The sequence below is a fragment of the Syngnathus floridae genome, unplaced genomic scaffold (genome assembly GCF_059516105.1).
Source record: "Syngnathus floridae isolate MCC-2025c unplaced genomic scaffold, RoL_Sflo_1.0 HiC_scaffold_144, whole genome shotgun sequence".
NCBI classification, from domain to species: domain Eukaryota; kingdom Metazoa; phylum Chordata; class Actinopteri; order Syngnathiformes; family Syngnathidae; genus Syngnathus; species Syngnathus floridae.
In genome coordinates, this window is record NW_028284166.1 from 1 (window position 1) to 58,632 (window position 58,632).

Here is a 58,632-nt window from a genome sequence, read left to right on the forward strand (position 1 = left end):
GCCCTCGTTTTAAACTACTGTTTTGAAAAGGAGTGGGAACAAGTAAGACGTATTTAATTTATTTAATGGGAAGTAGTAAGACTTATTAAATTTATTTAATCTACTTTTCTTCCCAGGCAAAATTTGATGTGCTGCAATTCCAAATTTCCAAAGTGAATGAAGGAATGAAGTCCTTTAAATTATGATTTTGTATAAATACTAGGCATTAACACAAAATCGACGGCACAAAATGGGCAGACTTTACTTGTTTGAAAAGGACTGGTTACAAGACAGACTTTTTTTAATTTATTTAATGGGAAGAAGACTTATTTAGTTTAATTGATCTATTTTTGTTCCCTGCCAAAATTCGATTTGCTGCAATTCCAAATTTCCAAAGTGAATGAAGGAAAGAAGTCGTTTAAATTATGATTTTGTTTAAATACTAGGCATAGACACAAAATCTACGGCACAAAATGGGCAGACTTTACTTGTTTGAAGAGGACTGGTTACAAGACAGACTTTTCTGATTTATTTAATGGGAAGAGGACTTATTTAGTTTATTTAATCTATTTTTGTTCCCTGGCAAAATTGGATTTGCTGAAATTGTATTTTGCCAAATCTCGATTTGAGACCTGATAGGAAGTATTAAACGCTTAGTTAAATCAATACAAGTTGGTAATAAGAGCGAGTAATGTTGGTTGAACCGATGAATGAAGGTTGAAAGCAATTTAAATTATGACTTTGTATAAATACTAGATATTAACAGAACATCTACTGCGCAAAATGGGCAGAGTTTACTTGTTTGAGAAGGAGTGGCTTATTCAAAACTAAGATTTATGTAATCTGTTTGTTCCCAGGCAAAATTGGATGTGATGCAATTCCAAATTTCACCACATGATGGTGCCCAATTTTGACTTCATAGGACATATTAAACACTTAGCTTGTTATTATGTTCAAGGTAATCAGATTTGTTTATCATTCTAATGGCCTCTTCAAAACTATTCTGGATTACTACTTTGGATCTATTCTACATTACTTGGCAACAACATACTCTGTAACAGATTAGGCAGTATAATCACATATGTTAACTTGAGAGTGCCCACACTCAATCTACTTATCGTGATGTGTTAAATCAATTACTGTTAGACATTATTTGTCTGATAATCTACCAAATCTTTGAATTGAAGAATTTGTGATTTAATTAATAGCTTGTTCAGGGTAATCAGACTTGTATATAATTCTAATGGCCTTCTTTTGAAAACTATTCTGAATTACAACTTTGGATCTTATATTACTTTGCAACAATCTACTCCGTGACAGATTAGGCAGTATAATCACATATGTTAACTTCAGTGCCCACACTGTATTTATTTATGGTTATTTGTTAAATCAAGTACTGTTAGACATGAAATAGGAAGTGTTTAACATAAATGTTATGGCTACTCACCATTGTAGCTCGCTCCTGGTCAATGATACGAGCCTCTTCTTGCAGTGGAAAACTTGCAGCCAACAAACACCGTGGAACCTAAAGGAATGAAATTAAACATTAACATTTCGCCTCGACCAATTTTCACACGTACAACGCAACGCGGCTACACTTCTGCTATTACAAACGTAAATCTCCTTAAACACAATGAGTGTTACTTACCGTGTACGCTCTAGACGGTCCAGTTGCAAGCAGAAAATAAAGATATTTCTGTTGATAATCGTCGCTGCTCAGTGGCTCACGGCCATCGCGCCAACAGATTTGAATTTTGGCGGAGGTTCGGGCAATTACGTCATATCCGCGGCATTTGACTGCGACGTAATACCCGCTTATCTGAAACGGCAGTTAAAAGTAGAGTTACATCAAGTTTTCTTGGAACCTAAACGAATGAAAGAAAACTATCATTTGGCCACAACCAACATTCACAGATACAACACAACGTGCGGGGTTGAGGTTAAAGATTGAGTGAAGGGCCCTCGTTTTAAACTACTGTTTTGAAAAGGAGTGGGAACAAGTAAGACGTATTTAATTTATTTAATGGGAAGTAGTAAGACTTATTAAATTTATTTAATCTACTTTTCTTCCCAGGCAAAATTTGATGTGCTGCAATTCCAAATTTCCAAAGTGAATGAAGGAATGAAGTCCTTTAAATTATGATTTTGTATAAATACTAGGCATTAACACAAAATCGACGGCACAAAATGGGCAGACTTTACTTGTTTGAAAAGGACTGGTTACAAGACAGACTTTTTTAATTTATTTAATGGGAAGAAGACTTATTTAGTTTAATTGATCTATTTTTGTTCCCTGGCAAAATTCGATTTGCTGCAATTCCAAATTTCCAAAGTGAATGAAGGAAAGAAGTCGTTTAAATTATGATTTTGTTTAAATACTAGGCATAGACACAAAATCTACGGCACAAAATGGGCAGACTTTACTTGTTTGAAGAGGACTGGTTACAAGACAGACTTTTCTGATTTATTTAATGGGAAGAGGACTTATTTAGTTTATTTAATCTATTTTTGTTCCCTGGCAAAATTGGATTTGCTGAAATTGTATTTTGCCAAATCTCGATTTGAGACCTGATAGGAAGTATTAAACGCTTAGTTAAATCAATACAAGTTGGTAATAAGAGCGAGTAATGTTGGTTGAACCGATGAATGAAGGTTGAAAGCAATTTAAATTATGACTTTGTATAAATACTAGATATTAACAGAACATCTACTGCGCAAAATGGGCAGAGTTTACTTGTTTGAGAAGGAGTGGCTTATTCAAAACTAAGATTTATGTAATCTGTTTGTTCCCAGGCAAAATTGGATGTGATGCAATTCCAAATTTCACCACATGATGGTGCCCAATTTTGACTTCATAGGACATATTAAACACTTAGCTTGTTATTATGTTCAAGGTAATCAGATTTGTTTATCATTCTAATGGCCTCTTCAAAACTATTCTGGATTACTACTTTGGATCTATTCTACATTACTTGGCAACAACATACTCTGTAACAGATTAGGCAGTATAATCACATATGTTAACTTGAGAGTGCCCACACTCAATCTACTTATCGTGATGTGTTAAATCAATTACTGTTAGACATTATTTGTCTGATAATCTACCAAATCTTTGAATTGAAGAATTTGTGATTTAATTAATAGCTTGTTCAGGGTAATCAGACTTGTATATAATTCTAATGGCCTTCTTTTGAAAACTATTCTGAATTACAACTTTGGATCTTATATTACTTTGCAACAATCTACTCCGTGACAGATTAGGCAGTATAATCACATATGTTAACTTCAGTGCCCACACTGTATTTATTTATGGTTATTTGTTAAATCAAGTACTGTTAGACATGAAATAGGAAGTGTTTAACATAAATGTTATGGCTACTCACCATTGTAGCTCGCTCCTGGTCAATGATATGAGCCTCTTCTTGCAGTGGAAAACTTGCAGCCAACAAACACCGTGGAACCTAAAGGAATGAAATTAAACATTAACATTTCGCCCGGACCAACATTCACACGTACAACGCAACGCGGCTACACTTCTGCTATTACAAACGTAAATCTCCTTAAACACAACGAGTGTTACTTACCGTGTACGCTCTAGGCAAAATTGGATGTGATGCAATTCCAAATCTATCTGAAACGGCAGTTAAAAGTAGAGTTACATCAAGTTTTCTTTTTTAATCAACACAATCATTTACAACCGTTGACCAGAAAGAATCGTCGAAATTCGACGTCCCCCACAAACGCCACGCTCACTCGCTTTTCAGGGCAACAAAAGTACTTCTTTTTAAAAACGATGAGTTGTACTTACCGTGTACGCTCTGGACGGTCCAGTTGCAAGCAGAAAATAAAAATATTTCTCTTGTTAGTCGTATGTTACCATCCGCTGTGTCTTTGTCAACATCGCCGCCATTTTCCTACTTCCTGCTGCGAGCCACGCCCACGGATTTAAATTTGGGCGGAAGCTCTTTCCATTGGCGTCGTTTTCGCGTATAGCAAATCCGATTGGTTGGGAAGGGGGCACGGTTATGCAGCCGAGGAGTCCTGTGATCGGTGGGATGTAAAGTAGGCGTCGACGTCACGTCCGCGTCACGTGACCACGACGTGGCAGACGTCAAATAGCAACCGCTGTTTTGTTTAGTAGACTTACAGTTGTTATGCATTGACATAATGGCGCACACACCAAATAGATTTAAATAAATTAAATAATTCTTCTGCCCACTCTCTTTTAAACAAGTTAACTCTCCCCGCGGATTTGAATTCCGGCGAAAGTTACGCCCATCGACGTCACGTATGTCACGTGACCACGACGTGGCAGATGTCATATAGCAACCGCTGTTTTGTTTAGTAGAGTTACAGTTGTTATGCATTGGCATAATGGTGTGCACTCAAAATAGATTTAAATAAATTAAATATTTCTTCTGCCTACTCCCTTTTAAACAAGTTAACTCTGCCCACGTCCATTGACGTCTTGTCTGCGTCACGTGACCACGACGTAGCGACGTCATATAGTAACCGCTGTTTTGACCAGTAGACTTAGTTATTATGCGTTGACATAATGGCGCACTGGTTAGCATGGCCACCTCTTAAGCATGATGATGCGGGTTCGACGCCTGATCAATGTTAGCATGGAGTGAGCTGAAGTGCATGGCGCTGAAGATTTGAATCTTTGAAATGCGCTGAGGTCTGACATATCAGGCAGAATGGTTTGCCATCACGTTCAACAAAAAATAGAAACTTTCCCACTCTGATTAAAACGTCCTGTGTTCATCTACGTGTTTTCGTTTTGCTGTGCATCTTTTCCCTGCCATTTCGAGAGCCCAATTGACACTCATAGTTTAAAGAAATGTGTTTGCCCATCCTACTTTGTGGAATTTCACCACATGCGCTTTTGACCAAAATACCAAATTGAACTCAAGTGAAGCCAACACGCACAACCCCCCCACACACACACACACACACAAATGTTGATATGAACATAAAAGAGCCGCATGCGGTTCGGGAGTTGCGGCTTGGCCAAACCTGTACTATACAACTTTATTTGTATAAAATTTTCACAACAGCTGTCACACAAACAAAGCGGGAAAAACCGAAGACGTGCGTGTTCCGCCCACGCTGGATTTATTTGCACCTTTGAAAAGACACCGTATTGCCGCAGATGTGGCAAAGAGTACTTTTGGGCATCTGAGACGGAAGGATGTCCAAAGCATCACGTCACCTGCTCTGGTAGGCATGGTGGTGGGACGTTGAGGTCAACCGCTTTGGGGTTGGCTGACTCTTTGATCGCAGGATGCCACACACTTGAAGACAGAAGCAGAAAAGCAGAGCTAAATGCAAAATGTACTCACCGGTGACTCCAATTTTTTTCCCCCCTGAAGAAACAGCTGGACGGGTGGCCCCGGCTGGCCAGTGGGACTCTTGTTATTCTGACCCTTTTTAGTGCGCGTTTGGGGCAACAACCGTTTTTTGTGGCGCTCTCTTCTGGTTCAAAAGTGCCCTGCATGTGAATTTGCTTTTCCTGCCTTCTGATTGGATGAGCGCCGGTGTGACGCGGTGCCTCTGTCACCGTGGCGGGGGGTATACGTTGGCATCGGAGCATCTGCCAACGTCTGAGACCGGCTGGCAGTGTATCGGAGGTGTCGAGTGCGGTGCCGCTGGAGCTCACTCACCAGCTGGTGTTAGGGCCACAGAATGAAGGCCAAGGAGAAGAATAGAAAGAGAAACAGAAACTTCTCCTCCAATTGTTTGATTTGTCTCTTCTGAGCTTCGATGAATTCTTTCAGCTCTTTGTTCCTCTAGGACGGACAAATGGAAAGTGGCATTCAAAAGCCAGTAAGCGTGCAAGTAAGTGCCGGGCTGGCTTTGGGCCCTTACCTGTTGCGCGCTGTGCAGCAGATCCATTCTCTCTTGGAGGATGCAAGCGTCGCGCTCCCTCAACTCGCACATCAGGGCTCGCTTCCATTGGTCCACGGCGCTCCTAAGCTCTTCTCTCTGATCCGCCGTCAGCACGTCATTCACGCCAGCGTGGCTGGCTTTTTCGCCGTCCGTGGCGGGGCAGTCCCGCTGCGGTAGCGCCTCGTACAACATGGCCTCCAGCTCCAGGATCCTCTGGGCCGCAATCCTCGTCCATCAGTGGTCCGGCGGGAGATTTGAGGGCGGCTTACCTTATGAGCCTGGTCCATGGAACACTTCCTGAAGTCCAACTCTTCATCCAGGTAGCCCTTCTGCTTGCAGAACATATCCTAGCACAGCTCAAGGTCAGAATTGTTGGGGCACATTGCCGGAGTTCCCCTTGGCTGATGTCGCGTGTCTGTCTACCTTCTCACTTTCAATGTCCAACATCTTCTGTTGAAGTGCTGACTTGGTCACTTTGATGTATTCTAACCACTGAGGAAAGGCTGCTGTCACATAAGCAGAATGCGAGAGCGTGCGTGGACGTGCGCGTTACCTTCTCGGCTAGGGTGAGAAGGGTCCTGGCGTGAATCACGACCACCTGCTCCTCGTTGGTGAGATTCTGCAAGAGCCCAAAGGCACAGCGTCAACAAGCTTCTTTCAGCGCAAAGCCTTCCAAAAGTCACATTTGAGCCGCCGAGTCTCGTGGAGTGCGAACATAAGGAGTTCGACATACACTTACGGCGTTATAGCCCAGGATGTCCAGCTTCTTCATCAGATCACTGATGACGATGTCCGGGGGAAAGGCGCAAGGAGCAATGTAAGGTGTTCTGGGACCTCGGGTTAAGGTTAGGGTTGCGAGGGACGCCTTACGTACGCTCACGCCCTCGGCCTCGCAGTAGATCTGCAAAGGGCTGAGGCCGTCTGGGAAACGGACTTGCAGAAACTTCAAGACGGGGGAGCGCCACTCCCTCTCCTGAAAGGCAGAGGCATGCATCCGTCCGTCCGTCCGTCCGTCCGTCCGTCACATCTCTGGCCTCAACACGCTTGTGCGAGTCTTCCCACCTCCAGCTCCAGGATGCGGAACTCAAGCAGTTCGTTTTGGTCTCGGATATCCTGGATGTGCTCTTTCAGACGCGCTTCTTCCGCCTCCATCCGCCTGACCTGAAAAGACAGTCAGACCTCATCTGCGGGGCTTCCCGACAGGTGTGACGCCAAGCGACTCCGCCCAGCGCCTTTCTTTCCGTCACCTTTTCGGCCAACTGCTGATTGCTCTGACGCAGCAGCTGCTTCTCCTCCACCCACTTGACATTCTAGAAGAGACAAACGCGTGGACAGCTTTGGAATGTTGTGTCATTTTCATCCACAAATTCTTTGGTTGACTGGAAAATGACATTTGCTTTTCTCCGCATTTTCCCAGCCACGTTCGGGGGGGGGGGGGGTTGGTCCAGTAATGCCAGACGGATGAGTGACTGAAGAATGTAGCTATTTTGTCTGAGAAAAAGGTGTGCTCATTGATGAGCTTACCTGTCCTTGTTGCTTCAGCGCTGACTCCAGATCTGCTACTCTGCTTTGATAGTGACCCATTTCTACCATCAGCTTTTCTCTGGTCTGAAAGGAGGAGGAGGGAGGCTCCTCCTCCTCCTTTCAGACCAGAGAACACCCGAGGCTGGGTGAGAACGGGGAGGCTGCGACCCGGCCGGGGGTTGCGGGAAGGGGCGCCACCTTGATCTCCTTCTCGGCGTCGTAGTCCCCTTTCGCTGGTCTGGGCTAGCAGAGCGTAGGCTCGTTGCAGCGCTTGATATTCTTGCGTCAGCTGGCGGTAGCGAAGCTCCGCCTCTTCATGCACACACCAATGCAACACAGCACTAGTACCAGAATCAGTCAGACCGGCGACAAAGCACCCGCGACGCAAAGACGAGTCCGATTCCAGGCTGAAGAGGAATGTTTGGTGCCAATACGCTGGCAGAAATGGCGGGCTACCTCTTCGGGTTCCGTGTCGGGGGTTCTGTCGGTGTGAAAAGACAAGGACGATCCGTCTGAGTCCACCAACACGTCTTCGTCGTAGCCGTAAAATGTTTCGATGACCTGCGGGCGCGGAAGCAAACATCTCTCTGAACAAACTGAAGCGACACCTCACGATGAATCGACGAGAGGAACGATAGCGAGAAAAAGGCCATTTCATCTTGCGCAACACCAAGCAGCCGCAAACAAACAGACTCACCTTGCAGGACCTCACGCTTTGTTCCTCCTCAGAGATTCTCGACGTCGGTATCGTAGCAGCAAATCTCTCTCCTGTCGACACAAATAATCCGCCTTTGAGATTCTTTGGATGCAAAGGGAACGAACGGCTCCGGCGCAGAAACAAACGCGACTCACAATGACATTTCTGACATGAGCTCCTGTCTCCAGAGCCTGAAAAACACGTCACCGGCGATGATTGGAGGGACGCTCGTCTTTTCCAAAAGTGACAACTACAGGGTGTGTCAGGGTTTTCCAGATTATCTTTATCGTATCATTGTGTTGCTTTGACTTTGACTGCGACCTGTAATAAATAATATTATTTATCCCTTATTTATCCCTATCGCTTATCCCTTCCTACACAAAGTCGTAAAACACCCCTTGCTATGTTTTGACTAGAGGTCAAGGGCTTCCTCTATTCAATCCACTCTTACACCCACCCTGTTTCTCTTAATTAAAATGCTCGTGCAGGAGCCGAGAGTCAGACTTCATTCGTACAACGGATGGACTCTCCACCTGCAGGTGTCCAAAAGAACTTACTTGTCTCCCGTGTGGTTCTTGCAAAATAAGTTGGAGCGAGCGCAACTCTAACAGGGTGCATTTTGCCACTAGCTGCCTACGGACAATGACGTCGCGCTCGCGGCTCATGGTTGACGGGCTGAGCAGCCGGGCAAGTCCGTCGTTTTCAGCGCACAGCGAGTGGCAAAGGCGCTGACAAAACGGGAGCTTTGAGCTGCTGAAAACGGCAAAACAAGTCTAAAGCGTGTTCAAACGCGTGCGCACAATGCTCCTGCTTGAAAGGTCGGAATTTAAGGGGCCAATTTTTTGGATGGCGGCCGCCGGCCAAGCTTTGGACGGAAAAGGTTTCCTGGCGACAGCGAGCGAGCGCGGCGCTGCCGTACGTGCACCGAGTCGCCTGCCTGAAGACCTTGGACAAGTCGTCGATGATGTGCCGCTGCTCCACAACTTGAAGGAACTCCATTTCACCGTCCTGCTGGCCGCAACCGCGGTCCAGGTCATTGAGCGAACTAGGCCTTCTCTGTGGAACACAAATGCAGTGGACTCTGTTGGCACGCCGCCGTTGTCCGCGTCGACTTACCAAGCTTGCCATCTCCTCGTTCTCCTGGGTGACAAAGCGCACTTTGTTTTCAAGGCGACACAGCACCAGCGAGAGTTCTTCATTCTTCCTGCTCAGGCGTTTGTTTTTGTACAGGAGTGGCAGAAACTGGCTTTCTGTTTCTCTCAGTCGCTTTAGCTGCAAGCATGAAGTGCGGGATGTGAAAGACGCACAACACGCGGGCCAGAACGTATCCATTCCTTTTGCATCGGTTTGAACGGAATCGTGGCTTTGGCTCCCAATAAAAGACATCTACCAGGCAACCGACTCGCCGCGCCGCTCAACTAATAAGCAAGCGCAATGGGTGCCTCGCTGGATGGCGCGCATCAAACGTAGCGCAAACCTTCAAGCGTGCCGTCAATAAATTACCAGTTCATTGCGCTCTTCAGAAAGCAGGGCGTTTCGATCCTCCAGTTTCCTGATGACTGCGCTGAGCTCAGCGATTTTCAGATGAAACCGTCGCGTGTCCCGATCCTCCTGAGACTGAAAACGCCCCGCAACACACACACACAAGCACTCGTTCAAAGTTCAAAACTGTTTTTGTGCTACCTTCCTCCAGCAACGAACTAAGTCATGCGTACTGCAAGTGTGTGATGAGGTGGCTTACGCAATGAAGAGGATTGCTAGTAGCGGCGTTGACCCCACTTCCAGGGTAGTTTAGGCCCGCCCTTTGGGAATCCCTCAGGGCAGCGATCTGCTGCTCGGCAGCCTGAGTCTGCAGCTGAAGGCGGTGGACGTGGCCGGCCCCAGGGCTTCATCCAAAACACTAACCGCTCTGTCTTTCAGCTTGATCTCATCCGTCTGGATGTACAAACGGGGAGCGCTCAGGCAGGCGGGCAAACTCATTTGCCAGAATTGTGACAAAAACAAAGAGAGCAACCGGCCAATTTTTTTCTGGAATCGACTAGAACACCTTTGCTGTGACAAAAGCGAAGCGAGCAACCGGACATTTTCTTCTTGTGAAATAGAATAGAATAGAATGCCTTAGGTGTCATTGCACTGCAGGTATACAACGAAATTGGGAACATAGCCACGCACCGCGCATCTGATCAGTCCTACCAGTCGGCGGATCTCCCTCTCGCAGTCTCTCTTGGTTCGGCTCAGCTCCTCCCGATGCTGGTGATGAGCCGATCGGAGCTCGGCCGCTCGGGACTGCCAGGCCTGCTGGGCCGCTGCCAGGGCTTCTTCCGCGCTCCTGGTGGAGGCGACACCGCTCGGTCTCCCGACACCGCCGCGTCTCCTCCACCTCCGCCAGCAAAGCGCCCCCCCTCCTCACCTGAGCAGACATTGCGCCACACCGGGCCGTTGAGACCGCAACGGAGCGCCGCGACGCTTACTGGGGACAAGCTACACAATACGGTAGCGGCCGCATCGAAGCCCGACGTGGCGTGCGGATAGTCAGACACGGATAGAGCGGATCACCTTGTCCATGGAGCCGTCCCTCAGGCTGAGGACCAAGGCATTCAGTCGCTGGATCTCTCCATCTTTGATTTTGATCACTCTCATCAGCTCCATTTCATGCTGCCGCAGTAATGTCTCCCTGGTAATGGCTAACTCTTTCTGCTTCTCCTCATGGAGTTTGCTTTTGAGTTCCGTCATGGCGGCGGTGGCACGGTGGTGCTCCGCCCGCAGGTCCTGACTTCTCTCTCTCTCCAGACAGCTGACCTGACATGACTTAGACTTAGACAAACTTTATTGTCATCTTGTCTGCACATGGTGCATACAAAACGAAATTCCGTTGCATACGTCTTACAACAAAGTAGTGATATTGCAGTTGAATAGAAGTAACATATCCTATGAAAATATATATATATATACATATATACTATATATATATATATATATATATATATTAAAAATAAGTATAAAGTGCAGCAGTGATAATTATGCAATAGTGCAAGTAGGCAAAACAGTATTCAAGAGTGTGCAGAGGAATGCTAAACCATGTATTAAACTTCTATTTAAAGGGTTTATACAAGTTCAGTAAAGTTGGTAGTGCGAGATAGTGCAAGATAGAGGTCCGTAGTGTCATAAAGTACAGTTCTGTGAATGTGTGATGCAGAGTTCAGTTTAGAGCTCAACAGTTCTAGTGTTCAACAGTCTGATGACAGCAGGGAAAAAGCTGTTGCAGAACCTGGTGGACCTGCAGCGGATGCTGCAAACCTCTTCCCAGAGGGCAGCAGGGAGAACAGTCCATGGTGGGGGTGTGATGGGTCATTGATGATGTTACGGGCACGGGACATGCAGCGCTGAGATGAAATGTCCTGAATGGAGGGAAGAGGAGCCCCTATGATCCTCTCTGCTGTCCTCACCACTCTCCTCACGTTCTTCCAATCGGAGGCGGTGCAGCCTCCACACCACACAGAGAGACAGCTTGTCAGAATGCTCTCTATGGTGCTCCTGTAGAACGTCCTCATGATGGGTGGGGGCAGGTGGGCTCTCCTCATCCTCCGCAGGAAGTACAAGCGCTTCTGTGCCCTCTTGACCAGTGCCGTAGTGTTCATAGTCCAGGTGAGGTCTTCTGTGATGTGGACCCCCAGGAATTTGGTGGTGCTGACCACCTCCACAGCTGAGCTGTTGATGATCAGTGGAGCGTGGTGAGGCTGTTTTTTCCTGAAGTCGACGATGATCTCCTTCATCTTCTCCTCATTCAGGATCAGGCTGTTTTCTCTGCACCAGCCCACCAGCTGCTCCACCTCCTCTCTGTAGTCCAGGTCGTTGTTGTCTCTGATGAGCCCCACCACCGTTGTGTCGTCTGCTGACTTCACGATGTGATTGGTGGTGAACCTGAGGACGCAGTCGTGTGTCATCAGGGTGCACAGCAGGGGGCTCAGGACGCAGCCCTGAAGGGAGCCTGTGCTGAGGGTGATGACATCAGAGGTGTTCTGTCCGACCCGGACTGACTGAGGTCTGTTGGTGAGGAAGTCTAGCAGCCAGTTGCGAAGGGGGGTGTTGAAGCCCAGGTGTTCCAATTTTCCTACCAGATGCTGTGGGATGATGGTGTTAAACGCTGAGCTGAAGTCCAGGAACAGCCTCCGCACATGGGTGTTCTTCTCCTCCAGGTGAGCCAGGCTCAGGTGAAGAACGGAGGAGATGGCGTCCTGAGTGGAGCGGTTTTGCCGGTCGGCAAACTGGAACGGGTCAAATAATAGGGGGAGTCTGGAAACGATGTGACCTTTAAGCAGCCTTTCGAAGCACTTCATCATAACCGGAGTCAGTGCAACAGGCCGGTAATCATTAAATGAGGTGATTTGAGGTTTCTTCGGCACCGGAATGATGGAGGCAGTCTTAAAGCACGCCGGCACTGTGGCTTGGCCCAGCGAGGTGTTAAAAATGTCTGTGATGACCCCAGCCAGATGACTTGCACATTCCCTGAACACACGCCCAGGAATGTTGTCGGGGCCAGGGGCCTTACAGGGGTTGACTCTCCTCAGGGTCTTCAACACATCGGCGGAGTCAAGGCAGAGTACCTCCTCTTCCTGATGGGGGACAGTTTTAACTGCTGGAGTGCCGTTTAGTGCCTCGAACCTCCCAAAGAAGTTATTTAGACCATTTAGAAAGTCAGCATCAACTACACCCACCGGGGGGGGGGGGAGGGTGAGTTGTAGTCTGTAATCGCCCGTATGCCTTGCCACATACTCCTGATGTTTTTGACGTCGTGGAAACGATCCTGAAATTTTCGACTGCGGTCTCGCTTCGCTATCCTGATGGCACGGTTCAAGTTGGCTCTCGCTGTCCTCAGTGTCTCCTTGTCGCCAGACTTGAAGGCAGAGTTCCGCGCTCGTAGCGTTTGACGTACCTCCTCAGTCATCCAGGGTCGTTGGTTGCCCCGGGTGATGATATTCTTAGTGGTGCTGACGTCCTCGGTGCATTTGTTGATGTAGGCTGACACAGTCATGGCACACGCATGTCTAATCTACATCGGGAAAACTGGGAGGGAGGGAGGCAGGCAGGGAGGCAGGCAGGGAGGCAGGCAGGGAGGCAGGCAGTGTCTGTCTGTTGAGGTTTTCACCTTGTTCTTCTCCTGCTGAAGTTCTAACTGGACGTCCATCAGTTTGGTTCTCAGCTCGTCATTGGCGGCCTGAAGGGCGTCCGTTCGCTCCGCCTTGGCCCGCCCTGCCGGAGCTCGTTTGGACATCTCTTACTCGAGCCTCGCCCGGTCGTCAGTCAGAGATCACAACATTTGTACCTGGAGAGCACAAACGCAGCGCTGTTTTCCACTGGCTTCGAACTCAACTTCAATCGGTACCGTAACTTACAACATCATAAACATAGAACTAGCTTGACTTATTCATTGAATAAATGCATTTGGTTCTTCAAAACTGCATCACGCAACATAGCGTGACCGAGACGGCCGTTATCCACCTGCGTGAAGTTATTTGGTGAAATGAATGAGATGTTTAAGACACCATCGTTCTGTCTCTATGTAGATGAAGGTAAATAATCGATTGCTGAAGGTCCAAAGGTGTTGTGATAAACAAATAAACATATTAGTGATTAGTGACATATTTGTGATAAACATATTAGGCAGGATAATCACATATGTTAACGTGACTGCCCACACTGTATTTATTTATGGTTATTTGTTAAATCGAGTACTGTTAGACATGAAATAGGAAGTGTTTAACATAAATGGAAGACGAAAGGGGTACTCACCATTGTAGCTCCTGCTGGTCAATGATACGAGCCTCTTCTTGCAGTGGAAAACATACAGCCAACAAACACCGTGGAACCTAAAGGAATGAAATTAAACATTAACATTTAGCCTCAACCAACATTCACAGATACAACGCAACGCAAACTACACAAACGTAAATCTTTTTAAACACAATGAGTTGTACTTACCGTGTACGCTCTAGACGGTCCACTTGCAAGCGGAAAATAAAGATATTTCTGTTGATAATCGTCGTGTTTGTATCCGGTGTCTCGCTCAAGGCCATTGCGCCCACAGATTTGAATTTTGGCGAGAGTTCAGCCTATTGACGTCATTTCCGCGGTGTAATACCCGCATATCTGAAACGGCAAAGTTAAGAGTAGAGTTAAATAAAGTTTTTAGTCAACGCAATAATTTACAACCGTTGACCAGTCGAAATAATCGTCGAAATTTGGCGTCTGTGGCTGGAAGCAGACGCCGAGTTCGACATTCCTCCCAAACGCCACACTCCCTCGCTTTTCAGGGCTAAAAAAAAACAGTTGTAATTACCTTGTACGCTCTAGACGGTCAAGTTGCAAGCTGAAAACAAAAATATTTGCCTTGTTAGTCATCGTGTTACTAACAGCTGTGTCTTGTTTGCCAGAACTGCCGCTTTCCTACTTCCTGTTGCAAGCCACGCCCACGGATTATAAATTTGCCGTGAGTTCCGCCTATTGACGTCATGTCCGCGTCACATGACTGCGACGTAATATTATCTAAAACTGTTTGTGCGGTATTGTGTTGTTCTGTGCGGTATTGTGTTATTCTGTGCGGCGTCGTGTTGTTCTGTGCGGCGTCGTGTTGTTCAGTGCGACGTCGTGTTGTTCAGTGCGGCATGGTGTTGTTCAGTGCGGCATGGTGTTGTTCAGTGCGGCATGGTGTTGTTCAGTGCGGCATAATGTTGTTCAGTGCGGCATAATGTTGTTCAGTGCGGCATGGTGTTGTTCAGTGCGGCATGGTGTTGTTCAGTGCGGCATGGTGTTGTTCAGTGCGGCATAATGTTGTTCAGTGCGCCATAATGTTGTTCAGTGCGGCATGGTGTTGTTCAGTGCGGGATGGTGTTGTTCAGTGCAGGATGGTGTTGTTCAGTGCGGCATGGTATTGTTCAATGCGAAATGGTGTTGTTCAGTGCGGGATGGTGTTGTTCAGTGCGGCATGGTGTTGTTCAGTGCGGCATAATGTTGTTCAGTGCGGCATGGTGTTGTTCAGTGCGGCATGGTGTTGTTCAGTGCGGCATGGTGTTGTTCAGTGCGGCATGGTGTTGTTCAGTGCGGAATGGTGTTGTTCAGTGCGGCATGGTGTTGTTCAGTCCGGGATGGTGTTGTTCAATGCGGGATCGTGTTGTTCAGTGCGGGGTGGTGTTGTTCAGTGCGGGATGGTGTTGTTCAGTGCGGCATGGTGTTGTTCAATGCGGCATAGTGTTGTTCAGTGCGGGATGGTGTTGTTCATTGCGGCATGGTGTTGTTCAGTGCGGCATGGTGTTGTTCAGTGCGGCATGGTGTTGTTCAGTGCGGCATGGTGTTGTTCAGTGCGGCATAATGTTGTTCAGTGCGGCATGGTGTTGTTCAGTGTGGAAAGGTGTTGTTCAGTGCAGGATGGTGTTGTTCAGTGCGGCATGGTGTTGTTCAATGCAGGATCGTGTTGTTCAGTGCAGCATGGTGTTGTTCAGTGCGGCATGGTGTTGTTCAATGCGGCATGGTGTTGTTCACTGCGGGATAGTGTTGTTCAATGCGGGATCGTGTTGTTCAGTGCGGCATAATGTTGTTCAGTGCGGCATGGTGTTGTTCAGTGCGGCATGGTGTTGTTCAGTGCGACATAATGTTGTTTAGTGCGGCATAATGTTGTTCAGTGCGGCATAATGTTGTTCAGTGCGGCATGGTGTTGTTCAGTGCGGCATGGTGTTGTTCAGTGCGGCATGGTGTTGTTCAGTGCAGGATGGTGTTGTTCAGTGCGGCATGGTGTTGTTCAATGCGGCATGGTGTTGTTCAGTGCGGGATGGTGTTGTTCAGTGCAGGATGGTGTTGTTCAGTGCGGCATGGTGTTGTTCAGTGCGGAATGGTGTTGTTCAGTGCGGCATGGTGTTGTTCAGTGCGGCATGGTGTTGTTCAGTGCAGGATGGTGTTGTTCAGTGCGGGATCGTGTTGTTCAGTGCGGCATGGTGTTGTTCAGTGCGGCATGGTGTTGTTCAGTGCGGCATAATGTTGTTCAGTGCGGCATGGTGTTGTTCAGTGCGGCATGGTGTTGTTCAGTGCGGCATGGTGTTGTTCAGTGCGGCATGGTGTTGTTCAGTGCGGCATAATGTTGTCCAGTGCGCCATAATGTTGTTCAGTGCGGCATGGTGTTGTTTAGTGCGGGATGGTGTTGTTCAGTGCAGGATGGTGTTGTTCAGTGCGGCATGGTGTTGTTCAATGCGGCATGGTGTTGTTCAGTGCGGGATGGTGTTGTTCAGTGCGGCATGGTGTTGTTCAGTGCGGCATAATGTTGTTCAGTGCGGCATGGTGTTGTTCAGTGCGGCATGGTGTTGTTCAGTGCGGCATGGTGTTGTTCAGTGCGGCATGGTGTTGTTCAGTGCGGAATGGTGTTGTTCAGTGCGGCATGGTGTTGTTCAGTGCGGGATGGTGTTGTTCAATGCGGGATCGTGTTGTTCAGTGCGGGGTGGTGTTGTTCAGTGCAGGATGGTGTTGTTCAGTGCAGGATGGTGTTGTTCAGTGCGGCATGGTGTTGTTCAATGCAGGATCGTGTTGTTCAGTGCAGCATAATGTTGTTCAGTGCAGCATGGTGTTGTTCAGTGCGGCATGGTGTTGTTCAATGCGGCATGGTGTTGTTCAGTGCGGGATGGTGTTGTTCAGTGCGGCATGGTGTTTTTTAGTGCGGCATAATGTTGTTCAGTGCGGCATGGTGTTGTTCAGTGCGGCATGGTGTTGTTCAGTGCAGGATGGTGTTGTTCAGTGCGGCATGGTGTTGTTCAATGCAGGATCGTGTTGTTCAGTGCAGCATAATGTTGTTCAGTGCAGCATGGTGTTGTTCAGTGCGGCATGGTGTTGTTCAATGCGGCATGGTGTTGTTCACTGCGGGATGGTGTTGTTCAATGCGGGATCGTGTTGTTCAGTGCGGCATAATGTTGTTCAGTGCAGCATGGTGTTGTTCAGTGCGGCATGGTGTTGTTCAGTGCGACATAATGTTGTTTAGTGCGGCATAATGTTGTTCAGTGCGGCATAATGTTGTTCAGTGCGGCATGGTGTTGTTCAGTGCGGCATGGTGTTGTTCAGTGCGGCATGGTGTTGTTCAGTGCAGGATGGTGTTGTTCAGTGCGGCATGGTGTTGTTTAATGCGGCATGGTGTTGTTCAGTGCGGGATGGTGTTGTTCAGTGCAGGATGGTGTCGTTCAGTGCGGCATGGTGTTGTTCAGTGCGGAATGGTGTTGTTCAGTGCGGCATGGTGTTGTTCAGTGCGGAATGGTGTTGTTCAGTGCAGGATGGTGTTGTTCAATGCGGGATCGTGTTGTTCAGTGCGGCATGGTGTTGTTCAGTGCGGCATGGTGTTGTTCAGTGCGGCATAATGTTGTTCAGTGCGGCATGGTGTTGTTCAGTGCGGCATGGTGTTGTTCAGTGCGGCATGGTGTTGTTCAGTGCGGCATGGTGTTGTTCAGTGCGGCATAATGTTGTCCAGTGCGCCATAATGTTGTTCAGTGCGGCATGGTGTTGTTTAGTGCGGGATGGTGTTGTTCAGTGCAGGATGGTGTTGTTCAGTGCGGCATGGTGTTGTTCAATGCGGCATGGTGTTGTTCAGTGCGGGATGGTGTTGTTCAGTGCGGCATGGTGTTGTTCAGTGCGGCATAATGTTGTTCAGTGCGGCATGGTGTTGTTCAGTGCGGCATGGTGTTGTTCAGTGCGGCATGGTGTTGTTCAGTGCGGCATGGTGTTGTTCAGTGCGGAATGGTGTTGTTCAGTGCGGCATGGTGTTGTTCAGTGCGGGATGGTGTTCAATGCGGGATCGTGTTGTTCAGTGCGGGGTGGTGTTGTTCAGTGCAGGATGGTGTTGTTCAGTGCAGGATGGTGTTGTTCAGTGCGGCATGGTGTTGTTCAATGCAGGATCGTGTTGTTCAGTGCAGCATAATGTTGTTCAGTGCAGCATGGTGTTGTTCAGTGCGGCATGGTGTTGTTCAATGCGGCATGGTGTTGTTCAGTGCGGGATGGTGTTGTTCAGTGCGGCATGGTGTTTTTCAGTGCGGCATAATGTTGTTCAGTGCGGCATGGTGTTGTTCAGTGCGGCATGGTGTTGTTCAGTGCGACATAATGTTGTTCAGTGCGGCATAATGTTGTTCAGTGCGGCATGGTGTTGTTCAGTGCGGCATGGTGTTGTTCAGTGCGGCATGGTGTTGTTCAGTGCGGCATGGTGTTGTTCAGTGCAGGATGGTGTTGTTCAGTGCAGGATGGTGTTGTTCAATGCGGCATGGTGTTGTTCAGTGCGGGATGGTGTTGTTCAGTGCAGGATGGTGTTGTTCAGTGCGGCATGGTGTTGTTCAGTGCGGAATGGTGTTGTTCAGTGCGGCATGGTGTTGTTCAGTGCGGCATGGTGTTGTTCAGTGCAGGATGGTGTTGTTCAATGCGGGATGGTGTTGTTCAGTGCGGGATGGTGTTGTTCAGTGCAGGATGGTGTTGTTCAGTGCGGCATGGTGTTGTTCAATGCGGCATGGTGTTGTTCAGTGCAGGATGGTGTTGTTCAGTGCGGCATGGTGTTGTTCAATGCGGCATGGTGTTGTTCAATGCGGCATGGTGTTGTTCAGTGCGGCATGGTGTTGTTCAGTGCGGCATGGTGTTGTTCAGTGCAGCGTAATGTTGTTCAGTGCGGCATGGTGTTGTTCAGTGCGGAATGGTGTTGTTCAGTGCGGCATGGTGTTGTTCAGTGCAGGATGGTGTTGTTCAGTGCGGCATGGTGTTGCTCAGTGCGGCATGGTGTTGTTCAGTGCGGGATGGTGTTGTTCATTGCGGCATGGTGTTGTTCAGTGCGGCATGGTGTTGTTCAGTGCGGCATGGTGTTGTTCAGTGCGGCATAATGTTGTTCAGTGCGCCATAATGTTGTTCAGTGCGGCATGGTGTTGTTCAGTGCGGGATGGTGTTGTTCAGTGCAGGATGGTGTTGTTCAGTGCGGCATGGTGTTGTTCAGTGCGGCATAATGTTGTTCAGTGCGGCATAATGTTGTTCAGTGCGGCATAATGTTGTTCAGTGCGGGATGGTGTTGTTCATTGCGGCATGGTGTTGTTCAGTGCGGCATGGTGTTGTTCAGTGCGGCATGGTGTTGTTCAGTGCGGGATGGTGTTGTTCAGTGCAGGATGGTGTTGTTCAGTGTGGCATGGTGTTGTTCAGTGCGGCATGGTGTTGTTCATTTCGGCATAATGTTGTTCAGTGCGGCATAATGTTGTTTAGTGCGGCATGGTGTTGTTCAGTGCGGGATGGTGTTGTTCAGTGCGTTATAATGTTGTTCAGTGCGGCATGGTGTTGTTCAGTGCGGCATGGTGTTGTTCAGTGCGGCATGGTGTTGTTCAGTGCGGCAAAATGTTGTTCAGTGCAGCATAATGTTGTTCAGTGCGGCATGGTGTTGTTCAGTGCGGGATGGTGTTGTTCAGTGCGGGATGGTGTTGTTCAGTGCGGCATGGTGTTCAATGCGGAATGGTGTTGTTCAGTGCAGGATGGTGTTGTTCAGTGCGGCATGGTGTTGTTCAGTGCGGCATAATGTTGTTCAGTGCAGCATGGTGTTGTTCAGTGCGGCATGGTGTTGTTCAGTGCGGCATGGTGTTGTTCAGTGCGGCATAATGTTGTTCAGTGCGGCATGGTGTTGTTCAGTGCGGCATGGTGTTGTTCAGTGCGGCATAATGTTCAGTGCGGCATAATGTTGTTCAGTGCGGCATGGTGTTGTTCAGTGCGGGATGGTGTTGTTCAGTGCAGGATGGTGTTGTTCAGTGCGGCATGGTGTTCAGTGCGGGATGGTGTCTTTCAGTGCGGCATGGTGTCGTTCAGTGCGGCATGGTGTCTTTCAGTGCGGCATGGTGTCGTTCAGTGAGGCATGGTGTTGTTCAGTGCGGCATGGTGTTGTTTAGTGCGGCATGGTGTTGTTCAGTGCGGGATGGTGTTGTTCAGTGTGGCATGGTGTTCAGTGCGGCATGGTGTTGTTCAGTGCGGTATCGTGTTGTTCAGTGCGGTATCGTGTTTCTCAGTGCGGTATCGTGTTGTTCAGTGCAGTATCGTTGTGTTGTTCGTATTGTGTTTAACACTTAGCCTCTAACACTTAGCCTCTAACACTTAGCCTCTAGCATCTAGAAGGTAAATAAATAGGAAGGAAGGACTCACCGGTGACGTCTTCGCCCACGTCCAAGCGTTGTACTTTGTATTTTCATCCTTCTGACAGTGGAAAACATAGCCAACAAACACCGTGGAACCTAAACGAATGAAAGAAAACTATCATTTGGCCACAACCAACATTCACAGATACAACACAATGTGACGTGCGGGGTTGAGGTTAAAGGTTGAGTGAAGGGCCCTCGTTTTAAACTACTTTTTTGAAAAGGATTGGGAACAAGTAAGACGTATTTAATTTATTTAATGGGAAGTAGTAAGAGCTATTGAATTTAATCTATGTATTATATTCTATTGTATTGTATTCTGTTGTATTCTTTTGGATTGTATTCACACTAACCCCACTAAAATTTCAGCCCACAAAAACTCGCCTCTGGCGCCTAGCCTCTGGCACTTAGCCTCTAACACTTAGCCTTTAACACTTAGCCTTTAACACTTAGCCTTTAACACTTAGCCTAGAAGGTGAATAAATAGGGTTAAAGGTTGAGTGAAGGGACCTCGTTTTAAACTACTTTTTTGTAAAGGAGTGGGAACAAGTAAGACGTATTTAATTTATTTAATGGGAAGTAGTAAGACTTATTAAATTTATTTAATCTACTTTTCTTCCCAGGCAAAATTTGATGTGCTGCAATTCCAAATTTCCAAAGTGAATGAAGGAATGAAGTCCTTTAAATTATGATTTTGTATAAATACTAGGCATTAACACAAAATCGACGGCACAAAATGGGCAGACTTTACTTGTTTGAAAAGGACTGGTTACAAGACAGACTTTTTTAATTTATTTAATGGGAAGAAGACTTATTTAGTTTAATTGATCTATTTTTGTTCCCTGGCAAAATTCGATTTGCTGCAATTCCAAATTTCCAAAGTGAATGAAGGAAAGAAGTCGTTTAAATTATGATTTTGTTTAAATACTAGGCATAGACACAAAATCTACGGCACAAAATGGGCAGACTTTACTTGTTTGAAGAGGACTGGTTACAAGACAGACTTTTCTGATTTATTTAATGGGAAGAAGACTTATTTAGTTTATTTAATCTATTTTTGTTCCCTGGCAAAATTGGATTTGCTGAAATTGTATTTTGCCAAATCTTGCCTTGAGACCTGATAGGAAGTATTAAACGCTTAGTTAAATCAATACAAGTTGGTAATAAGAGCGAGTAATGTTGGTTGAACCGATGAATGAAGGTTGAAAGCAATTTAAATTATGACTTTGTATAAATACTAGATATTAACAGAACATCTACTGCGCGAAATGGGCAGAGTTTACTTGTTTGAGAAGGAGTGGCTTATTCAAAACTAAGATTTATTTAATCTGTTTGTTCCCAGGCAAAATTGGATGTGATGCAATTCCAAATTTCACCACATGATGGTGCCCAATTTTGACTTCATAGGACATATTAAACACTTAGCTTGTTATTATGTTCAAGGTAATCAGATTTGTTTATTATTCTAATGGCCTCTTCAAAACTATTCTGGATTACTACTTTGGATCTATTCTACATTACTTGGCAACAACATACTCTGTAACAGATTAGGCAGTATAATCATATCTGTTAACTTGAGAGTGCCCACACTCAATCTACTTATCGTGATGTGTTAAATCAATTACTGTTAGACATTATTTGTCTGATAATCTACCAAATCTTTGAATTGAAGAATTTGTGATTTAATTAATAGCTTGTTGTTATGTTAAGGGTAATCAGACTTGTATATAATTCTAATGGCCTTCTTTTGAAAACTATTCTGAATTACAACTTTGGATCTTATATTACTTTGCAACAATCTACTCCGTGACAGATTAGGCAGTATAATCACATATGTTAACTTCAGTGCCCACACTGTATTTATTTATGGTTATTTGTTAAATCAAGTACTGTTAGACATGAAATAGGAAGTGTTTAACATAAATGTTATGGCTACTCACCATTGTAGCTCGCTCCTGGTCAATGATACGAGCCTCTTCTTGCAGTGGAAAACTTGCAGCCAACAAACACCGTGGAACCTAAAGGAATGAAATTAAACATTAACATTTCGCCTCGACCAATTTTCACACGTACAACGCAACGCGGCTACACTTCTGCTATTACAAACGTAAATCTCCTTAAACACAATGAGTGTTACTTACCGTGTACGCTCTAGACGGTCCAGTTGCAAGCAGAAAATAAAGATATTTCTGTTGATAATCGTCGCTGCTCAGTGGCTCACGGCCATCGCGCCAACAGATTTGAATTTTGGCGGAGGTTCGGGCAATTACGTCATATCCACGGCACATGACTGCGACGTAATACCCGCTTATCTGAAACGGCAGTTAAAAGTAGAGTTACATCAAGTTTTCTTGGAACCTAAACGAATGAAAGAAAACTATCATTTGGCCACAACCAACATTCACAGATACAACACAACGTGCGGGGTTGGGGTTAAAGATTGAGTGAAGGGCCCTCGTTTTAAACTACTGTTTTGAAAAGGAGTGGGAACAAGTAAGACGTATTTAATTTATTTAATGGGAAGTAGTAAGACTTATTAAATTTATTTAATCTACTTTTCTTCCCAGGCAAAATTTGATGTGCTGCAATTCCAAATTTCCAAAGTGAATGAAGGAATGAAGTCCTTTAAATTATGATTTTGTATAAATACTAGGCATTAACACAAAATCGACGGCACAAAATGGGCAGACTTTACTTGTTTGAAAAGGACTGGTTACAAGACAGACTTTTTTTAATTTATTTAATGGGAAGAAGACTTATTTAGTTTAATTGATCTATTTTTGTTCCCTGCCAAAATTCGATTTGCTGCAATTCCAAATTTCCAAAGTGAATGAAGGAAAGAAGTCGTTTAAATTATGATTTTGTTTAAATACTAGGCATAGACACAAAATCTACGGCACAAAATGGGCAGACTTTACTTGTTTGAAGAGGACTGGTTACAAGACAGACTTTTCTGATTTATTTAATGGGAAGAGGACTTATTTAGTTTATTTAATCTATTTTTGTTCCCTGGCAAAATTGGATTTGCTGAAATTGTATTTTGCCAAATCTCGATTTGAGACCTGATAGGAAGTATTAAACGCTTAGTTAAATCAATACAAGTTGGTAATAAGAGCGAGTAATGTTGGTTGAACCGATGAATGAAGGTTGAAAGCAATTTAAATTATGACTTTGTATAAATACTAGATATTAACAGAACATCTACTGCGCAAAATGGGCAGAGTTTACTTGTTTGAGAAGGAGTGGCTTATTCAAAACTAAGATTTATGTAATCTGTTTGTTCCCAGGCAAAATTGGATGTGATGCAATTCCAAATTTCACCACATGATGGTGCCCAATTTTGACTTCATAGGACATATTAAACACTTAGCTTGTTATTATGTTCAAGGTAATCAGATTTGTTTATCATTCTAATGGCCTCTTCAAAACTATTCTGGATTACTACTTTGGATCTATTCTACATTACTTGGCAACAACATACTCTGTAACAGATTAGGCAGTATAATCACATATGTTAACTTGAGAGTGCCCACACTCAATCTACTTATCGTGATGTGTTAAATCAATTACTGTTAGACATTATTTGTCTGATAATCTACCAAATCTTTGAATTGAAGAATTTGTGATTTAATTAATAGCTTGTTCAGGGTAATCAGACTTGTATATAATTCTAATGGCCTTCTTTTGAAAACTATTCTGAATTACAACTTTGGATCTTATATTACTTTGCAACAATCTACTCCGTGACAGATTAGGCAGTATAATCACATATGTTAACTTCAGTGCCCACACTGTATTTATTTATGGTTATTTGTTAAATCAAGTACTGTTAGACATGAAATAGGAAGTGTTTAACATAAATGTTATGGCTACTCACCATTGTAGCTCGCTCCTGGTCAATGATACGAGCCTCTTCTTGCAGTGGAAAACTTGCAGCCAACAAACACCGTGGAACCTAAAGGAATGAAATTAAACATTAACATTTCGCCTCGACCAATTTTCACACGTACAACGCAACGCGGCTACACTTCTGCTATTACAAACGTAAATCTCCTTAAACACAATGAGTGTTACTTACCGTGTACGCTCTAGACGGTCCAGTTGCAAGCAGAAAATAAAGATATTTCTGTTGATAATCGTCGCTGCTCAGTGGCTCACGGCCATCGCGCCAACAGATTTGAATTTTGGCGGAGGTTCGGGCAATTACGTCATATCCGCGGCATTTGACTGCGACGTAATACCCGCTTATCTGAAACGGCAGTTAAAAGTAGAGTTACATCAAGTTTTCTTGGAACCTAAACGAATGAAAGAAAACTATCATTTGGCCACAACCAACATTCACAGATACAACACAACGTGCGGGGTTGAGGTTAAAGATTGAGTGAAGGGCCCTCGTTTTAAACTACTGTTTTGAAAAGGAGTGGGAACAAGTAAGACGTATTTAATTTATTTAATGGGAAGTAGTAAGACTTATTAAATTTATTTAATCTACTTTTCTTCCCAGGCAAAATTTGATGTGCTGCAATTCCAAATTTCCAAAGTGAATGAAGGAATGAAGTCCTTTAAATTATGATTTTGTATAAATACTAGGCATTAACACAAAATCGACGGCACAAAATGGGCAGACTTTACTTGTTTGAAAAGGACTGGTTACAAGACAGACTTTTTTAATTTATTTAATGGGAAGAAGACTTATTTAGTTTAATTGATCTATTTTTGTTCCCTGGCAAAATTCGATTTGCTGCAATTCCAAATTTCCAAAGTGAATGAAGGAAAGAAGTCGTTTAAATTATGATTTTGTTTAAATACTAGGCATAGACACAAAATCTACGGCACAAAATGGGCAGACTTTACTTGTTTGAAGAGGACTGGTTACAAGACAGACTTTTCTGATTTATTTAATGGGAAGAGGACTTATTTAGTTTATTTAATCTATTTTTGTTCCCTGGCAAAATTGGATTTGCTGAAATTGTATTTTGCCAAATCTCGATTTGAGACCTGATAGGAAGTATTAAACGCTTAGTTAAATCAATACAAGTTGGTAAGAAGAGCGAGTAATGTTGGTTGAACCGATGAATGAAGGTTGAAAGCAATTTAAATTATGACTTTGTATAAATACTAGATATTAACAGAACATCTACTGCGCAAAATGGGCAGAGTTTACTTGTTTGAGAAGGAGTGGCTTATTCAAAACTAAGATTTATGTAATCTGTTTGTTCCCAGGCAAAATTGGATGTGATGCAATTCCAAATTTCACCACATGATGGTGCCCAATTTTGACTTCATAGGACATATTAAACACTTAGCTTGTTATTATGTTCAAGGTAATCAGATTTGTTTATCATTCTAATGGCCTCTTCAAAACTATTCTGGATTACTACTTTGGATCTATTCTACATTACTTGGCAACAACATACTCTGTAACAGATTAGGCAGTATAATCACATATGTTAACTTGAGAGTGCCCACACTCAATCTACTTATCGTGATGTGTTAAATCAATTACTGTTAGACATTATTTGTCTGATAATCTACCAAATCTTTGAATTGAAGAATTTGTGATTTAATTAATAGCTTGTTCAGGGTAATCAGACTTGTATATAATTCTAATGGCCTTCTTTTGAAAACTATTCTGAATTACAACTTTGGATCTTATATTACTTTGCAACAATCTACTCGGTGACAGATTAGGCAGTATAATCACATATGTTAACTTCAGTGCCCACACTGTATTTATTTATGGTTATTTGTTAAATCAAGTACTGTTAGACATGAAATAGGAAGTGTTTAACATAAATGTTATGGCTACTCACCATTGTAGCTCGCTCCTGGTCAATGATATGAGCCTCTTCTTGCAGTGGAAAACTTGCAGCCAACAAACACCGTGGAACCTAAAGGAATGAAATTAAACATTAACATTTCGCCCGGACCAACATTCACACGTACAACGCAACGCGGCTACACTTCTGCTATTACAAACGTAAATCTCCTTAAACACAACGAGTGTTACTTACCGTGTACGCTCTAGGAAAAATTGGATGTGATGCAATTCCAAATCTATCTGAAACGGCAGTTAAAAGTAGAGTTACATCAAGTTTTCTTTTTTAATCAACACAATCATTTACAACCGTTGACCAGAAAGAATCGTCGAAATTCGACGTCCCCCACAAACGCCACGCTCACTCGCTTTTCAGGGCAACAAAAGTACTTCTTTTTAAAAACGATGAGTTGTACTTACCGTGTACGCTCTGGACGGTCCAGTTGCAAGCAGAAAATAAAAATATTTCTCTTGTTAGTCGTATGTTACCATCCGCTGTGTCTTTGTCAACATCGCCGCCATTTTCCTACTTCCTGCTGCGAGCCACGCCCACGGATTTAAATTTGGGCGGAAGCTCTTTCCATTGGCGTCGTTTTCGCGTATAGCAAATCCGATTGGTTGGGAAGGGGGCACGGTTATGCAGCCGAGGAGTCCTGTGATCGGTGGGATGTAAAGTAGGCGTCGACGTCACGTCCGCGTCACGTGACCACGACGTGGCAGACGTCAAATAGCAACCGCTGTTTTGTTTAGTAGACTTACAGTTGTTATGCATTGACATAATGGCGCACACACCAAATAGATTTAAATAAATTAAATAATTCTTCTGCCCACTCTCTTTTAAACAAGTTAACTCTCCCCGCGGATTTGAATTCCGGCGAAAGTTACGCCCATCGACGTCACGTATGTCACGTGACCACGACGTGGCAGATGTCATATAGCAACCGCTGTTTTGTTTAGTAGAGTTACAGTTGTTATGCATTGGCATAATGGTGTGCACTCAAAATAGATTTAAATAAATTAAATATTTCTTCTGCCTACTCCCTTTTAAACAAGTTAACTCTGCCCACGTCCATTGACGTCTTGTCTGCGTCACGTGACCACGACGTAGCGACGTCATATAGTAACCGCTGTTTTGACCAGTAGACTTAGTTATTATGCGTTGACATAATGGCGCACTGGTTAGCATGGCCACCTCTTAAGCATGATGATGCGGGTTCGACGCCTGATCAATGTTAGCATGGAGTGAGCTGAAGTGCATGGCGCTGAAGATTTGAATCTTTGAAATGCGCTGAGGTCTGACATATCAGGCAGAATGGTTTGCCATCACGTTCAACAAAAAATAGAAACTTTCCCACTCTGATTAAAACGTCCTGTGTTCATCTACGTATTTTCGTTTTGCTGTGCATCTTTTCCCTGCCATTTCGAGAGCCCAATTGACACTCATAGTTTAAAGAAATGTGTTTGCCCATCCTACTTTGTGGAATTTCACCACATGCGCTTTTGACCAAAATACCAAATTGAACTCAAGTGAAGCCAACACGCACAACCCCCCCCCCCACACACACACACACAAATGTTGATATGAACATAAAAGAGCCGCATGCGGTTCGGGAGTTGCGGCTTGGCCAAACCTGTACTATACAACTTTATTTGTATAAAATTTTCACAACAGCTGTCACACAAACAAAGCGGGAAAAACCGAAGACGTGCGTGTTCCGCCCACGCTGGATTTATTTGCACCTTTGAAAAGACACCGTATTGCCGCAGATGTGGCAAAGAGTACTTTTGGGCATCTGAGACGGAAGGATGTCCAAAGCATCACGTCACCTGCTCTGGTAGGCATGGTGGTGGGACGTTGAGGTCAACCGCTTTGGGGTTGGCTGACTCTTTGATCGCAGGATGCCACACACTTGAAGACAGAAGCAGAAAAGCAGAGCTAAATGCAAAATGTACTCACCGGTGACTCCAATTTTTTTCCCCCCTGAAGAAACAGCTGGACGGGTGGCCCCGGCTGGCCAGTGGGACTCTTGTTATTCTGACCCTTTTTAGTGCGCGTTTGGGGCAACAACCGTTTTTTGTGGCGCTCTCTTCTGGTTCAAAAGTGCCCTGCATGTGAATTTGCTTTTCCTGCCTTCTGATTGGATGAGCGCCGGTGTGACGCGGTGCCTCTGTCACCGTGGCGGGGGGTATACGTTGGCATCGGAGCATCTGCCAACGTCTGAGACCGGCTGGCAGTGTATCGGAGGTGTCGAGTGCGGTGCCGCTGGAGCTCACTCACCAGCTGGTGTTAGGGCCACAGAATGAAGGCCAAGGAGAAGAATAGAAAGAGAAACAGAAACTTCTCCTCCAATTGTTTGATTTGTCTCTTCTGAGCTTCGATGAATTCTTTCAGCTCTTTGTTCCTCTAGGACGGACAAATGGAAAGTGGCATTCAAAAGCCAGTAAGCGTGCAAGTAAGTGCCGGGCTGGCTTTGGGCCCTTACCTGTTGCGCGCTGTGCAGCAGATCCATTCTCTCTTGGAGGATGCAAGCGTCGCGCTCCCTCAACTCGCACATCAGGGCTCGCTTCCATTGGTCCACGGCGCTCCTAAGCTCTTCTCTCTGATCCGCCGTCAGCACGTCATTCACGCCAGCGTGGCTGGCTTTTTCGCCGTCCGTGGCGGGGCAGTCCCGCTGCGGTAGCGCCTCGTACAACATGGCCTCCAGCTCCAGGATCCTCTGGGCCGCAATCCTCGTCCATCAGTGGTCCGGCGGGAGATTTGAGGGCGGCTTACCTTATGAGCCTGGTCCATGGAACACTTCCTGAAGTCCAACTCTTCATCCAGGTAGCCCTTCTGCTTGCAGAACATATCCTAGCACAGCTCAAGGTCAGAATTGTTGGGGCACATTGCCGGAGTTCCCCTTGGCTGATGTCGCGTGTCTGTCTACCTTCTCACTTTCAATGTCCAACATCTTCTGTTGAAGTGCTGACTTGGTCACTTTGATGTATTCTAACCACTGAGGAAAGGCTGCTGTCACATAAGCAGAATGCGAGAGCGTGCGTGGACGTGCGCGTTACCTTCTCGGCTAGGGTGAGAAGGGTCCTGGCGTGAATCACGACCACCTGCTCCTCGTTGGTGAGATTCTGCAAGAGCCCAAAGGCACAGCGTCAACAAGCTTCTTTCAGCGCAAAGCCTTCCAAAAGTCACATTTGAGCCGCCGAGTCTCGTGGAGTGCGAACATAAGGAGTTCGACATACACTTACGGCGTTATAGCCCAGGATGTCCAGCTTCTTCATCAGATCACTGATGACGATGTCCGGGGGAAAGGCGCAAGGAGCAATGTAAGGTGTTCTGGGACCTCGGGTTAAGGTTAGGGTTGCGAGGGACGCCTTACGTACGCTCACGCCCTCGGCCTCGCAGTAGATCTGCAAAGGGCTGAGGCCGTCTGGGAAACGGACTTGCAGAAACTTCAAGACGGGGGAGCGCCACTCCCTCTCCTGAAAGGCAGAGGCATGCATCCGTCCGTCCGTCCGTCCGTCCGTCCGTCACATCTCTGGCCTCAACACGCTTGTGCGAGTCTTCCCACCTCCAGCTCCAGGATGCGGAACTCAAGCAGTTCGTTTTGGTCTCGGATATCCTGGATGTGCTCTTTCAGACGCGCTTCTTCCGCCTCCATCCGCCTGACCTGAAAAGACAGTCAGACCTCATCTGCGGGGCTTCCCGACAGGTGTGACGCCAAGCGACTCCGCCCAGCGCCTTTCTTTCCGTCACCTTTTCGGCCAACTGCTGATTGCTCTGACGCAGCAGCTGCTTCTCCTCCACCCACTTGACATTCTAGAAGAGACAAACGCGTGGACAGCTTTGGAATGTTGTGTCATTTTCATCCACAAATTCTTTGGTTGACTGGAAAATGACATTTGCTTTTCTCCGCATTTTCCCAGCCACGTTCGGGGGGGGGGGGGGGGTTGGTCCAGTAATGCCAGACGGATGAGTGACTGAAGAATGTAGCTATTTTGTCTGAGAAAAAGGTGTGCTCATTGATGAGCTTACCTGTCCTTGTTGCTTCAGCGCTGACTCCAGATCTGCTACTCTGCTTTGATAGTGACCCATTTCTACCATCAGCTTTTCTCTGGTCTGAAAGGAGGAGGAGGGAGGCTCCTCCTCCTCCTTTCAGACCAGAGAACACCCGAGGCTGGGTGAGAACGGGGAGGCTGCGACCCGGCCGGGGGTTGCGGGAAGGGGCGCCACCTTGATCTCCTTCTCGGCGTCGTAGTCCCCTTTCGCTGGTCTGGGCTAGCAGAGCGTAGGCTCGTTGCAGCGCTTGATATTCTTGCGTCAGCTGGCGGTAGCGAAGCTCCGCCTCTTCATGCACACACCAATGCAACACAGCACTAGTACCAGAATCAGTCAGACCGGCGACAAAGCACCCGCGACGCAAAGACGAGTCCGATACCAGGCTGAAGAGGAATGTTTGGTGCCAATACGCTGGCAGAAATGGCGGGCTACCTCTTCGGGTTCCATGTCGGGGGTTCTGTCGGTGTGAAAAGACAAGGACGATCCGTCCGAGTCCACCAACACGTCTTCGTCGTAGCCGTAAAATGTTTCGATGACCTGCGGGCGCGGAAGCAAACATCTCTCTGAACAAACTGAAGCGACACCTCACGATGAATCGACGAGAGGAACGATAGCGAGAAAAAGGCCATTTCATCTTGCGCAACACCAAGCAGCCGCAAACAAACAGACTCACCTTGCAGGACCTCACGCTTTGTTCCTCCTCAGAGATTCTCGACGTCGGTATCGTAGCAGCAAATCTCTCTCCTGTCGACACAAATAATCCGCCTTTGAGATTCTTTGGATGCAAAGGGAACGAACGGCTCCGGCGCAGAAACAAACGCGACTCACAATGACATTTCTGACATGAGCTCCTGTCTCCAGAGCCTGAAAAACACGTCACCGGCGATGATTGGAGGGACGCTCGTCTTTTCCAAAAGTGACAACTACAGGGTGTGTCAGGGTTTTCCAGATTATCTTTATCGTATCATTGTGTTGCTTTGACTTTGACTGCGACCTGTAATAAATAATATTATTTATCCCTTATTTATCCCTATCGCTTATCCCTTCCTACACAAAGTCGTAAAACACCCCTTGCTATGTTTTGACTAGAGGTCAAGGGCTTCCTCTATTCAATCCACTCTTACACCCACCCTGTTTCTCTTAATTAAAATGCTCGTGCAGGAGCCGAGAGTCAGACTTCATTCGTACAACGGATGGACTCTCCACCTGCAGGTGTCCAAAAGAACTTACTTGTCTCCCGTGTGGTTCTTGCAAAATAAGTTGGAGCGAGCGCAACTCTAACAGGGTGCATTTTGCCACTAGCTGCCTACGGACAATGACGTCGCGCTCGCGGCTCATGGTTGACGGGCTGAGCAGCCGGGCAAGTCCGTCGTTTTCAGCGCACAGCGAGTGGCAAAGGCGCTGACAAAACGGGAGCTTTGAGCTGCTGAAAACGGCAAAACAAGTCTAAAGCGTGTTCAAACGCGTGCGCACAATGCTCCTGCTTGAAAGGTCGGAATTTAAGGGGCCAATTTTTTGGATGGCGGCCGCCGGCCAAGCTTTGGACGGAAAAGGTTTCCTGGCGACAGCGAGCGAGCGCGGCGCTGCCGTACGTGCACCGAGTCGCCTGCCTGAAGACCTTGGACAAGTCGTCGATGATGTGCCGCTGCTCCACAACTTGAAGGAACTCCATTTCACCGTCCTGCTGGCCGCAACCGCGGTCCAGGTCATTGAGCGAACTAGGCCTTCTCTGTGGAACACAAATGCAGTGGACTCTGTTGGCACGCCGCCGTTGTCCGCGTCGACTTACCAAGCTTGCCATCTCCTCGTTCTCCTGGGTGACAAAGCGCACTTTGTTTTCAAGGCGACACAGCACCAGCGAGAGTTCTTCATTCTTCCTGCTCAGGCGTTTGTTTTTGTACAGGAGTGGCAGAAACTGGCTTTCTGTTTCTCTCAGTCGCTTTAGCTGCAAGCATGAAGTGCGGGATGTGAAAGACGCACAACACGCGGGCCAGAACGTATCCATTCCTTTTGCATCGGTTTGAACGGAATCGTGGCTTTGGCTCCCAATAAAAGACATCTACCAGGCAACCGACTCGCCGCGCCGCTCAACTAATAAGCAAGCGCAATGGGTGCCTCGCTGGATGGCGCGCATCAAACGTAGCGCAAACCTTCAAGCGTGCCGTCAATAAATTACCAGTTCATTGCGCTCTTCAGAAAGCAGGGCGTTTCGATCCTCCAGTTTCCTGATGACTGCGCTGAGCTCAGCGATTTTCAGATGAAACCGTCGCGTGTCCCGATCCTCCTGAGACTGAAAACGCCCCGCAACACACACACACAAGCACTCGTTCAAAGTTCAAAACTGTTTTTGTGCTACCTTCCTCCAGCAACGAACTAAGTCATGCGTACTGCAAGTGTGTGATGAGGTGGCTTACGCAATGAAGAGGATTGCTAGTAGCGGCGTTGACCCCACTTCCAGGGTAGTTTAGGCCCGCCCTTTGGGAATCCCTCAGGGCAGCGATCTGCTGCTCGGCAGCCTGAGTCTGCAGCTGAAGGCGGTGGACGTGGCCGGCCCCAGGGCTTCATCCAAAACACTAACCGCTCTGTCTTTCAGCTTGATCTCATCCGTCTGGATGTACAAACGGGGAGCGCTCAGGCAGGCGGGCAAACTCATTTGCCAGAATTGTGACAAAAACAAAGAGAGCAACCGGCCAATTTTTTTCTGGAATCGACTAGAACACCTTTGCTGTGACAAAAGCGAAGCGAGCAACCGGACATTTTCTTCTTGTGAAATAGAATAGAATAGAATGCCTTAGGTGTCATTGCACTGCAGGTATACAACGAAATTGGGAACATAGCCACGCACCGCGCATCTGATCAGTCCTACCAGTCGGCGGATCTCCCTCTCGCAGTCTCTCTTGGTTCGGCTCAGCTCCTCCCGATGCTGGTGATGAGCCGATCGGAGCTCGGCCGCTCGGGACTGCCAGGCCTGCTGGGCCGCTGCCAGGGCTTCTTCCGCGCTCCTGGTGGAGGCGACACCGCTCGGTCTCCCGACACCGCCGCGTCTCCTCCACCTCCGCCAGCAAAGCGCCCCCCCTCCTCACCTGAGCAGACATTGCGCCACACCGGGCCGTTGAGACCGCAACGGAGCGCCGCGACGCTTACTGGGGACAAGCTACACAATACGGTAGCGGCCGCATCGAAGCCCGACGTGGCGTGCGGATAGTCAGACACGGATAGAGCGGATCACCTTGTCCATGGAGCCGTCCCTCAGGCTGAGGACCAAGGCATTCAGTCGCTGGATCTCTCCATCTTTGATTTTGATCACTCTCATCAGCTCCATTTCATGCTGCCGCAGTAATGTCTCCCTGGTAATGGCTAACTCTTTCTGCTTCTCCTCATGGAGTTTGCTTTTGAGTTCCGTCATGGCGGCGGTGGCACGGTGGTGCTCCGCCCGCAGGTCCTGACTTCTCTCTCTCTCCAGACAGCTGACCTGACATGACTTAGACTTAGACAAACTTTATTGTCATCTTGTCTGCACATGGTGCATACAAAACGAAATTCCGTTGCATACGTCTTACAACAAAGTAGTGATATTGCAGTTGAATAGAAGTAACATATCCTATGAAAATATATATATATACATATATACTATATATATATATATATATATATATATTAAAAATAAGTATAAAGTGCAGCAGTGATAATTATGCAATAGTGCAAGTAGGCAAAACAGTATTCAAGAGTGTGCAGAGGAATGCTAAACCATGTATTAAACTTCTATTTAAAGGGTTTATACAAGTTCAGTAAAGTTGGTAGTGCGAGATAGTGCAAGATAGAGGTCCGTAGTGTCATAAAGTACAGTTCTGTGAATGTGTGATGCAGAGTTCAGTTTAGAGCTCAACAGTTCTAGTGTTCAACAGTCTGATGACAGCAGGGAAAAAGCTGTTGCAGAACCTGGTGGACCTGCAGCGGATGCTGCAAACCTCTTCCCAGAGGGCAGCAGGGAGAACAGTCCATGGTGGGGGTGTGATGGGTCATTGATGATGTTACGGGCACGGGACATGCAGCGCTGAGATGAAATGTCCTGAATGGAGGGAAGAGGAGCCCCTATGATCCTCTCTGCTGTCCTCACCACTCTCCTCACGTTCTTCCAATCGGAGGCGGTGCAGCCTCCACACCACACAGAGAGACAGCTTGTCAGAATGCTCTCTATGGTGCTCCTGTAGAACGTCCTCATGATGGGTGGGGGCAGGTGGGCTCTCCTCATCCTCCGCAGGAAGTACAAGCGCTTCTGTGCCCTCTTGACCAGTGCCGTAGTGTTCATAGTCCAGGTGAGGTCTTCTGTGATGTGGACCCCCAGGAATTTGGTGGTGCTGACCACCTCCACAGCTGAGCTGTTGATGATCAGTGGAGCGTGGTGAGGCTGTTTTTTCCTGAAGTCGACGATGATCTCCTTCATCTTCTCCTCATTCAGGATCAGGCTGTTTTCTCTGCACCAGCCCACCAGCTGCTCCACCTCCTCTCTGTAGTCCAGGTCGTTGTTGTCTCTGATGAGCCCCACCACCGTTGTGTCGTCTGCTGACTTCACGATGTGATTGGTGGTGAACCTGAGGACGCAGTCGTGTGTCATCAGGGTGCACAGCAGGGGGCTCAGGACGCAGCCCTGAAGGGAGCCTGTGCTGAGGGTGATGACATCAGAGGTGTTCTGTCCGACCCGGACTGACTGAGGTCTGTTGGTGAGGAAGTCTAGCAGCCAGTTGCGAAGGGGGGTGTTGAAGCCCAGGTGTTCCAATTTTCCTACCAGATGCTGTGGGATGATGGTGTTAAACGCTGAGCTGAAGTCCAGGAACAGCCTCCGCACATGGGTGTTCTTCTCCTCCAGGTGAGCCAGGCTCAGGTGAAGAACGGAGGAGATGGCGTCCTGAGTGGAGCGGTTTTGCCGGTCGGCAAACTGGAACGGGTCAAATAATAGGGGGAGTCTGGAAACGATGTGACCTTTAAGCAGCCTTTCGAAGCACTTCATCATAACCGGAGTCAGTGCAACAGGCCGGTAATCATTAAATGAGGTGATTTGAGGTTTCTTCGGCACCGGAATGATGGAGGCAGTCTTAAAGCACGCCGGCACTGTGGCTTGGCCCAGCGAGGTGTTAAAAATGTCTGTGATGACCCCAGCCAGATGACTTGCACATTCCCTGAACACACGCCCAGGAATGTTGTCGGGGCCAGGGGCCTTACAGGGGTTGACTCTCCTCAGGGTCTTCAACACATCGGCGGAGTCAAGGCAGAGTACCTCCTCTTCCTGATGGGGGACAGTTTTAACTGCTGGAGTGCCGTTTAGTGCCTCGAACCTCCCAAAGAAGTTATTTAGACCATTTAGAAAGTCAGCATCAACTACACCCACCGGGGGGGGGGGGAGGGTGAGTTGTAGTCTGTAATCGCCCGTATGCCTTGCCACATACTCCTGATGTTTTTGACGTCGTGGAAACGATCCTGAAATTTTCGACTGCGGTCTCGCTTCGCTATCCTGATGGCACGGTTCAAGTTGGCTCTCGCTGTCCTCAGTGTCTCCTTGTCGCCAGACTTGAAGGCAGAGTTCCGCGCTCGTAGCGTTTGACGTACCTCCTCAGTCATCCAGGGTCGTTGGTTGCCCCGGGTGATGATATTCTTAGTGGTGCTGACGTCCTCGGTGCATTTGTTGATGTAGGCTGACACAGTCATGGCACACGCATGTCTAATCTACATCGGGAAAACTGGGAGGGAGGGAGGCAGGCAGGGAGGCAGGCAGGGAGGCAGGCAGGGAGGCAGGCAGTGTCTGTCTGTTGAGGTTTTCACCTTGTTCTTCTCCTGCTGAAGTTCTAACTGGACGTCCATCAGTTTGGTTCTCAGCTCGTCATTGGCGGCCTGAAGGGCGTCCGTTCGCTCCGCCTTGGCCCGCCCTGCCGGAGCTCGTTTGGACATCTCTTACTCGAGCCTCGCCCGGTCGTCAGTCAGAGATCACAACATTTGTACCTGGAGAGCACAAACGCAGCGCTGTTTTCCACTGGCTTCGAACTCAACTTCAATCGGTACCGTAACTTACAACATCATAAACATAGAACTAGCTTGACTTATTCATTGAATAAATGCATTTGGTTCTTCAAAACTGCATCACGCAACATAGCGTGACCGAGACGGCCGTTATCCACCTGCGTGAAGTTATTTGGTGAAATGAATGAGATGTTTAAGACACCATCGTTCTGTCTCTATGTAGATGAAGGTAAATAATCGATTGCTGAAGGTCCAAAGGTGTTGTGATAAACAAATAAACATATTAGTGATTAGTGACATATTTGTGATAAACATATTAGGCAGGATAATCACATATGTTAACGTGACTGCCCACACTGTATTTATTTATGGTTATTTGTTAAATCGAGTACTGTTAGACATGAAATAGGAAGTGTTTAACATAAATGGAAGACGAAAGGGGTACTCACCATTGTAGCTCCTGCTGGTCAATGATACGAGCCTCTTCTTGCAGTGGAAAACATACAGCCAACAAACACCGTGGAACCTAAAGGAATGAAATTAAACATTAACATTTAGCCTCAACCAACATTCACAGATACAACGCAACGCAAACTACACAAACGTAAATCTTTTTAAACACAATGAGTTGTACTTACCGTGTACGCTCTAGACGGTCCACTTGCAAGCGGAAAATAAAGATATTTCTGTTGATAATCGTCGTGTTTGTATCCGGTGTCTCGCTCAAGGCCATTGCGCCCACAGATTTGAATTTTGGCGAGAGTTCAGCCTATTGACGTCATTTCCGCGGTGTAATACCCGCATATCTGAAACGGCAAAGTTAAGAGTAGAGTTAAATAAAGTTTTTAGTCAACGCAATAATTTACAACCGTTGACCAGTCGAAATAATCGTCGAAATTTGGCGTCTGTGGCTGGAAGCAGACGCCGAGTTCGACATTCCTCCCAAACGCCACACTCCCTCGCTTTTCAGGGCTAAAAAAAAACAGTTGTAATTACCTTGTACGCTCTAGACGGTCAAGTTGCAAGCTGAAAACAAAAATATTTGCCTTGTTAGTCATCGTGTTACGAACAGCTGTGTCTTGTTTGCCAGAACTGCCGCTTTCCTACTTCCTGTTGCAAGCCACGCCCACGGATTATAAATTTGCCGTGAGTTCCGCCTATTGACGTCATGTCCGCGTCACATGACTGCGACGTAATATTATCTAAAACTGTTTGTGCGGTATTGTGTTGTTCTGTGCGGTATTGTGTTATTCTGTGCGGCGTCGTGTTGTTCTGTGCGGCGTCGTGTTGTTCAGTGCGACGTCGTGTTGTTCAGTGCGGCATGGTGTTGTTCAGTGCGGCATGGTGTTGTTCAGTGCGGCATGGTGTTGTTCAGTGCGGCATAATGTTGTTCAGTGCGGCATAATGTTGTTCAGTGCGGCATGGTGTTGTTCAGTGCGGCATGGTGTTGTTCAGTGCGGCATGGTGTTGTTCAGTGCGGCATAATGTTGTTCAGTGCGCCATAATGTTGTTCAGTGCGGCATGGTGTTGTTCAGTGCGGGATGGTGTTGTTCAGTGCAGGATGGTGTTGTTCAGTGCGGCATGGTATTGTTCAATGCGAAATGGTGTTGTTCAGTGCGGGATGGTGTTGTTCAGTGCGGCATGGTGTTGTTCAGTGCGGCATAATGTTGTTCAGTGCGGCATGGTGTTGTTCAGTGCGGCATGGTGTTGTTCAGTGCGGCATGGTGTTGTTCAGTGCGGCATGGTGTTGTTCAGTGCGGAATGGTGTTGTTCAGTGCGGCATGGTGTTGTTCAGTCCGGGATGGTGTTGTTCAATGCGGGATCGTGTTGTTCAGTGCGGGGTGGTGTTGTTCAGTGCGGGATGGTGTTGTTCAGTGCGGCATGGTGTTGTTCAATGCGGCATAGTGTTGTTCAGTGCGGGATGGTGTTGTTCATTGCGGCATGGTGTTGTTCAGTGCGGCATGGTGTTGTTCAGTGCGGCATGGTGTTGTTCAGTGCGGCATGGTGTTGTTCAGTGCGGCATAATGTTGTTCAGTGCGGCATGGTGTTGTTCAGTGTGGAAAGGTGTTGTTCAGTGCAGGATGGTGTTGTTCAGTGCGGCATGGTGTTGTTCAATGCAGGATCGTGTTGTTCAGTGCAGCATGGTGTTGTTCAGTGCGGCATGGTGTTGTTCAATGCGGCATGGTGTTGTTCACTGCGGGATAGTGTTGTTCAATGCGGGATCGTGTTGTTCAGTGCGGCATAATGTTGTTCAGTGCGGCATGGTGTTGTTCAGTGCGGCATGGTGTTGTTCAGTGCGACATAATGTTGTTCAGTGCGGCATAATGTTGTTCAGTGCGGCATAATGTTGTTCAGTGCGGCATGGTGTTGTTCAGTGCGGCATGGTGTTGTTCAGTGCGGCATGGTGTTGTTCAGTGCAGGATGGTGTTGTTCAGTGCGGCATGGTGTTGTTCAATGCGGCATGGTGTTGTTCAGTGCGGGATGGTGTTGTTCAGTGCAGGATGGTGTTGTTCAGTGCGGCATGGTGTTGTTCAGTGCGGAATGGTGTTGTTCAGTGCGGCATGGTGTTGTTCAGTGCGGCATGGTGTTGTTCAGTGCAGGATGGTGTTGTTCAGTGCGGGATCGTGTTGTTCAGTGCGGCATGGTGTTGTTCAGTGCGGCATGGTGTTGTTCAGTGCGGCATAATGTTGTTCAGTGCGGCATGGTGTTGTTCAGTGCGGCATGGTGTTGTTCAGTGCGGCATGGTGTTGTTCAGTGCGGCATGGTGTTGTTCAGTGCGGCATAATGTTGTCCAGTGCGCCATAATGTTGTTCAGTGCGGCATGGTGTTGTTTAGTGCGGGATGGTGTTGTTCAGTGCAGGATGGTGTTGTTCAGTGCGGCATGGTGTTGTTCAATGCGGCATGGTGTTGTTCAGTGCGGGATGGTGTTGTTCAGTGCGGCATGGTGTTGTTCAGTGCGGCATAATGTTGTTCAGTGCGGCATGGTGTTGTTCAGTGCGGCATGGTGTTGTTCAGTGCGGCATGGTGTTGTTCAGTGCGGCATGGTGTTGTTCAGTGCGGAATGGTGTTGTTCAGTGCGGCATGGTGTTGTTCAGTGCGGGATGGTGTTGTTCAATGCGGGATCGTGTTGTTCAGTGCGGGGTGGTGTTGTTCAGTGCAGGATGGTGTTGTTCAGTGCAGGATGGTGTTGTTCAGTGCGGCATGGTGTTGTTCAATGCAGGATCGTGTTGTTCAGTGCAGCATAATGTTGTTCAGTGCAGCATGGTGTTGTTCAGTGCGGCATGGTGTTGTTCAATGCGGCATGGTGTTGTTCAGTGCGGGATGGTGTTGTTCAGTGCGGCATGGTGTTTTTTAGTGCGGCATAATGTTGTTCAGTGCGGCATGGTGTTGTTCAGTGCGGCATGGTGTTGTTCAGTGCAGGATGGTGTTGTTCAGTGCGGCATGGTGTTGTTCAATGCAGGATCGTGTTGTTCAGTGCAGCATAATGTTGTTCAGTGCAGCATGGTGTTGTTCAGTGCGGCATGGTGTTGTTCAATGCGGCATGGTGTTGTTCACTGCGGGATGGTGTTGTTCAATGCGGGATCGTGTTGTTCAGTGCGGCATAATGTTGTTCAGTGCGGCATAATGTTGTTCAGTGCGGCATGGTGTTGTTCAGTGCGGCATGGTGTTGTTCAGTGCGGCATGGTGTTGTTCAGTGCAGGATGGTGTTGTTCAGTGCGGCATGGTGTTGTTTAATGCGGCATGGTGTTGTTCAGTGCGGGATGGTGTTGTTCAGTGCAGGATGGTGTCGTTCAGTGCGGCATGGTGTTGTTCAGTGCGGCATGGTGTTGTTCAGTGCGGCATGGTGTTGTTCAGTGCGGAATGGTGTTGTTCAGTGCAGGATGGTGTTGTTCAATGCGGGATCGTGTTGTTCAGTGCGGCATGGTGTTGTTCAGTGCGGCATGGTGTTGTTCAGTGCGGCATAATGTTGTTCAGTGCGGCATGGTGTTGTTCAGTGCGGCATGGTGTTGTTCAGTGCGGCATGGTGTTGTTCAGTGCGGCATGGTGTTGTTCAGTGCGGCATGGTGTTGTTCAGTGCGGCATAATGTTGTCCAGTGCGCCATAATGTTGTTCAGTGCGGCATGGTGTTGTTTAGTGCGGGATGGTGTTGTTCAGTGCAGGATGGTGTTGTTCAGTGCGGCATGGTGTTGTTCAATGCGGCATGGTGTTGTTCAGTGCGGGATGGTGTTGTTCAGTGCGGCATGGTGTTGTTCAGTGCGGCATAATGTTGTTCAGTGCGGCATGGTGTTGTTCAGTGCGGCATGGTGTTGTTCAGTGCGGCATGGTGTTGTTCAGTGCGGCATGGTGTTGTTCAGTGCGGAATGGTGTTGTTCAGTGCGGCATGGTGTTGTTCAGTGCGGGATGGTGTTCAATGCGGGATCGTGTTGTTCAGTGCGGGGTGGTGTTGTTCAGTGCAGGATGGTGTTGTTCAGTGCAGGATGGTGTTGTTCAGTGCGGCATGGTGTTGTTCAATGCAGGATCGTGTTGTTCAGTGCAGCATAATGTTGTTCAGTGCAGCATGGTGTTGTTCAGTGCGGCATGGTGTTGTTCAATGCGGCATGGTGTTGTTCAGTGCGGGATGGTGTTGTTCAGTGCGGCATGGTGTTTTTCAGTGCGGCATAATGTTGTTCAGTGCGGCATGGTGTTGTTCAGTGCGGCATGGTGTTGTTCAGTGCGACATAATGTTGTTCAGTGCGGCATAATGTTGTTCAGTGCGGCATGGTGTTGTTCAGTGCGGCATGGTGTTGTTCAGTGCGGCATGGTGTTGTTCAGTGCGGCATGGTGTTGTTCAGTGCAGGATGGTGTTGTTCAGTGCAGGATGGTGTTGTTCAATGCGGCATGGTGTTGTTCAGTGCGGGATGGTGTTGTTCAGTGCAGGATGGTGTTGTTCAGTGCGGCATGGTGTTGTTCAGTGCGGAATGGTGTTGTTCAGTGCGGCATGGTGTTGTTCAGTGCGGCATGGTGTTGTTCAGTGCAGGATGGTGTTGTTCAATGCGGGATGGTGTTGTTCAGTGCGGGATGGTGTTGTTCAGTGCAGGATGGTGTTGTTCAGTGCGGCATGGTGTTGTTCAATGCGGCATGGTGTTGTTCAGTGCAGGATGGTGTTGTTCAGTGCGGCATGGTGTTGTTCAATGCGGCATGGTGTTGTTCAATGCGGCATGGTGTTGTTCAGTGCGGCATGGTGTTGTTCAGTGCGGCATGGTGTTGTTCAGTGCAGCGTAATGTTGTTCAGTGCGGCATGGTGTTGTTCAGTGCGGAATGGTGTTGTTCAGTGCGGCATGGTGTTGTTCAGTGCAGGATGGTGTTGTTCAGTGCGGCATGGTGTTGCTCAGTGCGGCATGGTGTTGTTCAGTGCGGGATGGTGTTGTTCATTGCGGCATGGTGTTGTTCAGTGCGGCATGGTGTTGTTCAGTGCGGCATGGTGTTGTTCAGTGCGGCATAATGTTGTTCAGTGCGCCATAATGTTGTTCAGTGCGGCATGGTGTTGTTCAGTGCGGGATGGTGTTGTTCAGTGCAGGATGGTGTTGTTCAGTGCGGCATGGTGTTGTTCAGTGCGGCATAATGTTGTTCAGTGCGGCATAATGTTGTTCAGTGCGGCATAATGTTGTTCAGTGCGGGATGGTGTTGTTCATTGCGGCATGGTGTTGTTCAGTGCGGCATGGTGTTGTTCAGTGCGGCATGGTGTTGTTCAGTGCGGGATGGTGTTGTTCAGTGCAGGATGGTGTTGTTCAGTGCGGCATGGTGTTGTTCAGTGCGGCATGGTGTTGTTCATTTCGGCATAATGTTGTTCAGTGCGGCATAATGTTGTTTAGTGCGGCATGGTGTTGTTCAGTGCGGGATGGTGTTGTTCAGTGCGTTATAATGTTGTTCAGTGCGGCATGGTGTTGTTCAGTGCGGCATGGTGTTGTTCAGTGCGGCATGGTGTTGTTCAGTGCGGCAAAATGTTGTTCAGTGCAGCATAATGTTGTTCAGTGCGGCATGGTGTTGTTCAGTGCGGGATGGTGTTGTTCAGTGCGGGATGGTGTTGTTCAGTGCGGCATGGTGTTCAATGCGGAATGGTGTTGTTCAGTGCAGGATGGTGTTGTTCAGTGCGGCATGGTGTTGTTCAGTGCGGCATAATGTTGTTCAGTGCAGCATGGTGTTGTTCAGTGCGGCATGGTGTTGTTCAGTGCGGCATGGTGTTGTTCAGTGCGGCATAATGTTGTTCAGTGCGGCATGGTGTTGTTCAGTGCGGCATGGTGTTGTTCAGTGCGGCATAATGTTCAGTGCGGCATAATGTTGTTCAGTGCGGCATGGTGTTGTTCAGTGCGGGATGGTGTTGTTCAGTGCAGGATGGTGTTGTTCAGTGCGGCATGGTGTTCAGTGCGGGATGGTGTCTTTCAGTGCGGCATGGTGTCGTTCAGTGCGGCATGGTGTCTTTCAGTGCGGCATGGTGTCGTTCAGTGAGGCATGGTGTTGTTCAGTGCGGCATGGTGTTGTTTAGTGCGGCATGGTGTTGTTCAGTGCGGGATGGTGTTGTTCAGTGTGGCATGGTGTTCAGTGCGGCATGGTGTTGTTCAGTGCGGTATCGTGTTGTTCAGTGCGGTATCGTGTTTCTCAGTGCGGTATCGTGTTGTTCAGTGCAGTATCGTTGTGTTGTTCGTATTGTGTTTAACACTTAGCCTCTAACACTTAGCCTCTAACACTTAGCCTCTAGCATCTAGAAGGTAAATAAATAGGAAGGAAGGACTCACCGGTGACGTCTTCGCCCACGTCCAAGCGTTGTACTTTGTATTTTCATCCTTCTGACAGTGGAAAACATAGCCAACAAACACCGTGGAACCTAAACGAATGAAAGAAAACTATCATTTGGCCACAACCAACATTCACAGATACAACACAATGTGACGTGCGGGGTTGAGGTTAAAGGTTGAGTGAAGGGCCCTCGTTTTAAACTACTTTTTTGAAAAGGATTGGGAACAAGTAAGACGTATTTAATTTATTTAATGGGAAGTAGTAAGAGCTATTGAATTTAATCTATGTATTATATTCTATTGTATTGTATTCTGTTGTATTCTTTTGGATTGTATTCACACTAACCCCACTAAAATTTCAGCCCACAAAAACTCGCCTCTGGCGCCTAGCCTCTGGCACTTAGCCTCTAACACTTAGCCTTTAACACTTAGCCTTTAACACTTAGCCTTTAACACTTAGCCTAGAAGGTGAATAAATAGGGTTAAAGGTTGAGTGAAGGGACCTCGTTTTAAACTACTTTTTTGTAAAGGAGTGGGAACAAGTAAGACGTATTTAATTTATTTAATGGGAAGTAGTAAGACTTATTAAATTTATTTAATCTACTTTTCTTCCCAGGCAAAATTTGATGTGCTGCAATTCCAAATTTCCAAAGTGAATGAAGGAATGAAGTCCTTTAAATTATGATTTTGTATAAATACTAGGCATTAACACAAAATCGACGGCACAAAATGGGCAGACTTTACTTGTTTGAAAAGGACTGGTTACAAGACAGACTTTTTTAATTTATTTAATGGGAAGAAGACTTATTTAGTTTAATTGATCTATTTTTGTTCCCTGGCAAAATTCGATTTGCTGCAATTCCAAATTTCCAAAGTGAATGAAGGAAAGAAGTCGTTTAAATTATGATTTTGTTTAAATACTAGGCATAGACACAAAATCTACGGCACAAAATGGGCAGACTTTACTTGTTTGAAGAGGACTGGTTACAAGACAGACTTTTCTGATTTATTTAATGGGAAGAAGACTTATTTAGTTTATTTAATCTATTTTTGTTCCCTGGCAAAATTGGATTTGCTGAAATTGTATTTTGCCAAATCTTGCCTTGAGACCTGATAGGAAGTATTAAACGCTTAGTTAAATCAATACAAGTTGGTAATAAGAGCGAGTAATGTTGGTTGAACCGATGAATGAAGGTTGAAAGCAATTTAAATTATGACTTTGTATAAATACTAGATATTAACAGAACATCTACTGCGCGAAATGGGCAGAGTTTACTTGTTTGAGAAGGAGTGGCTTATTCAAAACTAAGATTTATTTAATCTGTTTGTTCCCAGGCAAAATTGGATGTGATGCAATTCCAAATTTCACCACATGATGGTGCCCAATTTTGACTTCATAGGACATATTAAACACTTAGCTTGTTATTATGTTCAAGGTAATCAGATTTGTTTATTATTCTAATGGCCTCTTCAAAACTATTCTGGATTACTACTTTGGATCTATTCTACATTACTTGGCAACAACATACTCTGTAACAGATTAGGCAGTATAATCATATCTGTTAACTTGAGAGTGCCCACACTCAATCTACTTATCGTGATGTGTTAAATCAATTACTGTTAGACATTATTTGTCTGATAATCTACCAAATCTTTGAATTGAAGAATTTGTGATTTAATTAATAGCTTGTTGTTATGTTAAGGGTAATCAGACTTGTATATAATTCTAATGGCCTTCTTTTGAAAACTATTCTGAATTACAACTTTGGATCTTATATTACTTTGCAACAATCTACTCCGTGACAGATTAGGCAGTATAATCACATATGTTAACTTCAGTGCCCACACTGTATTTATTTATGGTTATTTGTTAAATCAAGTACTGTTAGACATGAAATAGGAAGTGTTTAACATAAATGTTATGGCTACTCACCATTGTAGCTCGCTCCTGGTCAATGATACGAGCCTCTTCTTGCAGTGGAAAACTTGCAGCCAACAAACACCGTGGAACCTAAAGGAATGAAATTAAACATTAACATTTCGCCTCGACCAATTTTCACACGTACAACGCAACGCGGCTACACTTCTGCTATTACAAACGTAAATCTCCTTAAACACAATGAGTGTTACTTACCGTGTACGCTCTAGACGGTCCAGTTGCAAGCAGAAAATAAAGATATTTCTGTTGATAATCGTCGCTGCTCAGTGGCTCACGGCCATCGCGCCAACAGATTTGAATTTTGGCGGAGGTTCGGGCAATTACGTCATATCCACGGCACATGACTGCGACGTAATACCCGCTTATCTGAAACGGCAGTTAAAAGTAGAGTTACATCAAGTTTTCTTGGAACCTAAACGAATGAAAGAAAACTATCATTTGGCCACAACCAACATTCACAGATACAACACAACGTGCGGGGTTGGGGTTAAAGATTGAGTGAAGGGCCCTCGTTTTAAACTACTGTTTTGAAAAGGAGTGGGAACAAGTAAGACGTATTTAATTTATTTAATGGGAAGTAGTAAGACTTATTAAATTTATTTAATCTACTTTTCTTCCCAGGCAAAATTTGATGTGCTGCAATTCCAAATTTCCAAAGTGAATGAAGGAATGAAGTCCTTTAAATTATGATTTTGTATAAATACTAGGCATTAACACAAAATCGACGGCACAAAATGGGCAGACTTTACTTGTTTGAAAAGGACTGGTTACAAGACAGACTTTTTTTAATTTATTTAATGGGAAGAAGACTTATTTAGTTTAATTGATCTATTTTTGTTCCCTGCCAAAATTCGATTTGCTGCAATTCCAAATTTCCAAAGTGAATGAAGGAAAGAAGTCGTTTAAATTATGATTTTGTTTAAATACTAGGCATAGACACAAAATCTACGGCACAAAATGGGCAGACTTTACTTGTTTGAAGAGGACTGGTTACAAGACAGACTTTTCTGATTTATTTAATGGGAAGAGGACTTATTTAGTTTATTTAATCTATTTTTGTTCCCTGGCAAAATTGGATTTGCTGAAATTGTATTTTGCCAAATCTCGATTTGAGACCTGATAGGAAGTATTAAACGCTTAGTTAAATCAATACAAGTTGGTAATAAGAGCGAGTAATGTTGGTTGAACCGATGAATGAAGGTTGAAAGCAATTTAAATTATGACTTTGTATAAATACTAGATATTAACAGAACATCTACTGCGCAAAATGGGCAGAGTTTACTTGTTTGAGAAGGAGTGGCTTATTCAAAACTAAGATTTATGTAATCTGTTTGTTCCCAGGCAAAATTGGATGTGATGCAATTCCAAATTTCACCACATGATGGTGCCCAATTTTGACTTCATAGGACATATTAAACACTTAGCTTGTTATTATGTTCAAGGTAATCAGATTTGTTTATCATTCTAATGGCCTCTTCAAAACTATTCTGGATTACTACTTTGGATCTATTCTACATTACTTGGCAACAACATACTCTGTAACAGATTAGGCAGTATAATCACATATGTTAACTTGAGAGTGCCCACACTCAATCTACTTATCGTGATGTGTTAAATCAATTACTGTTAGACATTATTTGTCTGATAATCTACCAAATCTTTGAATTGAAGAATTTGTGATTTAATTAATAGCTTGTTCAGGGTAATCAGACTTGTATATAATTCTAATGGCCTTCTTTTGAAAACTATTCTGAATTACAACTTTGGATCTTATATTACTTTGCAACAATCTACTCCGTGACAGATTAGGCAGTATAATCACATATGTTAACTTCAGTGCCCACACTGTATTTATTTATGGTTATTTGTTAAATCAAGTACTGTTAGACATGAAATAGGAAGTGTTTAACATAAATGTTATGGCTACTCACCATTGTAGCTCGCTCCTGGTCAATGATACGAGCCTCTTCTTGCAGTGGAAAACTTGCAGCCAACAAACACCGTGGAACCTAAAGGAATGAAATTAAACATTAACATTTCGCCTCGACCAATTTTCACACGTACAACGCAACGCGGCTACACTTCTGCTATTACAAACGTAAATCTCCTTAAACACAATGAGTGTTACTTACCGTGTACGCTCTAGACGGTCCAGTTGCAAGCAGAAAATAAAGATATTTCTGTTGATAATCGTCGCTGCTCAGTGGCTCACGGCCATCGCGCCAACAGATTTGAATTTTGGCGGAGGTTCGGGCAATTACGTCATATCCGCGGCATTTGACTGCGACGTAATACCCGCTTATCTGAAACGGCAGTTAAAAGTAGAGTTACATCAAGTTTTCTTGGAACCTAAACGAATGAAAGAAAACTATCATTTGGCCACAACCAACATTCACAGATACAACACAACGTGCGGGGTTGAGGTTAAAGATTGAGTGAAGGGCCCTCGTTTTAAACTACTGTTTTGAAAAGGAGTGGGAACAAGTAAGACGTATTTAATTTATTTAATGGGAAGTAGTAAGACTTATTAAATTTATTTAATCTACTTTTCTTCCCAGGCAAAATTTGATGTGCTGCAATTCCAAATTTCCAAAGTGAATGAAGGAATGAAGTCCTTTAAATTATGATTTTGTATAAATACTAGGCATTAACACAAAATCGACGGCACAAAATGGGCAGACTTTACTTGTTTGAAAAGGACTGGTTACAAGACAGACTTTTTTAATTTATTTAATGGGAAGAAGACTTATTTAGTTTAATTGATCTATTTTTGTTCCCTGGCAAAATTCGATTTGCTGCAATTCCAAATTTCCAAAGTGAATGAAGGAAAGAAGTCGTTTAAATTATGATTTTGTTTAAATACTAGGCATAGACACAAAATCTACGGCACAAAATGGGCAGACTTTACTTGTTTGAAGAGGACTGGTTACAAGACAGACTTTTCTGATTTATTTAATGGGAAGAGGACTTATTTAGTTTATTTAATCTATTTTTGTTCCCTGGCAAAATTGGATTTGCTGAAATTGTATTTTGCCAAATCTCGATTTGAGACCTGATAGGAAGTATTAAACGCTTAGTTAAATCAATACAAGTTGGTAATAAGAGCGAGTAATGTTGGTTGAACCGATGAATGAAGGTTGAAAGCAATTTAAATTATGACTTTGTATAAATACTAGATATTAACAGAACATCTACTGCGCAAAATGGGCAGAGTTTACTTGTTTGAGAAGGAGTGGCTTATTCAAAACTAAGATTTATGTAATCTGTTTGTTCCCAGGCAAAATTGGATGTGATGCAATTCCAAATTTCACCACATGATGGTGCCCAATTTTGACTTCATAGGACATATTAAACACTTAGCTTGTTATTATGTTCAAGGTAATCAGATTTGTTTATCATTCTAATGGCCTCTTCAAAACTATTCTGGATTACTACTTTGGATCTATTCTACATTACTTGGCAACAACATACTCTGTAACAGATTAGGCAGTATAATCACATATGTTAACTTGAGAGTGCCCACACTCAATCTACTTATCGTGATGTGTTAAATCAATTACTGTTAGACATTATTTGTCTGATAATCTACCAAATCTTTGAATTGAAGAATTTGTGATTTAATTAATAGCTTGTTCAGGGTAATCAGACTTGTATATAATTCTAATGGCCTTCTTTTGAAAACTATTCTGAATTACAACTTTGGATCTTATATTACTTTGCAACAATCTACTCCGTGACAGATTAGGCAGTATAATCACATATGTTAACTTCAGTGCCCACACTGTATTTATTTATGGTTATTTGTTAAATCAAGTACTGTTAGACATGAAATAGGAAGTGTTTAACATAAATGTTATGGCTACTCACCATTGTAGCTCGCTCCTGGTCAATGATATGAGCCTCTTCTTGCAGTGGAAAACTTGCAGCCAACAAACACCGTGGAACCTAAAGGAATGAAATTAAACATTAACATTTCGCCCGGACCAACATTCACACGTACAACGCAACGCGGCTACACTTCTGCTATTACAAACGTAAATCTCCTTAAACACAACGAGTGTTACTTACCGTGTACGCTCTAGGCAAAATTGGATGTGATGCAATTCCAAATCTATCTGAAACGGCAGTTAAAAGTAGAGTTACATCAAGTTTTCTTTTTTAATCAACACAATCATTTACAACCGTTGACCAGAAAGAATCGTCGAAATTCGACGTCCCCCACAAACGCCACGCTCACTCGCTTTTCAGGGCAACAAAAGTACTTCTTTTTAAAAACGATGAGTTGTACTTACCGTGTACGCTCTGGACGGTCCAGTTGCAAGCAGAAAATAAAAATATTTCTCTTGTTAGTCGTATGTTACCATCCGCTGTGTCTTTGTCAACATCGCCGCCATTTTCCTACTTCCTGCTGCGAGCCACGCCCACGGATTTAAATTTGGGCGGAAGCTCTTTCCATTGGCGTCGTTTTCGCGTATAGCAAATCCGATTGGTTGGGAAGGGGGCACGGTTATGCAGCCGAGGAGTCCTGTGATCGGTGGGATGTAAAGTAGGCGTCGACGTCACGTCCGCGTCACGTGACCACGACGTGGCAGACGTCAAATAGCAACCGCTGTTTTGTTTAGTAGACTTACAGTTGTTATGCATTGACATAATGGCGCACACACCAAATAGATTTAAATAAATTAAATAATTCTTCTGCCCACTCTCTTTTAAACAAGTTAACTCTCCCCGCGGATTTGAATTCCGGCGAAAGTTACGCCCATCGACGTCACGTATGTCACGTGACCACGACGTGGCAGATGTCATATAGCAACCGCTGTTTTGTTTAGTAGAGTTACAGTTGTTATGCATTGGCATAATGGTGTGCACTCAAAATAGATTTAAATAAATTAAATATTTCTTCTGCCTACTCCCTTTTAAACAAGTTAACTCTGCCCACGTCCATTGACGTCTTGTCTGCGTCACGTGACCACGACGTAGCGACGTCATATAGTAACCGCTGTTTTGACCAGTAGACTTAGTTATTATGCGTTGACATAATGGCGCACTGGTTAGCATGGCCACCTCTTAAGCATGATGATGCGGGTTCGACGCCTGATCAATGTTAGCATGGAGTGAGCTGAAGTGCATGGCGCTGAAGATTTGAATCTTTGAAATGCGCTGAGGTCTGACATATCAGGCAGAATGGTTTGCCATCACGTTCAACAAAAAATAGAAACTTTCCCACTCTGATTAAAACGTCCTGTGTTCATCTACGTGTTTTCGTTTTGCTGTGCATCTTTTCCCTGCCATTTCGAGAGCCCAATTGACACTCATAGTTTAAAGAAATGTGTTTGCCCATCCTACTTTGTGGAATTTCACCACATGCGCTTTTGACCAAAATACCAAATTGAACTCAAGTGAAGCCAACACGCACAACCCCCCCACACACACACACACACACAAATGTTGATATGAACATAAAAGAGCCGCATGCGGTTCGGGAGTTGCGGCTTGGCCAAACCTGTACTATACAACTTTATTTGTATAAAATTTTCACAACAGCTGTCACACAAACAAAGCGGGAAAAACCGAAGACGTGCGTGTTCCGCCCACGCTGGATTTATTTGCACCTTTGAAAAGACACCGTATTGCCGCAGATGTGGCAAAGAGTACTTTTGGGCATCTGAGACGGAAGGATGTCCAAAGCATCACGTCACCTGCTCTGGTAGGCATGGTGGTGGGACGTTGAGGTCAACCGCTTTGGGGTTGGCTGACTCTTTGATCGCAGGATGCCACACACTTGAAGACAGAAGCAGAAAAGCAGAGCTAAATGCAAAATGTACTCACCGGTGACTCCAATTTTTTTCCCCCCTGAAGAAACAGCTGGACGGGTGGCCCCGGCTGGCCAGTGGGACTCTTGTTATTCTGACCCTTTTTAGTGCGCGTTTGGGGCAACAACCGTTTTTTGTGGCGCTCTCTTCTGGTTCAAAAGTGCCCTGCATGTGAATTTGCTTTTCCTGCCTTCTGATTGGATGAGCGCCGGTGTGACGCGGTGCCTCTGTCACCGTGGCGGGGGGTATACGTTGGCATCGGAGCATCTGCCAACGTCTGAGACCGGCTGGCAGTGTATCGGAGGTGTCGAGTGCGGTGCCGCTGGAGCTCACTCACCAGCTGGTGTTAGGGCCACAGAATGAAGGCCAAGGAGAAGAATAGAAAGAGAAACAGAAACTTCTCCTCCAATTGTTTGATTTGTCTCTTCTGAGCTTCGATGAATTCTTTCAGCTCTTTGTTCCTCTAGGACGGACAAATGGAAAGTGGCATTCAAAAGCCAGTAAGCGTGCAAGTAAGTGCCGGGCTGGCTTTGGGCCCTTACCTGTTGCGCGCTGTGCAGCAGATCCATTCTCTCTTGGAGGATGCAAGCGTCGCGCTCCCTCAACTCGCACATCAGGGCTCGCTTCCATTGGTCCACGGCGCTCCTAAGCTCTTCTCTCTGATCCGCCGTCAGCACGTCATTCACGCCAGCGTGGCTGGCTTTTTCGCCGTCCGTGGCGGGGCAGTCCCGCTGCGGTAGCGCCTCGTACAACATGGCCTCCAGCTCCAGGATCCTCTGGGCCGCAATCCTCGTCCATCAGTGGTCCGGCGGGAGATTTGAGGGCGGCTTACCTTATGAGCCTGGTCCATGGAACACTTCCTGAAGTCCAACTCTTCATCCAGGTAGCCCTTCTGCTTGCAGAACATATCCTAGCACAGCTCAAGGTCAGAATTGTTGGGGCACATTGCCGGAGTTCCCCTTGGCTGATGTCGCGTGTCTGTCTACCTTCTCACTTTCAATGTCCAACATCTTCTGTTGAAGTGCTGACTTGGTCACTTTGATGTATTCTAACCACTGAGGAAAGGCTGCTGTCACATAAGCAGAATGCGAGAGCGTGCGTGGACGTGCGCGTTACCTTCTCGGCTAGGGTGAGAAGGGTCCTGGCGTGAATCACGACCACCTGCTCCTCGTTGGTGAGATTCTGCAAGAGCCCAAAGGCACAGCGTCAACAAGCTTCTTTCAGCGCAAAGCCTTCCAAAAGTCACATTTGAGCCGCCGAGTCTCGTGGAGTGCGAACATAAGGAGTTCGACATACACTTACGGCGTTATAGCCCAGGATGTCCAGCTTCTTCATCAGATCACTGATGACGATGTCCGGGGGAAAGGCGCAAGGAGCAATGTAAGGTGTTCTGGGACCTCGGGTTAAGGTTAGGGTTGCGAGGGACGCCTTACGTACGCTCACGCCCTCGGCCTCGCAGTAGATCTGCAAAGGGCTGAGGCCGTCTGGGAAACGGACTTGCAGAAACTTCAAGACGGGGGAGCGCCACTCCCTCTCCTGAAAGGCAGAGGCATGCATCCGTCCGTCCGTCCGTCCGTCCGTCCGTCACATCTCTGGCCTCAACACGCTTGTGCGAGTCTTCCCACCTCCAGCTCCAGGATGCGGAACTCAAGCAGTTCGTTTTGGTCTCGGATATCCTGGATGTGCTCTTTCAGACGCGCTTCTTCCGCCTCCATCCGCCTGACCTGAAAAGACAGTCAGACCTCATCTGCGGGGCTTCCCGACAGGTGTGACGCCAAGCGACTCCGCCCAGCGCCTTTCTTTCCGTCACCTTTTCGGCCAACTGCTGATTGCTCTGACGCAGCAGCTGCTTCTCCTCCACCCACTTGACATTCTAGAAGAGACAAACGCGTGGACAGCTTTGGAATGTTGTGTCATTTTCATCCACAAATTCTTTGGTTGACTGGAAAATGACATTTGCTTTTCTCCGCATTTTCCCAGCCACGTTCGGGGGGGGGGGGGGTTGGTCCAGTAATGCCAGACGGATGAGTGACTGAAGAATGTAGCTATTTTGTCTGAGAAAAAGGTGTGCTCATTGATGAGCTTACCTGTCCTTGTTGCTTCAGCGCTGACTCCAGATCTGCTACTCTGCTTTGATAGTGACCCATTTCTACCATCAGCTTTTCTCTGGTCTGAAAGGAGGAGGAGGGAGGCTCCTCCTCCTCCTTTCAGACCAGAGAACACCCGAGGCTGGGTGAGAACGGGGAGGCTGCGACCCGGCCGGGGGTTGCGGGAAGGGGCGCCACCTTGATCTCCTTCTCGGCGTCGTAGTCCCCTTTCGCTGGTCTGGGCTAGCAGAGCGTAGGCTCGTTGCAGCGCTTGATATTCTTGCGTCAGCTGGCGGTAGCGAAGCTCCGCCTCTTCATGCACACACCAATGCAACACAGCACTAGTACCAGAATCAGTCAGACCGGCGACAAAGCACCCGCGACGCAAAGACGAGTCCGATTCCAGGCTGAAGAGGAATGTTTGGTGCCAATACGCTGGCAGAAATGGCGGGCTACCTCTTCGGGTTCCGTGTCGGGGGTTCTGTCGGTGTGAAAAGACAAGGACGATCCGTCTGAGTCCACCAACACGTCTTCGTCGTAGCCGTAAAATGTTTCGATGACCTGCGGGCGCGGAAGCAAACATCTCTCTGAACAAACTGAAGCGACACCTCACGATGAATCGACGAGAGGAACGATAGCGAGAAAAAGGCCATTTCATCTTGCGCAACACCAAGCAGCCGCAAACAAACAGACTCACCTTGCAGGACCTCACGCTTTGTTCCTCCTCAGAGATTCTCGACGTCGGTATCGTAGCAGCAAATCTCTCTCCTGTCGACACAAATAATCCGCCTTTGAGATTCTTTGGATGCAAAGGGAACGAACGGCTCCGGCGCAGAAACAAACGCGACTCACAATGACATTTCTGACATGAGCTCCTGTCTCCAGAGCCTGAAAAACACGTCACCGGCGATGATTGGAGGGACGCTCGTCTTTTCCAAAAGTGACAACTACAGGGTGTGTCAGGGTTTTCCAGATTATCTTTATCGTATCATTGTGTTGCTTTGACTTTGACTGCGACCTGTAATAAATAATATTATTTATCCCTTATTTATCCCTATCGCTTATCCCTTCCTACACAAAGTCGTAAAACACCCCTTGCTATGTTTTGACTAGAGGTCAAGGGCTTCCTCTATTCAATCCACTCTTACACCCACCCTGTTTCTCTTAATTAAAATGCTCGTGCAGGAGCCGAGAGTCAGACTTCATTCGTACAACGGATGGACTCTCCACCTGCAGGTGTCCAAAAGAACTTACTTGTCTCCCGTGTGGTTCTTGCAAAATAAGTTGGAGCGAGCGCAACTCTAACAGGGTGCATTTTGCCACTAGCTGCCTACGGACAATGACGTCGCGCTCGCGGCTCATGGTTGACGGGCTGAGCAGCCGGGCAAGTCCGTCGTTTTCAGCGCACAGCGAGTGGCAAAGGCGCTGACAAAACGGGAGCTTTGAGCTGCTGAAAACGGCAAAACAAGTCTAAAGCGTGTTCAAACGCGTGCGCACAATGCTCCTGCTTGAAAGGTCGGAATTTAAGGGGCCAATTTTTTGGATGGCGGCCGCCGGCCAAGCTTTGGACGGAAAAGGTTTCCTGGCGACAGCGAGCGAGCGCGGCGCTGCCGTACGTGCACCGAGTCGCCTGCCTGAAGACCTTGGACAAGTCGTCGATGATGTGCCGCTGCTCCACAACTTGAAGGAACTCCATTTCACCGTCCTGCTGGCCGCAACCGCGGTCCAGGTCATTGAGCGAACTAGGCCTTCTCTGTGGAACACAAATGCAGTGGACTCTGTTGGCACGCCGCCGTTGTCCGCGTCGACTTACCAAGCTTGCCATCTCCTCGTTCTCCTGGGTGACAAAGCGCACTTTGTTTTCAAGGCGACACAGCACCAGCGAGAGTTCTTCATTCTTCCTGCTCAGGCGTTTGTTTTTGTACAGGAGTGGCAGAAACTGGCTTTCTGTTTCTCTCAGTCGCTTTAGCTGCAAGCATGAAGTGCGGGATGTGAAAGACGCACAACACGCGGGCCAGAACGTATCCATTCCTTTTGCATCGGTTTGAACGGAATCGTGGCTTTGGCTCCCAATAAAAGACATCTACCAGGCAACCGACTCGCCGCGCCGCTCAACTAATAAGCAAGCGCAATGGGTGCCTCGCTGGATGGCGCGCATCAAACGTAGCGCAAACCTTCAAGCGTGCCGTCAATAAATTACCAGTTCATTGCGCTCTTCAGAAAGCAGGGCGTTTCGATCCTCCAGTTTCCTGATGACTGCGCTGAGCTCAGCGATTTTCAGATGAAACCGTCGCGTGTCCCGATCCTCCTGAGACTGAAAACGCCCCGCAACACACACACACAAGCACTCGTTCAAAGTTCAAAACTGTTTTTGTGCTACCTTCCTCCAGCAACGAACTAAGTCATGCGTACTGCAAGTGTGTGATGAGGTGGCTTACGCAATGAAGAGGATTGCTAGTAGCGGCGTTGACCCCACTTCCAGGGTAGTTTAGGCCCGCCCTTTGGGAATCCCTCAGGGCAGCGATCTGCTGCTCGGCAGCCTGAGTCTGCAGCTGAAGGCGGTGGACGTGGCCGGCCCCAGGGCTTCATCCAAAACACTAACCGCTCTGTCTTTCAGCTTGATCTCATCCGTCTGGATGTACAAACGGGGAGCGCTCAGGCAGGCGGGCAAACTCATTTGCCAGAATTGTGACAAAAACAAAGAGAGCAACCGGCCAATTTTTTTCTGGAATCGACTAGAACACCTTTGCTGTGACAAAAGCGAAGCGAGCAACCGGACATTTTCTTCTTGTGAAATAGAATAGAATAGAATGCCTTAGGTGTCATTGCACTGCAGGTATACAACGAAATTGGGAACATAGCCACGCACCGCGCATCTGATCAGTCCTACCAGTCGGCGGATCTCCCTCTCGCAGTCTCTCTTGGTTCGGCTCAGCTCCTCCCGATGCTGGTGATGAGCCGATCGGAGCTCGGCCGCTCGGGACTGCCAGGCCTGCTGGGCCGCTGCCAGGGCTTCTTCCGCGCTCCTGGTGGAGGCGACACCGCTCGGTCTCCCGACACCGCCGCGTCTCCTCCACCTCCGCCAGCAAAGCGCCCCCCCTCCTCACCTGAGCAGACATTGCGCCACACCGGGCCGTTGAGACCGCAACGGAGCGCCGCGACGCTTACTGGGGACAAGCTACACAATACGGTAGCGGCCGCATCGAAGCCCGACGTGGCGTGCGGATAGTCAGACACGGATAGAGCGGATCACCTTGTCCATGGAGCCGTCCCTCAGGCTGAGGACCAAGGCATTCAGTCGCTGGATCTCTCCATCTTTGATTTTGATCACTCTCATCAGCTCCATTTCATGCTGCCGCAGTAATGTCTCCCTGGTAATGGCTAACTCTTTCTGCTTCTCCTCATGGAGTTTGCTTTTGAGTTCCGTCATGGCGGCGGTGGCACGGTGGTGCTCCGCCCGCAGGTCCTGACTTCTCTCTCTCTCCAGACAGCTGACCTGACATGACTTAGACTTAGACAAACTTTATTGTCATCTTGTCTGCACATGGTGCATACAAAACGAAATTCCGTTGCATACGTCTTACAACAAAGTAGTGATATTGCAGTTGAATAGAAGTAACATATCCTATGAAAATATATATATATATACATATATACTATATATATATATATATATATATTAAAAATAAGTATAAAGTGCAGCAGTGATAATTATGCAATAGTGCAAGTAGGCAAAACAGTATTCAAGAGTGTGCAGAGGAATGCTAAACCATGTATTAAACTTCTATTTAAAGGGTTTATACAAGTTCAGTAAAGTTGGTAGTGCGAGATAGTGCAAGATAGAGGTCCGTAGTGTCATAAAGTACAGTTCTGTGAATGTGTGATGCAGAGTTCAGTTTAGAGCTCAACAGTTCTAGTGTTCAACAGTCTGATGACAGCAGGGAAAAAGCTGTTGCAGAACCTGGTGGACCTGCAGCGGATGCTGCAAACCTCTTCCCAGAGGGCAGCAGGGAGAACAGTCCATGGTGGGGGTGTGATGGGTCATTGATGATGTTACGGGCACGGGACATGCAGCGCTGAGATGAAATGTCCTGAATGGAGGGAAGAGGAGCCCCTATGATCCTCTCTGCTGTCCTCACCACTCTCCTCACGTTCTTCCAATCGGAGGCGGTGCAGCCTCCACACCACACAGAGAGACAGCTTGTCAGAATGCTCTCTATGGTGCTCCTGTAGAACGTCCTCATGATGGGTGGGGGCAGGTGGGCTCTCCTCATCCTCCGCAGGAAGTACAAGCGCTTCTGTGCCCTCTTGACCAGTGCCGTAGTGTTCATAGTCCAGGTGAGGTCTTCTGTGATGTGGACCCCCAGGAATTTGGTGGTGCTGACCACCTCCACAGCTGAGCTGTTGATGATCAGTGGAGCGTGGTGAGGCTGTTTTTTCCTGAAGTCGACGATGATCTCCTTCATCTTCTCCTCATTCAGGATCAGGCTGTTTTCTCTGCACCAGCCCACCAGCTGCTCCACCTCCTCTCTGTAGTCCAGGTCGTTGTTGTCTCTGATGAGCCCCACCACCGTTGTGTCGTCTGCTGACTTCACGATGTGATTGGTGGTGAACCTGAGGACGCAGTCGTGTGTCATCAGGGTGCACAGCAGGGGGCTCAGGACGCAGCCCTGAAGGGAGCCTGTGCTGAGGGTGATGACATCAGAGGTGTTCTGTCCGACCCGGACTGACTGAGGTCTGTTGGTGAGGAAGTCTAGCAGCCAGTTGCGAAGGGGGGTGTTGAAGCCCAGGTGTTCCAATTTTCCTACCAGATGCTGTGGGATGATGGTGTTAAACGCTGAGCTGAAGTCCAGGAACAGCCTCCGCACATGGGTGTTCTTCTCCTCCAGGTGAGCCAGGCTCAGGTGAAGAACGGAGGAGATGGCGTCCTGAGTGGAGCGGTTTTGCCGGTCGGCAAACTGGAACGGGTCAAATAATAGGGGGAGTCTGGAAACGATGTGACCTTTAAGCAGCCTTTCGAAGCACTTCATCATAACCGGAGTCAGTGCAACAGGCCGGTAATCATTAAATGAGGTGATTTGAGGTTTCTTCGGCACCGGAATGATGGAGGCAGTCTTAAAGCACGCCGGCACTGTGGCTTGGCCCAGCGAGGTGTTAAAAATGTCTGTGATGACCCCAGCCAGATGACTTGCACATTCCCTGAACACACGCCCAGGAATGTTGTCGGGGCCAGGGGCCTTACAGGGGTTGACTCTCCTCAGGGTCTTCAACACATCGGCGGAGTCAAGGCAGAGTACCTCCTCTTCCTGATGGGGGACAGTTTTAACTGCTGGAGTGCCGTTTAGTGCCTCGAACCTCCCAAAGAAGTTATTTAGACCATTTAGAAAGTCAGCATCAACTACACCCACCGGGGGGGGGGGGAGGGTGAGTTGTAGTCTGTAATCGCCCGTATGCCTTGCCACATACTCCTGATGTTTTTGACGTCGTGGAAACGATCCTGAAATTTTCGACTGCGGTCTCGCTTCGCTATCCTGATGGCACGGTTCAAGTTGGCTCTCGCTGTCCTCAGTGTCTCCTTGTCGCCAGACTTGAAGGCAGAGTTCCGCGCTCGTAGCGTTTGACGTACCTCCTCAGTCATCCAGGGTCGTTGGTTGCCCCGGGTGATGATATTCTTAGTGGTGCTGACGTCCTCGGTGCATTTGTTGATGTAGGCTGACACAGTCATGGCACACGCATGTCTAATCTACATCGGGAAAACTGGGAGGGAGGGAGGCAGGCAGGGAGGCAGGCAGGGAGGCAGGCAGGGAGGCAGGCAGTGTCTGTCTGTTGAGGTTTTCACCTTGTTCTTCTCCTGCTGAAGTTCTAACTGGACGTCCA

At 46.8% G+C, this 58,632-nt stretch overlaps 5 long non-coding RNA genes across 6 annotated transcripts; all 5 read right to left on the minus strand.

Moving 5' to 3' along the window:
* Nucleotides 1-1,689: 1,689 nt before the first annotated feature.
* Nucleotides 1,690-3,885, minus strand: LOC148377496 (uncharacterized). The gene is made up of 4 exons (XR_015856672.1): nt 3,788-3,885; nt 3,564-3,610; nt 3,363-3,440; nt 1,690-1,798 (listed from the first exon to the last, which is right to left on the minus strand). It is a non-coding gene; the product is annotated as an uncharacterized LOC148377496 (long non-coding RNA).
* A 3,109-nt stretch (nt 3,886-6,994) lies between these two features.
* On the minus strand, nt 6,995-26,640 carry LOC148377497 (uncharacterized). The gene is made up of 14 exons (XR_015856668.1): nt 26,498-26,640; nt 26,274-26,320; nt 26,073-26,150; nt 20,267-20,355; nt 14,430-14,459; nt 14,072-14,239; nt 13,883-13,959; nt 13,239-13,415; nt 8,093-8,163; nt 7,852-7,956; nt 7,594-7,707; nt 7,396-7,435; nt 7,119-7,181; nt 6,995-7,032 (listed from the first exon to the last, which is right to left on the minus strand). It is a non-coding gene; the product is annotated as an uncharacterized LOC148377497 (long non-coding RNA).
* Nucleotides 26,641-33,486: 6,846 nt separating this feature from the next.
* On the minus strand, nt 33,487-44,917 carry LOC148377498 (uncharacterized). Its single transcript, XR_015856669.1, has 7 exons — nt 44,850-44,917; nt 42,917-43,005; nt 37,140-37,169; nt 36,782-36,949; nt 36,593-36,669; nt 35,949-36,125; nt 33,487-33,603 (listed from the first exon to the last, which is right to left on the minus strand). It is a non-coding gene; the product is annotated as an uncharacterized LOC148377498 (long non-coding RNA).
* Nucleotides 44,918-47,049: 2,132 nt separating this feature from the next.
* Nucleotides 47,050-49,245, minus strand: LOC148377499 (uncharacterized). The gene is made up of 4 exons (XR_015856667.1): nt 49,148-49,245; nt 48,924-48,970; nt 48,723-48,800; nt 47,050-47,158 (listed from the first exon to the last, which is right to left on the minus strand). It is a non-coding gene; the product is annotated as an uncharacterized LOC148377499 (long non-coding RNA).
* A 3,089-nt stretch (nt 49,246-52,334) lies between these two features.
* Nucleotides 52,335-54,689, minus strand: LOC148377500 (uncharacterized). 2 transcript variants are annotated; one of them, XR_015856671.1, is made up of 7 exons: nt 54,569-54,689; nt 53,453-53,523; nt 53,212-53,316; nt 52,954-53,067; nt 52,756-52,795; nt 52,479-52,541; nt 52,335-52,392 (listed from the first exon to the last, which is right to left on the minus strand). It is a non-coding gene; the product is annotated as an uncharacterized LOC148377500 (long non-coding RNA). The 2 variants fall into 2 exon arrangements; XR_015856670.1 differs by lacking the exon at nt 54,569-54,689 and adding an exon at nt 53,608-53,728 and having other exon boundaries at nt 52,342-52,392.
* Nucleotides 54,690-58,632: the final 3,943 nt, after the last annotated feature.